The 70292-nt window shown below is 47.7% G+C and overlaps 3 protein-coding genes across 9 annotated transcripts in view; 1 reads left to right on the forward strand and 2 right to left on the reverse strand.

The window, feature by feature from the left end:
* Positions 1-6300, reverse strand: part of UBA1 (ubiquitin like modifier activating enzyme 1) — a 22489-nt gene extending 16189 nt beyond the window's left edge. The window contains exon 1 of one of the 3 annotated variants that reach the window (XM_030849860.3): positions 6154-6300. The gene's annotated coding sequence lies outside the window, so the exon portion shown is untranslated. Of the gene's footprint in view, positions 1-2713; positions 2924-5126; positions 5280-6153 lie in introns of those variants that run through there. The other 2 variants (XM_060292647.2, XM_030849859.2) reach the window with 2 other exon arrangements.
* A 5350-nt stretch (positions 6301-11650) lies between these two features.
* RBM10 (RNA binding motif protein 10) lies at positions 11651-41402 on the reverse strand. Of its 5 annotated transcripts, none has more exons than XM_030849833.3 (24): positions 40771-41402; positions 38779-38920; positions 26629-26854; positions 24922-25152; positions 22999-23068; positions 21034-21107; positions 19521-19607; positions 17390-17450; positions 17070-17246; positions 16527-16687; positions 16254-16351; positions 16080-16167; positions 15288-15402; positions 15042-15184; positions 14838-14955; positions 14662-14753; positions 14410-14574; positions 13270-13419; positions 13108-13173; positions 12844-13032; positions 12690-12764; positions 12293-12399; positions 12088-12217; positions 11651-11993 (listed from the first exon to the last, which is right to left on the reverse strand). In XM_030849833.3, exons 1-24 carry the CDS (start codon positions 41084-41086, stop codon positions 11868-11870), a joined length of 3207 nt encoding a protein of 1068 aa, XP_030705693.1. In that variant the 5' UTR covers positions 41087-41402; the 3' UTR covers positions 11651-11867. The 5 variants fall into 5 exon arrangements, with proteins under 5 accessions (XP_030705693.1, XP_030705688.1, XP_030705689.1 ...); XM_030849828.3 differs by having other exon boundaries at positions 15288-15474; positions 40771-41401; XM_030849829.3 differs by having other exon boundaries at positions 15288-15474; positions 16530-16687; positions 40771-41400.
* A 73-nt stretch (positions 41403-41475) lies between these two features.
* On the forward strand, positions 41476-44066 carry NDUFB11 (NADH:ubiquinone oxidoreductase subunit B11). The gene is made up of 3 exons (XM_030849853.3): positions 41476-42061; positions 43560-43690; positions 43845-44066. Exons 1-3 carry the CDS (start codon positions 41855-41857, stop codon positions 43969-43971), a joined length of 465 nt encoding a protein of 154 aa, XP_030705713.2. The 5' UTR covers positions 41476-41854; the 3' UTR covers positions 43972-44066.
* Positions 44067-70292: the final 26226 nt, after the last annotated feature.

Consider the following 70292-nt stretch of genomic DNA (forward strand, 5'->3'; position numbering starts at 1 on the left):
TTTACTGACTTCCTGACGCGTGATAGGTATCTCATTTCCTCTGAGCCCCCCTTTTTTTCCCCCAAAGCAGGGGCAAACAGAAATATCCTCAAAGGGCTGCTAGGGAGGTTAAAAGAGTCAAGGTCTGTGGTCAGAACTCAGAGGCTTAAGGACATAAGCTCCTCCCTGGGCACCTGCAGAGGCCTCCACTACTTAGTTATCGCCTTGCCTTGTCACTGATTTGGTTGTTTGGGACACACCATCTTCCCACTTCCGAAATCAGAGATGATCCAGGGCCAGAGAGATCTCTGCTATCTGGACCTTTGACATCTGGACCCCTAATGCTGGCAACAAGGGTCTAAGCAGGTTTTGGTTGATGGTCTGAGAGTGGATTTCAATCTCAGAGATTTGGAACAGGCCAGTCTCAAGGCAAGCAGAAGGGGTCTGGGGCAGAAACCCCAGAGAGGAGCTAAGATCCTCCACCTCCAGCATAAATTCGAAACCTTTCTCTCTCAACACATGCTCAGGCCCCAATTAGAACACACACACTATCAATTGTTCAGCAAAGCTGAACTGAGGCTTAGAGAGTTTCAGAACCTGCCTGAGGTCTCTAATCTGCTGATTTTGAAGCCTGAGCATTGTCTACCACCCAAACCAGAGAAGGAGGTTTGAGGTAGGAGTCCTGGAGCAGGTCTGAGAGAGGGCAGACACAGGGTCAAGTTATCAGGATAGAGAGAAGCTAGGGCACAGGATGCTGGGGCCTGTCAAGCCTCCTAGGAGGGATTAACTGAGAGGTCCCTGGGAATATAAAAGAGTCAGGAGACGGTTGTCTGAGCCCTTGGAGGCTCAGAGGGAGATGGGAAAGGGGATGTTAGAAGCCCTGGGGGGCAGGAGGGGTGGTGCTGGGCAAGGTTGTTAAGACTCATATCTGGGTCCTTGGAAAAGGAGTTTTTACGAAAGGGCCAGGAAGTTGCACCTGAGGCCCCAGCGGCTGCACAGGGAATGGGTGGGGGACTCTGCAGTCCAAGGAGGCTGTGGGAAGACGCTGGGGTCTGGGGGTGGGGGTGTTCTCCATCAGGGGGATGCTGGGGCCCTGGGGGGTCTTCACTGGTGGCAGAGGGAAATCTTTGACCAAAAATAACTGGGACTTGCAGGGAAAAGGTGTCTCTGACATTGATGTCAGAGTCCCAGGAGGCCATGAGGGTGGATGCTGAGGCCCGGGGTGGGGTCGTGGAGGGATTTCTAATGGAGTACAAAGGTCTTGTGTTGATCTCTGATTGGTACGTGCTAGGTACTGCAGCTGCTCTGAGGAGTGGAAAGGGGAGGCTGAGCCCAGACAGTTCTGGCCCTAAAAACTTCAGTAAGCAGATACTGGCTAGGTCCCCAGGTGGGGTTGGGTTTCTCTGACCAATTATGTGGGACCCCATGGAGGCTCAGAGAGTAGATGCAGAGAAAGGGGTTTCCTACTCTGATGGAGAATTGGACCTGTTGTGGGAAGGGACAACTGACAATGATGTTGGGGTCCTACGAAGCTGAAAGCCTAACTGAGGATGCTGGAATCCTGAAAGGCTCTGAGGGCAGATTCTTAGGCCTGATGTGAGGTTAAGGGGTCTGTGAGAGAAGCTGGAACCCCGGTTGGCTTTTGAAGGCAGAGGCTGAGTGAAGCGTGGGATTTGAGGCAAGACTCTGATGGAAGGGGCTAGGAGCCAACAGGATCTGCAAGGGCAGATGCTGGCAGAGAGATCTCTGATGGAGGATTATATGTCCAAACAGTTCCTCCCTGGTGTCTGGTCCCCTGGGAGGCTCTGAGGGAAGATACTGGGGGTTATGAGTGTCTGATGGGGGAGATGCTGAGGCCTGCAAGAGGTACTCTCTGAAGAGAATACTGGGACCAGAAAAAAGGGTGCATTCTCTTAAACTAAAGGAAGTCTCTAAGGGCAGATTCTAGGAATTAAAGCAGTCTTTAAAGGTGAGTGCTATGTGGAAACCTCTGAATAGAAATGCTGGCCCGGAGAGGTTTTGGAGGGAAGATGCTGGGCCAAGGTGGGTTGGGAGACCTCTGAGATGTGGGGGAGTGTTCTCTGACATGGAGGCCAAGCGCAAATGGCCTTTCACAGGGTCTAGACTCCTTCAAAGCTGAGGGCAGAGGGTGGGGGGGGGAGTGTGTGTGTGTGTGTGTGCGTGTGTGTGTGTGTTGGGGGGGTAGGTTCTGAAGGAAGATGCTAGAAAAGACTCTTTTAGAAATGAAGCCAAATGGACCCTCCCTGAGGTCTGGCCCCTCTTGAAAGCTGCGAGGGCAAATACTGAGGAACTAGGAGTAAATGAAGAGAGATTCTGGGGAAGGTCTTTAATGACATACACTGGTAGGAGGCTTTGACCAGGAATATCGATCCCGTAAGTCTCTACTGCTGATTGGGGGAAGTTCCGGTCTGCGATGCAAGGCTCAGGATGGGGGTCAGGTCACTGACTAGGAATGTTGGCCTGAGTCTCTAAAAGCAGATTCTGGGGGTCTGACTCTAAGGTCAGATTTTGGAGCCCGAGGGACTGGGCTGGTCCCGGATGGGAAATGTCGGCCCCGCCCCAATATCTACCCCCCCCTTCTCTCCAACGATTCCTGCGTCCGAGTCATCACCGCCCGCCCCAACGTCAGCTTAGCCCTGCGCCGACCCAAGACCCTCCAATGCTTCGCGAAGCCCCTGCCCCGGCCAAGGAACTGAGAAAGGCCATTTGTTACCAATGCCGGTTCCCCGGGTCGCGCCGCCGCCAACTCCTCTAGGAGCCGAAGCCAAGCCCGGCCGCCACCCTCCTCCTTCTCCTCCTCCTCCTCCCTGCCGCCTGGGCCGCCTAGAATCGCCGTCGCTGCCTTCTCCTCCTCAGGCCGTAGTGGTTGTGCTCGTCCCTGGGACCTCCTTACCGTCAGCCGCCGCCGACACAAGATGGCGGCCGTTGAGCCCGGGGCCGGAACAAAACCTTGGGCCCCACCCCCAGAAACCCGGATGCAGGCAGGCCGCGCCCGTTTATGAATCATGCATGACGGCCCCTGCCTGTCTGTGACTCCTTCGAAGGCGAATAGCGCCACCTGGTGGTTACTATAGCAGTAACTAGGAAAACAGGTAAAACGACATAGAGGGCACGCCCATGGAAGGTGAATAATGAATACATTGTTACAGCCAGGCTACCATGGAAACCAAGAAAGGACATCAAGTCCACACTTCCTGATCGTGAATTATGCACGAGGCCGGGTGGCTGGTTGACTAACACCCTGCAACCAGAAAGCCAATGTTAAAACATGGAAGTCACACCCCAATGCTCATGAATAATGAATGATCTTGCTGCAGCCTGTAAGCCAAGGAGACCGAGGCCACATCTTATCATGAGTAATGCATGAGGCCCGGTGGGCAAGAACAAAAGAGACAGGTCCGCCCATTACTGCATCTAATACCCAGTAAGCAGGGAAATAGGGCTAACACAGGGAAAACACACTCCCCCAGCTCATGAATAATGAATGGTGATGCTGCAGCAGCCCAACCTGGAAACTCAGAGAGGTCAAGAAAGGTCCCATCCAGTTACTCATGAATTATGCATGAGCCTGAATGGACAGATACACTCAAGACAGCCCTCTCCAGAAAGTAGGGATTATGGTCCTCCAGGCGAGGCAACTTGGTCACCCCTTCCCGTTCATGAATGATGAAAGGTGCTGCAGAACCACAGGGGAAACCCAAGAGAAGTGCAGCTGCCTCCTCCCTTAACTAACTGCACCGGGGCTGCCTTGGTCCAACCAAATCCAGGTTTACCACATACCGCTGGCAGGTGCCTCAGTTTCTACAACTGTAAAATGGGGATAGTAGTAGAACCCATCTACATCGTAAAGGCAAAATGTGTCACTGTGAAAACTAGAGAATATGAACTACGGAATGAGCTCAGAGCAGTGCTGGCACAGGGCAACGCTAAATTTTTTAAGTATTATATATTAATTTAAAGGTGATATGTAAATATATTTTATATTAATATAAAATTACTTATGGGTGAGGGTGTACCCAGCCACTAGAGAAACCCCCAACTTGGGACATTATCTAAAAAATAGTGCCTTGAAACACCCTTCCAGAATTACACTGGAAAACAGAGTGCTAAGGCCACCAATGTCCATTAAATAGGTAGGAGAGACTACCAGGTCACCAGAGATACGACTGTATACCAAAGCCCCAGGCACACGATAAGCATCCAGTACGATTCTGTCAAATAATAATAATAATAGATCACATTAACTGATCGCCCACTATGTGGTGGTTCCTGTTGTGTGTCCTTTCCATGCACTGCACCACTGGTCTCAGGAATGCAGAGCAGGAAATCGGTTCCTTCTTGTCCTTCAGGTCTCAGCTCAAAGGTGACCTCCTTAGAGAGTTCTTAAACCCTCACAAAAATCATTTCCATCCACCGATGACTAGCTGTGTGACTTGGGACCAGGCACTTCACTTCTCTGGGCCACTGTTTCCCCACCCATAAAATGAGAACAATAGTAAACTACCTTGTGATGAAGCTTAAATGAATAAATATGTAGAACGGTCTCAGAACAGTGCCTGGCAGGCAGTGCTACATGACTAACAGTAGTAGTAGTACCATTGAATTGGGTGGATGGGAGAGAGACATTATGACATTTGATTAAGACTACAGACTCAGGACTGTAGACTCAGACTCACTGACTGAGTAACCTTAGGCAAATTACTTAGTTTCCCGGTGTCCCAGTTTCCTCATCTATAAGATGGGACAATAATAACCTACCACCTAGAATTGTTGTGGAGATTAAACAGGCTAATAAAGTGCTAAATGAGTGTAAACTAATCTGATCATCATTATGCTCTTACTCATTTTTTCAGGCTCACAGAAAAATTTGCCAAAGATCACACAGCTGGCAAGGATCGATGGGACTTGAATCTAGAGCCTTTGCTGATAATCTGGGATTACTGGGCCGTAAGGAATGAACAATGAGCGAGGCCTCGTCCCTTCGCTGAGACGCAAAATTTAAATCCTGAAACCTCTAAGGGAAAGCTAACAGCGGATCATGCAGATGAAGCCGTAAAAGCTACGCCCCTCATGAATTATGCACAATGCCCCTAGAAAAGCCACAGAAAACTCGGGGTGCTACTCACCTTTACGCTTAATAAATGAGATCTAATTTGCCCGGCAGACTGCAGAACGCCCCTTTCAGCACACCCCTTCAGCACGCTGATCCACCCCCTCGTGAATAATTCATATGCTGACACTTCCAATGGACCAGGTGCGAAAAAGGCAAAAATGGTCTTCCACAGGGCTTCCCTGGTGGCGCGGTGGTTGGGAGTCCACCTGCCGATGCAGAGGACACGGGTTCGTGCCCCGGTCCTGGAGGATCCCACATGCCGCGGAGCGGCTGGGCCCGTGAGCCATGGCCGCTGAGCCTGCGCGTCCGGAGCCTGTGCTCCGCAACGGGAGAGGCCACAGCGGTGAGAGGCCCGCGTACCGCAAAAAAAAAAAAAAAAGGTCTTCCACAACAGCCCACCTCCTTATGAATGACGAATAAAGCCACGGTCCATGAAGGCCCCGTGGCACACTGTCCCCTCGGGAAGAACCTAGCACACTAGGTTCCGGTGTTACTTCCACAGCCTGGGCTGGGTGTTCCTGTTCCTAAAAAAACTTGTGGGCCCAGATGTGTCTAGTCTCTCCGCGGTGAGACATCATAACTGAACCAGAGGTCAAAAAGGCCATTCGATAGGTCCACATGCCATGTCGGTCCCAAACGTTCCCACCGTCACCAGAACCTTTCCTGAAACAAGCCCCCCAAAATTCCGCCCTGAGTTCAGGAACCTCAAACTTTGCCTCTACCTTGGGGAAGCACACCAAATCCTGCCTCGTGGACAGAGTATTCATACACGAACCCTAAGGGTCTCCCCAAACATCCCCCTAAACCCTGTCTCCAAGGGGTATAAACCCTGCCTCCGAGGGACGCTCCTTAAAACAGACTCCCAAGTCCCACCCCAGAGTCCCTAAACGCCACTTGCTAAAGGTCCCCTCAAAAACAGCCACCTCTAAATGCCACACCGGGCTCAGAGCCTCTAAATATGCCCATTCGGGGATCCCCGAAATTGAGCCCCCTCCCTCAAATGCTGTCCAGGGGGTTGGGGGTACCGTGCTCCAGCTCACCCCCTGCGCCGGGCGGAAGCCTCGCCTTCCTGCTGGAGATGAGCCGAAGCCACGGGGCAACGGAAGAGCGAACCACCTCCGTTGTACAAGAAGAGCCAGAGTTTCCGCGGGGCTCGGAAGCGCGGGGCCTTGGAGGGCCCCCTGTTTGGAACGTACCACAGATGCTTAGCTAGAGGGGCGCGCGCCCTTGCTTCTGCGGCGTCAGGGCCCTTGTCAGACCCAGATACCCCTATGGGTTGTGGTGGTACTTCACGAACGCGCGAGGCATGCTGGGGGTGGTAGTCCGGTCGGGCCGGCGCCTAGTGCACGTGGTGGGCATGAACGCCCAGGGTATGGGAAAATGTAAACCTGGGCTGCGGAGTTCCGGGAGCAGCCCTCTGGAGTGGGGGAGGTGTAGGAAAAGGGATCGGAACATGGGGGTACCTCCAGATGGAAAGGCACACGCATCCTACAGAGGGGAAAGCTGAGGCTCAGGTGGCCAAGGGAGTTCATTCATTTGACATTTTGGAGCTCCAGCTGTGGGCCAGGCGCCAGGGATTCTTCCTTGCCCTCACGGAGCTGACAGACTAGCGAGAGACAAGACCATAAATGTAACAAATAAGTAAAAATTATATTAGATACATGTGAATATAATATAAATTGTGTCTAATAAAATGTACATGTTAATATTACACAGTTTACATAACATGATAGCCAGTGTCAATATGTAAATAATTTACATCTGTAGGGAATTCCCTGGCGGTCCAGTGGTTAGGATTCCACGCTTTCGCTGCCAAGGGCCGGGGTTCAATCCCTGGTCGGGGAACTAAGATCCCACAAGCCATGTGCTGTGGCAAAAAAAAAAAAAAGTTACATCTGTATATAATAAATGTCATATTAAATACATTGTGTATAGCCTATATTCATATGTGAATATACAATTAAATATATATGTAAATATGTCGTATATATGTGATAACTGCTAAATGCTGTGGAGAAAAATAGAACAAGGTAAAGGGAAATCTGTGGGGGACAGGTTGCATTTTTAGATAGTGTGGTCAAGGAAGGCCTCCCTGAGAAGGTGATGTTACAGCAAAGGTATTTAACACAAAATGCCTTTATCACCTTATCCCAAATTCTGTATCACATATCCTGTCCTCAAATCCTCCACATTTGCTCATTTGAAAAAGATTTATTGAATGCTTACTAAGTGCAGGGCACTGGGAACATAGCAAAGAACATAGAAAGGAGACTACTGCCCTTGCAATAGTTAAGAACGCTCTTCCATCAGATCTTTTCCTTCTGATTTATTGTTTGCCTCACCTCAGGGAGACCTCCCCTGATACCCCATGCGAAGTAGTCAGGGAATGACTCTCTGAGGAGGTGGCCTGGCCTGTGAAAAGTGAAGAAGCAAACCATGTGTAACATGGGGGGAAAGCATCAGACAGAGGGAACATCAGGGGCAAAGCCTTGAGGCTGGAAGTTCTTGAAATGTTTGGGAAGAGCACAGATGTCTGCGTAGTTGGAGAGGAGTGAGGAAGGGAGAGCACTGGCAGATGAGATTCGAGGCCATATCAAGCAGGGCATTGTAAGCCAGGCTGAGATGTTTGGTTTTTATTCTAAGATCCATGGGGAGCCATAAAAGGATTTTAAGTAGGGGAGTCACATTATTTAAATTATATTTTAGAATCCGGCTGCTCTCTGTGGAGAGAGAACAAACTGTGTGTGGGGGGGTGGGGTGGGGGAGAGGAAGCAGAAAAGCCAGTGAAAAGGCTACTGCAAGAGTCCAGGTAGTGATGAGAGAGGGTCAGACCAAGGTGGTGAAAGAGGAAGTGTGTGGGGTTCTATTTTGAGTTGATTTTGAAGGTAAAGACACCAGGATTTGCTGAGAAATCGGATACAGCGCATGAAAAATAGAGAGGAGTCCTGGCTGACCCGTGGGTTTCTAGCCTGAGCTGGAAGGATGGAGTTGTCATTGACAGGGGAAATACTCCATTAGGAGCAGGCATGGGGCAAAATCAGGAGTTGGTTTTCAGACGTTACATTATTTATTTATTTATGGCTGTGTTGGGTGTTCGTTGCTGCACGTGGGCTTTCTCTAGTTTGGGGAAGCGGGGGCTACTCTTTGTTGTGGTGCACGGGCTTCTCATTGCAGTGGCTTCTCTTGCTGTGGAGCAGGGGCTCTAGGTGTGCGGGCTCAGTAGTTGTGGCTCGTGGGCCCTAGAGCGCAGGCTCAGTAGTTGTGGCGCACAGACTTAGTTGCTCCGCGGCATGTGGGATCTTCCCGGACCGGGGCACGAACGCGTGTCCCCTGCATTGGCAGGCGGATTCTTGACCACTGCGCCACCACGGAAGTCCCCAGATGTGTTACATTTTTGATGCCTGTTAGATATCCATGGTCTGGTATGTGTTGGTCGAATTAACAGTTTGGGGACTAGATCTGAGTTTCTGTGGATGGATTTAGGGGCCATCAGAGGTGGCAACTGAAGCCGTGGGTGTGGCCGACTTCTCTGAAGAATTGATTGCCTTCAAAAGGATCAGTGGGAGTAATTGAGGCAGGATTTGGACTTTGGACTTTCCCAAGTGAGAGGGAAGGGCATCCCAGCCGGAGGGAACAGCTTGAACAAAAGCCTGTGGAGGTAAGAAAGCAGGGAGAAAGGGGAAGTGGGGGTGAGAGTTGTACAATTCGCATTGCCCCCAGCCACGTATGAGAGTGCAGCTGGTTCACAGCCTCACTGAGCAGATTGTCAAGCCTTTGCATGTTTGCCAATCGGGTGTAATTATAATGTGTATTTCTCTTATTAGGCGTGAACTTGGGCATCTTTTCATAGATTTAGAGGTATTTGCAGTTCTTGTTTTCTGGGAATTTTCTGTTTCCTTTATCCATTTTCTATTGGGTTGTTGTACCTCTTATGGATTTTTAGGGACTCGTTATTTTTATTTGTTTTATAAATTTATTTATTTATTTATTTTTGGCTGCATTGGGTCTTCGTTGCTGTGTGCGGGCTTTCTCTAGGGGCTACTCTTCGTTGCAGTGTGCGGGCTTCTAATTGCAGAGGCTTCTCTTGTTGCAGAGCATGGGCTCTAGGCACCGCGGGCTTCAGTAGTTGTGGCGCATGGGCTTAGTTGCTCTGCTGCATGTGGGATCTTCCCAGACCAGGGCTCGAACCCATGTCCCCTGCATTGGCAGGTGGATTCTTAACCACTATGCCACCAGGGAGGTCCCTAAGGACTCTTTATGTATTAGCCATTTTTTAAAAAAAATGGAGTCTTGAGAATGAGAATGATTTGAACAGTTGTGGTGTGTGTACTTATTCATGCTTCCATGGTCCGGTATGTGCCAAACCCTGTTCAAGGCATCGGGGACACAGTGGTGAGCAAGGCAGACAAAAGTCCCTTCCCTCCTGATGTTTTCATTCTAGTGAAGGAGACTATAGAAAAGTAAGAAAACTTATAGTATGTTAGAAATTGAGAAATGTCATGGAGAAAAAGAATGCAAGGAAAGGGGCATAGGGAGTATGGCAGGGGAGAGTTTGGAACTTTAAATGGGGTAGCCAGGAGGTAACATTTGAACATTCAAATGGGATGTCTCCTTCAATCTGGAACGGTTCTTCAGTGCTCCCTTGACCTTCATGACATTGACACTTTTGAAGATTATAAGACAGGAATTTTGTAGACTGTCCCTCAGTTTGGCTTTGTCTGATGTTTCCTTGTGGTTAGATTCGTGTTCTGCATATTGCCTGGGAATATCACAAAAGTGATGCTGTCTCCTCATTTCATCCTATCAGATGGCTCAGGATTTTAATACTGATAATGTTCACTTTGTTCCCCTCATTAAGATGGTATCTGCCAGGTTTCTCTACTGTAAAGATACTATTTTCCCCCTTTGGAATTAACTAACATATATCTCATGGAGAGATACTTTGAATCTGTGTAAATATTCTGTTTACATCAAAGTGTAACCGCTAGCTTTAGCACCCAGAGATTTCATAACATTAACAGAACATCATCATTGTGCCGTGATTATTAGTTGACATTCTACTGTATAGGAGATATTTCTCTTCTCCTCCATGTATTTATTCTTTTATCCATTAATTTCTGTAAGTATGGATTTATTGATTCTTGAACCTTATCAAATGCTTTCTGTGGTTGAGATTATTACGTTTGTTTACTTTTGGTCTGTTAATGTAGAGCACTACATATATAGTTTCTCTAATGTTGACTCAATTTTGCATTCCTGAGATAAACTATTTGATCCAAACATATTTGCTAAATATAATATTGGATTCATTTAGCTAACATTTTTTAAAAATAAATTTCTTTCTTTCTTTTTGGCCGCGTTGGGTCTTCGTTGCTGTGTGCAGGCTTTCTCTAGCTGCGGCAAGCGGGGGCTACTCTTCCTTGAGCGGGCTTCTCATTGTGGTGGCTTCTCTTGCTGCGGAGCATGGGCTCTAGGCACGTGGGCTTCAGCAGTTGTGGCATATGGGCTCAGCAGTTGTGGCTCACAGGCTCTAGAGCGCAGGCTCAGTAGTTGTAGTGCACGGGCTTACTTGCTCCACGGCATGTGGGATCTTCCCGGATCAGGGCTCGAAACCGTGTCCCCTGCATTGGCAGGCGGATTCTTAACCACTGCGCCACCAGGGAAGCCGTAGCTAAGACTTTATTAAGGATTTTTAATCTACAGGTGTAAGTGGCTTGAAATGTTCTCTTCTTGAATTATCTCATCTGTTTTGGGGATCAAGATTACACCAGCCTCGCTTTTTCATCCCTCTCCTTACAACTTGTGTAGGGTGATGTCATAATGCAGACTACTAAGTGAGGAAGGAGGGGCTTTGAACCACTTGCTCTTCCTACACTACCTCCCTTCCACCTTCTTGTCTTAAAAGCATGTATGTTTTGGGGAGGGGCGGTTCCTGGCCCCGTTTCACAGCCCAGCCCCCCCAAGGCCCGGAGAGGGCAGCCCCAGCTTCGTGTTCCACTGTACTCAGACCTGTGCTGAGAGCACACGCATACTTGTGAATCACAGGGTGGAGACTGGTTAGTGGGACTGGTGCTGTGGTAAAAGCCGTGGAGCTGATGAGAACGAGGGTGGACCCAACTGGTGGGGCATCCCTGGGACTGGCAGGCTGATTCTCTTATCTCCACACCTCTGGGGTCATCAGCCTGTTGAGGGCACAGGGCCCACTGGCGCCAGAGTGCCTATCGTTGTTCACTCAGAGGTGCCCTCAGGCATTGTCCCCAGACCCAAGTACAGTTTAGCCTTGCAGCCATACAGCAAGTGCAGCTGCAGGGTGGCAAGGCCAGGGGATGGGGGGGTTCCTAGTCCTGGCTGTGACCCAGAGGGTCTTCAAGCCTGACGGTGCCCTGGTGGTGCTTGGTTTCCTGGTACAGCATGACCTGCTGGACCCGATAATGGTGAGGGGCTGTGACCAAGATCTTGTCCATCTGTGTTTATGTCCCTGTATCTGTGTGGGCCACAAACCACTCTGGGACATGAGAAAGAGACATGCAAGCTGCGGACTTTTCAGCTTTTATTACAAAAAGAAAGACATGAACCCAGCCCAGTTTTCCAATAAAAGTCACCAACTCAAAAGTCTGACTTGGTCAGGGCCTCTCTGGCTGTGGAGTTAGGCCAGTCAACAGGTGCAGGGCCCCTGTTCTGACCACCCAACATTTCATCCTCCCCTGCTCCAGGCTGGACACCCAACATAAGTATAAGTAGGTCTTGCAGCTGCTCACTGGGCCTCGTTGAAGCGGGTCACCATTGTCTTGTGCAGCGTCTCCTTGTATGACTCGGTTGAGGTGACCCCATAGGAGCTGCCTCGGGCACCCAAGCCGGAGCCCCGCACCCGTGTCTGGGCCTGTGTGAGGGAGGCAGACTCTGTCAGGTTGGGTGGGGGCTAGGGCTACAGCAGAGAGTACTGGAGGATGGGGATGGGATCCCCACAGACTCACCTCAATGGGAGTCACAATGCCCTGTTTCTTGCGGCCCAGGCCACTGCCCTCTTTCCAGCCCATAGCCTGGAGCATGCGACTGCCAATGTTGTCACTGCCCAGCCCATCCCGCGTGGGCTGCTCAAAGTCCCTGCAGGAGACAGTGGCACAGTGTGAGCGACTGGCCTGCCGGCCCCAGGCCCCCGACCTGGCCCCGGGCACTCACACAGAGGCCGCAGACATGCCGCTATATTTCCTCCTCTTGGGCTCCGGCGGCTCAGGGATGCCATACTTCTCTCTGCGTTCAGCTGCACGGTCCCGGTACTTCATTTGCTGAAAGAGTGTGTGTGAGAATGAAGGAGCTGATCGCTATTTGCAGGAAACATGGGCACAGCTGGGGGGCCCCCAAAGGGAGCTAGATCTAGCGAACAGATCTGTGGTCCTGTGAATGCCAGCAGCCAGCATGGGGGGAATCGGGAAGAAGCCTTGCAGGGAAAGGACGTGAAGTGGCTGATGGCAGCCAGGCTGTGTCTAGCTGAGGAACCTGAGCGCCAGCTGCCTACACAGATGGAGTGCTTGGTAAGGGACCGAGGGATGGAGCCCAGGAGTGGGTCACACCTCACCTCCATGTCGTTCTTCTCAAGTGCTTCCAGCTCATTTTCTGACAGGTGGGCTCGCCGGTGAATCTCAAGGTTTTGCTGCAAGGAGGACAGGAGGAGGAGTGAAGCGGCTGGGCCGGGCCAGGACAGGGTTCCCAGCCAAGCCTCCCTCAGTCACCTTGTGGAGCCCGGAGAGCTGCTGGTGGCGGATGAGCGCCTCCTTGCTGGGGAACTGGCGCCGGCAGAGCAGACAGGCCAGCTTCTGCCAGTCAGTGAGCTTCTCCTCCCGCTCCGGCCCCCCGCGCTCTTGCTCCTCCTCACTGTCACTCTCCCCGCTGTAGGCTGCCACCAGCCCCCTCGGTGGGCTCTGAAAAAGGTGAGGGTGAGAGGTCTGGTCTGGCTAGCTCAGAGCCCTGCCCTTCTTTCTGCCCTGGGCACTCACTGGGCGGTCATCACTGGCCAGTTTTGGGAGGTCCATGCTGGTGTGCTGTCTCTCAGCTAGTGCTCCCTGGGGTGGAGGAACACAGAAATTCAGAGATTCCACGGAAGGACCAAAGGGATGACAAGACTGGGGGGCAGGGCGCGGATGGACAGCCACACACACCTTCTTCTCGAGGATGGCGTAGCCAGCATCTGCGGTGGCCGACTCCCGCCTTTCATCGTCTCGTAGGGAACTGATGGGCTGGAAGCTGTTTTTGAAGTTTTCTTTTTGCTTGTTGAGGCTGCGGGCCCAGCGTTCCATGTCCTTGGCAATCTAGGGGTGAGGGTGGGGGTGAGGCTCTTAGGAATCCTCCGACTGCTGGGGTCGCCAACTCCAACCTCTGCCCTTGCAGCAGCCCGCCCCTTCCTGCCCTGCAGCCTCAAGCAGAAGGTGAGAGAGGCGGAAGTGAAAGTCCCCATTTCTCTGTCGTCCTGTCATCAGTGCTCCTCAGCAAGCCCCTCCCCAGCTGTGCCCCCATTCTCCTCATGGGCACCCACGCTATTAGGTTTGCCGTGTGTTTTCATTTTATCGTTCTAAAATGCATAGAATGGCTTGCTCTGTGTATAATTTTAATTTACACGTGTGATACTATGCCACGTTCCATGTCGTTGCCCAACCCCGACCCCCAGGCACAACACCATTTTTAGAATTTACCAGGCTGCCAAAGGAACACGTAGTTCTTGCTTCTAAGTGTTGCACCCAGACTGTCATATTCTTCCTCCACAGACAAGACACTGAGGTTCCCTCCAACTGCCCACCACCACAGAACACTGCGATGGTTGTCTTCCTGCCCACCCCCTGATGGGCCCGCGAGAAGTTCTCTGGGGTATATATACACAGACAGACACGGACACACCCTTAGGTGGGGTTCTGGGCCCAAAGGAGCATGCATGCGCATTTGTTTCCACAGGCAGGGCTAGCCTGGTTTCAGGCGTGCCCACACCAGCCCACATTGCCACCAACAGCACAAAGGTTCCCACCAGGGGATGGGAAAGCAGACGGGTACACTTGGATGGCACTGGCCACCTCAGGGAGGTGGGCAGCCCTACCATGTACCTGGTAGGGAGACGGCCCTGGCTCAAGGTCACGCAGCAAAGAGCAGAGCTGGACCGGGAGCCTGGTCTCTCCTGGGCACAACTACTGCCCACGTGCACATCCACCGCCATCCCCTCCCTTGGCAGCGGAGGATAACAGATGACAGAATGGCATTCATCAGAAGACACCTAACAGCCAGCCAGTGACTGCTGGACTCCCAGTGTTCACCTGTTGGGCCGTCTTGGTCTTGTGCTTTTCCTTCTTCTCTTTGCCCTCCTTCGAGGGCGCTCCCGTTTCCTTATGCCCATCAGCTGACTGCTCCAGGGCAGGAACATAGGTCCGCCTTTCCCCATCCCAGTACAGGTACTGCTGGCTCTGAGCATTGTAGTAGTACTGGGGGAGGTGGGGGAGAAGGGGTGTGAGGGAAGACCTCGAGGAGGGGACTGCAGACCCTGCCCACTCCCCAGACTGCCCTGTCACCTGAGAGTTGGGGTCGTAGTAGAGGCCAGTCTGGGGGTCATAGTAGTAGCCAGATGTCTCGTCGTACTGGTAGGTGGAGACGTCAGGAACAGCTGGAGAGTGAGAAGAGGGGGTCGCACTCCTCTCTGCTTTGTTAAGGAATTCTCCACCCCTCACCGTAGGCCATGGCTACTCACGGTACTGGCTGTAGGACTCCTGGGCAGAGGGACTCGTGGCTGGTGGCAGGGAAGAGCTGGGATGGGTGGGGCTCTGGAGCTCAGATTTGAGCACAGCGGGTGACATGATGGTGTATGACTAGTCATGGGGCAAGACAGGGGAACAGGGCTCAGTGTCTACCAGTGCCCCCATGGCCCCCAGGACCTCCCCTTGATTTTCCTCACCTGGCTGTTGGCAGCAGTGCCCTGGCTGCCGCTTGCTTCAGCTGCTGACTGCTGGTAGACACCAGGGGTGGCACCAGGCTGGGTGCGGGAGAAAGCCTGCAGGGACACAGAGTCTGCCCCAGGCTCCAGGGAGGCCTCGGGACCTGTAAAGGGGGACAGGGAAAAAGGAGAACGTGAACGGCAGGGCCCAGGACCCTATGCTTGCCAGTCCCCACCATGGGCTCAGGGAGAGATGCTGAGGCTAACCTGCTCCGGCTGGGTCCCCTTTGGTTCCAGTGATGCCGGGGCCCTTCGTGCCCTTGAGGTAGCCATGGGCATAGAGAGAGGACTCTGTGCCCTGGCTGCCGCCATAGCCCTCCTCCTGTTGGTAGTAGCTGTAGTCGACCGGTGGCTCCTCGGGGGTGGCCCAGGCACCCTCCCCACCCTGGGAGGCCTGAGGGGCAGGTGGGAGGGCTTCATTAGCAGAGGAGGGGGCACAGAGGGGAGGGGGACCAGCTAAGAGACGTCTGCCCACAAGTGAAGCAAGTGTCTGCTGACAGAAAGCATGCAGCCCTCAAACAAGGGCCACCCGGCCAGAGCAGAGCAGGGTGGTGACAAAAACAAGACTGGAACAAAGACACGCGCCAAAACGCTCCTAGGGCTGACACTGGTACATGTGTTGCGTGATATATGTGTTGGGTGTCAGACCAAGGAAGATACCATCCTCCCCTTCTTTATTGTCATCTGCCAATTTTCTTGCAGCCACTTATAAATTCCCTTTTACCAAGAAAGGTTGTAACAATTCAGGATGATATACAGCTACCAAACAGAACAGAAAAGCAGCCGCGACGGCGCTGAAAAGGAAAGCCTGGGAGGAGGTGCCTGGGAAGGGAGCTGCAGCGCGGACCCCATAGCCCCCACCGGCGACCACTGTGAGAGGTTTTCGGGGCCACAGGAAGCCAAAACAGCAAGCCAGCCCTCCTGTTTGCAGAGAGGGAGCGGGAGGGTGGAGGCGGCCCAGGTACAGGGATGCTGGGGTGGAGGGGAGTCTCTGAGTACCTGCGAGATGGCCCACTGGGCCGCGGCAATGGCAGTGCTGGCCACAGAGGCAGCATTGATGCGACTGCCTTCGTTGGAGGCCATGTCCCTGGGGAGGATGTCAGAGACTGGGAGTGAGACAGGAGGCCCCAAGCTGGGGGGCAAGCTGGGAAAGGACACAGGTGGGGCCCTGACCTCTTAGAACCCTTGGCAAACTCAACGTTGATGGTCTTGCCGTCGATGGTGAGCGGCGGGTGCAGGGCCTGCAGGATCTGCAGCAGCTGGGCTGCCTCCTGGGGGAGGAGGTGGCGGGGGCAGGGGCAGAAGGGTCAGGCCCGGGGAGGTCCCCGGCTCCATTGCCCCATTTCCAGGCTTGGGGCCGCGGTGGGGGGCTAGGGTCAGGGTCCCTCCTCCCTGCCCCGGGGGCCGGGATCCTGGCTGCCCGGCCCCCCCCTGTGCCGCCCTCACCACGATGGTGGAGAGCTGGATGAAGGCAAAGCCACGGTTCAGTTGGGTCTGCTTGTCCTTGATGACGCGTACGTTGGAGGAGGACAGCACTGCGTAGGGTGCCAGGGCCCCCAGGATGGAATCCATGGTGCTGTGTGGGTTCAGGTTGCGCAAAATGATGGCTGCAGGAAGGGGCCCAGCATTAGGAAGCACCACTGATATTCCGCTCCCGTCCTACCCTCTGGTGGCTCCCCTCTGCTCCCTCTCCCCTGGCCTCCGCGTCCTTGCGCCCACTGCTTCCCCTCACCTCTTCCTCTCAGATAAACTCTGCTTGTCAGTCCAAGTCCCAGCTCAGTCACCCACCTGCTGAGAACCTTCTCAACACACCCCCAAAGTCGAGTTTGGCAATGCTCTTCCTCTGCTCTCCCTACATTACATGTGTGTCCCCCCACCAGGCAGAGGCCCCTGGGAGGATGAAGTCCTGGTCACCACCATCTCTCTGGCCTTGGAGAGCCCAGCCTAGACACCCTAGGGCAGGGAGGAAGGAAGGAACAACTGACTCACTGTCGTTGGCGTTCTCTGAGCTCGGCTCCGAGCCCTGTGACAGGGCCTGGGAGGCCAGCACTCCCTGGGCCTGGTAGGGCTGTGGCAGGGGCAGCAGGCCCTGGCTTAGCTCCCGACCACCCAGCGGTAGTGTCTGCTGATCCAACCTTGCGCCCAGGGGCAGCTTCTGCTCTGCCTCTGTCAGGGGCGGCAGAAGACAGGCCAATGACGAAGGGGGAGGGGCTCCCAGGCTGGTCTCCCTCCTCCCAGAGCACTGGCCCCTCACCCTTCTCCCTCTTCCCAGCAACGTCCCGGGAAAGAGGGAGGTAGGAGGGCCATACCTGACTTGGGCACACCACATTTGAAGCACTTCTCACGGCGTTTGAAGTTCTGGACGCCACACTGTGAGGCACAGGCCAGGCTATCAGAGGGGGTGGGGCTTTCCACTGCACCCTCCAAACGTGGATCCAGAGATCCCCCAGGGAACCCGCCATGCCCCGGGAAGGTCCCAGGGTCAGGGGTGGCAGGGGGCTTTGGGGCTCTGGCTGTCCTCCTCGGTCCCGTGAATCTTCCCTTTACATGGTCTCAAATTTGTCCTCAGTGCCAACCCCTCAACTCAGGATCCATAACTCCCCCCCCTCTGTTACCAAGTGCCGCCTGCTCCGAGGTACCAACTCCCAGAAATGCCCCCACCTCCAAAGTCCCTTTGGTAGGTTCCTCTTCCCAAAATGTACTTCCCTATTCAGAAACCCTCGTTATTTCTATCCCTCAAAGCCAGCAGCCCCTCTCTTGCCAGACTCCCACCCCTCCTTCATCTCGAGGACTGGATTGGATCCTGCCGCTCTTGAGAAATAAATCTGCCTGGGATGTTGCAGCCTCTGGAGATGCCCAGCTTTCACCACATTTCTGTCTGTGATCCATGGTCACGTACTAAGCACTGCTCCCGCGCCAGGCTCCGTGCAGGATATGGCCTCTGCCCTCCTGGCCTAACAGTGGGGAGCAGATGTAGCACAGAGGGGCAGCAGGTGAGTCTGTGGAAATGGTCCCCCCCAGGGGCTCTGGGAGGGGAGCGGGCCTAGAGGCCCAGATCACTCAGCTGGGTGTAGTCAGCAGGGCTGTTTGATCTGGGAGGTCCAAGAGTTTGGTTTGGTTTTGCTGGGAAGCGACTGCTGGCGGAGGCAGCAAGAGATTTTGTGTAGGAGGGTGAGGAGAGAGGCAAAAGCAAAGGCTGGACAGGGAAGGTGACACTAGATCACAGAGGGGAGTCACACTCAAGCTCAGAGTTGTGGGGGTTTTCAGCAGAGGAGGAGGGACGTGGTCAGAAGTGGTTTTGAGGAATGTCACCAGTGAGGGAGTGGGAGAAAGAGGCAAGAGGCCAGCACAGCAGAGAGGGGCCTGTGGCGACTGTGTGGGGGAGGAGGTGAGGACTGGCCTGAGCAGTGGGAATGGCATTTCTGTGATGGAAGTGACAAGACTGGAGAGCAACAGCATGTGGTGGATAAAGGAGAGAAAAGAAAGAGAATCCCCTAGTTTCAAGGAGTATCTGAAAATACAGGAGGGATGGAGTCCTCCCGTCACTCTGTCCCTACCTCTCCAGAGAGGTTGGACACCCGCCTTCTGATATTACTTTTTTGGTTTTGAAATAAGCAGGAACCACTCCCCTTACTGGGCAGAGTTCCTCTTGGGGAGAGGGCCTCCGCAAGCTCTCAGGTCTCCCCTTAGGTCTCAGGGCTGCCAGACGGCTGCAGGAGGTGAGGCTATAGAGTCCCAAGGCTGCTTGTGAGGCTGGCCCCAGGGGAGATCTGAACTCACGGTGGCATCCATGGCCCACGATCAGGAGCAAGGCACAACTCAAGGTTCCACCTCTCTGAGCCTCAGCCTCCTCTTAGGGAATATGACTGCAAAGAGCTACAGCTTGTACCCTAAGTCTCAGGCGGACATGGCTTTGTCAGAGGTTGGGTCACCTGACACAGGCTCTCAGAACACCCTACACGTTCCTTCAGGACAAGAGCTGACACTGAACATTGTTAACGGCGGGCCAGGTGTCGTTCCAAGTGTTACCCTCTCATCACCACATTTCAATCCTCCCAACTACCTTTGGGGAGCGGGGTCATTGGTATTTGCATCATAGAGATGGGGAGAGTGAGGCAAAGAGAGGTTAAATACCCTGACGAAAATCAAGGCAGATTTGGGAGAGTCTAACTTCAGCTAGTCTGGTTCTGAAGCCCACATTTTATGGATCACATTATGCCTCCACTGTCACTAGTCACTTACATAAACATCTGTTTCAAGTCTACTGGGGCTTCAGGCAAGATCGTGCCGCATGAGGGCAGAGCCTGGCACCAAGTGAAAGCTCAGTACAAACTGGTGGGTGGGTGGCAAGGAGCAGCGCTGCTTGAGCTGAGCCAGTCCTCCACACCCACACCACTCAGAGGCCCCGGGGAGACAGAGACGTTGCCACCGCCCCTGTACCTTATTACACAGCCAGTCCTCATTGATCTTGGGCTTGGGGTCGCTGTAGTGCATGGACACCTTCTGGCCCAGGATGTTGAGGGAGTGCTGCGGGGAAAAGCAGAGCACAGTGAGGCCTAGGCAGCAGTGCCCCACGCACCGTCTCAGCACAGGAGAAGAGAGTGAGCGAGCCCTTCAGCTGGATGGATGAGGGACAGGGAACGGAGGGAGGTCGGAGAACTGACGAGGGAAGAAGGAAGGGAAGGAGGGAGGGAAAGCGCCACAGCCCTCGGGCGCAGCTGTTTGCTGCCTTTCCGGGCACGCGCACGCACACGTGAACACACGCCACCAGGCACACAGTGCTCGGCTGCCCGAAGCTTGCCGGACAGCGGGGGAAACCCCCACTCGGCCCTGACACTGCCAGGCCACACCCAGGGCCAGCACTACACAGGCTACACTTGGGATGAGGGGGGACGGGGAGGGGAGGGGAGGGAGAGGAGGGGAGAGAAAGAGAGAAAGAGAGAGCGCACGCGCACTAGTGCTGGAGAAGGGGAAAAAGAAAGAGCCATATTTAAAAGATGGACGGTCCTGCTGTGAGGCTGTCTTCCCGTGGCTGGCTGGGTCCTGGGCCCATGGCACTAGCCTGTGGACCGGCAGAGATGGCCCCAGGGCCGCCCCTGCTGAGCCTCCCTTCCACCACATCGCCCCTTCCTCCCCTGAGGCTTTCCTTCAGTGCCCCACACCAGTGAGCTGGGCTCTGGGTGCGCGAGCAGAAGCTTTGGGTCTCTGAAGGTCCCAAAGCTGCTGGGTTGGGAGCCCGTGCCAGGCTGGGGGAGCAGGCTCCCCTCCCTTCTGGACAGCACGGCTCCTCGCTGAGAGGGCAGGCCTGTCCCTAGCGGAGTGGGGCAAGTGGTGACTCCTGTGGGGGCCAGGTGCAGTGGGAGGGGTGGGGTGACCGAAGTGAGTCCTGGTGAATGAAACCATCACTCCTGACTGGTACTTTCGATCAACAGAGCAGTGCTGGCCTGTCCCATGGAAATCAAAGGACCAAACTCACATGCAGGGACAGAGCTGGCAAAACAGGACTTGCTAGTTAGTGTGCCAACAGCTAAGTTCCCCAATGGCTGGACTTCCAGCGGTGCCCAAGAGTGGAACAGAGTCCTGGCTCTGCCTGACCCCAGAGCAGGGCGGTCCCCCGGGGAGTGGGAACTTAGGTGGAAGAACCCCACCCCCACCCCACCCCCAAGGCAGCCCTTTCTCTGAAAGCTCAGCCAGGAGAGGAAGAGAGGCAGAGCTAGTGCCTGGCCAGTGGGAAGGGCCAGTGGTGAGTGTGGGTTCCTGATGGGAAGCCCAGTGGGTAGCGAGAGATGGGAAGAGGAGATAGTGAGGGTCAGGAAGGGGGAGAGAGGGGGTGGGGGGATGGGACACAGGGCCACAGGGCAGGGAACTGTGTCCGTAAGAATCAGGCGATGGGGAGCGCTCGATTACAAAGTAGTATTTGTTTGGGGGGGGGGTTCAAGTGCGGCAAAGCAACCTGATTGGCTTCCATCCATCGTGTAGCGTCCTGCAAGTGACTAAACTCGACGAAGGCGAAGCCCCGGCTCTGACCTGGAGACAGCATTCAGATACAGACGCAGTGGGTTAGTCAACAGCTTTGGACACACGGCGTTCCCGGGGGCGGGACCCGAGGGGAGAGGACTGGGGGGCAGAGAGGGAAGTGGGGAGAGGAAAAAGGAAGAAAGGGAGAGAGAGAAGCAAAGAAAGACCAGGGTGTGGGAGGCAAGGTAGATGGTCGGGAGGGGCAGGAAAGAGGGAAGCGGGAGGGAAGAAAACAGAGCTGGAGAGGGGTTGGGGGCAGGGGATACACACACGCCAGCTGGGAAGAAAGACAGAGAGATGGGGCTCAGGCACACCTGCCCGGACAGCCTGGGGTGATAGAGATGGAGAGAAGGAGCTGGGAGGGAAAGGGTACAAGGAGACGTCTCCAGAGAAGGAAGGAGGACAGATGGGCAGGCAGCTGGCTTTACATGGGCCAGAATAAATAACCAAATGGTGGGGCCCAGCACAAGGCCAGGGCAGCCCAGGAGGGGTCCTGTAACAGGTGTTTAATCAAAGGAGCAAAAGAGAAGCTGGGCCAGGCTGCTCGGGGAGGCTGGGAAGGCTCTAGGCCCAACAGGAACCAGAGGGAGTTAGGGACACAAGGTCACCTCAGCCTCACCACAGTCCAGGGAAGGTTGGCCTCACCAGGGAGCCACCTCAGGGCCAAGCTGGGAAGATTACAGCCACCTACAGTCCAAGTCCTCCAAGACAGCAGGAGAATGGGGGCCAGGATCGTCCAGGTAGATCTTAAAGAATCAGCAGGTGCCTGGGAGAAGCGCCCAGGGCCACAGAGAGGGCTGCACCTGGGACAGCGCCTCAGGGAGACCAGAATCCTGTCAGCTTGGCTGGGGTACAGCAGAGCAAGACCTACATGCTATGAAGAGAGACTCCAGGCCTGGCCAGGGCTGGGAAAAGGATCCAGGGCTTGATACCAGGGGAAAGTAGCTCCTTCTTTGGAGGTGCACACACAGGGAGGGCTTAGACACGGCGGGACTTGAGGGGCATGCTTGATCTCCGAAAGAATAACCATTAGGATGCACAGGAGGATGGAATGGTATAATTAAAGAGAGACAGAGACAGAGACAGAGACAGAGACAGAGAGAGAGAGAGAGACAGAGAGAGAGACAGAGAGACAGAGAGAGAGACAGAGAGACAGAGAGAGAGAGAGAGAGAGAGAGAGAGAGAGATGGAGAGAGAGAGAGATGGAGAGATGGAGGCGTGGGGAGGAGAGAGACTGAGAGATGCAGAGAGAAGCCCAGGCAGAACGAGGCCCCACTGTGCCTGCCCTGGGGAGCCTGGGCCAGAGGTCCTGCAGAGACAACCCCCCACCACCCTACTAACCTCAGGCCAGCTCCAAGCAGCCTGCAAGAGGGAGGGAGGGAACAAGCGAGGCCAGCGATCCTGGCTGCTCCTTGGGATGCACCCTTGGACAAGAGCCATCCCCTGCCTCCCCTCTTGGGACACATGGGTGGGGCCATGTCAGACCTCTTTCTGGTCAGAGGCTGTTACCAGAAAAATGTGGGGGAGAGCAAGGGGCAGGGGAAGGAGAAGAAAGGGGAGGGAAGGGAGGCTACTGGGGGGACGGGGTGACCATCTCAGATACTCAGAGTCCCAAAGAGGAGGTTCCCCGGAGCCTGGCCCTGGCCCTGCCCCCGGGGAGCACTCAGCTCATCTCAGAGCTGCACCCCCTCCCTGACAGCCTCGCACAAGAGGCTACTGGCCGGAGCTGTGAGGAGAGTGGGATGAGGGGGAGAGAAGAAGAGGGTACCCCCAAGCTGCCCATTCCCAGCTGTGGCAGGAAGGCAGGGTAGGGAGGGTGAGGGAAAAGGCAGAGGCAGGAGGGAGACTCGGAGGCTGAGGCTGGCCAGTGGAAGAGGAAGGTACTAGAACAAAAGCTCACCTGAGGATTTGTTCCGCATCAGCCGGACCTCCCGTGCTTGGACGCCGTGGGACTGCAGCTGGCCACGGATCTGTACGGGGCGATACGGATTGGAGCAAGCTCAGCACGAGGGGGCTACTGGGTACCTGAGGCTGGCTGGAGGCCTCCAGGACCCCAGAGGGTCATAGGGGATGTGCACACACTGTCTCCTCTCCCTCTCTCAGGGCTTTCCCCCAAGTGACCACAGCCCCAGCCCCACACCAGTACCCAGTCTCAGCTTTCAGCCCCAGACTTGCAGAGTGAGTCAAATGAAAAAAGGGGCATGGTGCAAGGTGAAGCATGGCAGCATAACGACCCTCAGGGATGGAGAACAGCAAGAGAGCAAGCGAGCCAGCAGCTCAAGAATGGTGGGCAGGGGTGGTCTGACAACAGGCTTGGTGCAGCCACAGAGCAAGGAAAGCTGGCAAGCAATTCTGGCCCTTTGCAAAGGGACTGCCCTCCGGCTTGCATCAAGAGAGACCCATGACAAAAAGTACGAAACTGGGAAGGACTGGGGACTGAGCAAACCCCAAACATGTGTGCTAGACCATAAATGGAGCAGTAACTTGGGGTGGAAACCAAAAGGCATGGCCGTGGGATTTGGAAAGCTTCCTGGATGACCTAAGCCAGAGGGAAGCTGCAGATGCAATTTGGGATTTGGACCAGGCGAGGCAGAGTCTCTAGGCCAGTGGTGCCTCTCGCAAGCGATTGGGAGCCTGTGCTGGGCATTCTTGGGCAGCAGCCTTAATGCCTCTGGGCCTGTTTCCTCATCAGGTTCAACAACAAAAGGGAAATTAAACATACACATACAAGGATGAAAAAGAAAGACACAGAGGAGCAGATCAGAACTGCTAACACTCAGGGAGAGCTCAGGAAACAGCTAGAATGTGGGCTCTGGGGTTCAGCTGTCCAGGTTCAGACCCCAACTCTGCTGTGCCACTCACCGGCTGTGGGACCTGAGGCAAACTGCTTCACTGCTGGGGGCCTGGCTTCCTCATCCGTAGAATGAAAATACAAAGAGTACCTTCCCTACAGGGTGGCTGTGCAGATTAAATCAGACCTGACATGTGGCCCACCCTGTGATAAATCCTCCACAGATGTCAGCACTCAGTTACCGTCTGACCCTGAACAGTGCAGGTGGGCCAGACCTGAAAGCTCTCAAGCACACAGGTGGGGTTTTCTCTGCGACAACATAGGCAGCCAGCAGGTTTCAGAGGAGAGATGAGCAGAGAATTCACGGGCAGTGGGGAGGAGGCGGAGAACTGGGGAGGCTAGTGAGGAGGCTGTTCTAGTGGCCCACTTGGGGTTTTCCTGCTCTCTAGGAGAGGTCTGCACGAGAAGGGAGGAGGATCGGAGGGAACGTCACACAGGAAAACAGGGTGGGAAGGCTGCAGCAGCAATGAAGTCAAAGGAGAACCCAAGGCTCTGTGGTCGTGCCAGTGAGGAGATCTGATGCTGCTGGCAAAAGAGGGTGGAGGGCGGGGAATGAGAATAAAACCTCAGAAAATCCCACGGGGAACCACCCCACCGCCCAGGCTGCAGGGTCTCCACAACATCTCTGTCACCAGAAATATCTGGCACTGGGACTGGTGAGCATCTGGCCTTCGATGGACATTTGCAGAATGGATGGATGGCCAGTGGAATGTGCAGAAGGAATGCTCTGTTCCCTCCCCCACCCACCACCACAGCCCCTGGGCCAAGTCAGCCTATCCAACGCTCCTCCCTTCCAGACTAGGAGACAACAAGGCCTATCGGGGGACGGATCAGTGCTGGCGGACAGAAGCTAGTGGGGATAAGGCATGAAAAGTGCTGAGGTTGGGGGTAAGGGAGAAGCTGAGGGCCCTGGAGGAGACCCAGCCTGGCCTCCTGCTCTGCCACCTGCCCAGGGACACGGGGGGCACGTACGTCATCCTCAGTGGCTGCCTGTGGCAGCATCCTCAGCATGACGATGTTACTGGCCTTCTCCTCCTCCTCCTCCTCCTCCTCCTCCTCCTCCTCCTCCCCTTGCTCGGTCCGATAGTCCTGGTCCCGATAGTCGCCGTCTCGGGGGAAGCCTGGTGGGCCGGTGGGGCTGTGCCTGTGCCGCCGCCGCCGCCTACGCTGAGTCTCGGAGCCCGGGGAGGCCTCGTAGGAATCCTGGCCAACAGAATGAGACGAGAGACACCAGACGGGCAGTCAGTCTGGGGTGGGCCTAGGAGCTGGCCGCTGGCTCTCCAAAGCAGGCAGGCTCTGAAAGCCAGGGGTGGGCGGGCTCCGGCTAAAGGCTTGGGGCAGGCAATGTGGGCAGGCCCTGGACTGCAACCCTTCTGGGGTTGGAGATTCTCCCCAGGATGCTTTTGGGGGCTGCTTTGGTGGGGAGTGGGGAGAGGCCGGTGGCAGTATTGGTGTGGGAGAGGAACTCCCACAGACAGGTGACCAGACACCATTTAAAACCTCCTTGGGAAGAGACCATTTGGGGTTGGCACACTAAACCCTGCTCTGTTTCTCCCCCCTCCTCCCTCGCCAGCTCAGCTAGCATGTGCACAATTTTTCCCTGTGCCATGGAAGGCCACACCTCGCTTAAGATTCCCAGCCTGGGCCCTGCCACCAAGTCGTGGGTTTCGGAATAGCTTAAGACCTCAGCCAGAGCCAGCCAGCAGGGCCTGGCAAAGGTGCGAGGGCTACAGCGCTGCCTTCCGGTCCCTGATCCTCTGCCTGGCCAGTCCTCCATCACCACCAGGCTCTCTCCTAACAGGGTGTGGTCACTGGATTCCTGGGCGTTGCCCAAACCATCCTTTCAGGACTAAGCAAGCCAGGCCTGGGTCCACACCCCTCCTGCCCTCACGGAGGCCAGATAACTCAGCACTCCACTCTTCCTGGTCCACCCAGGGCCCAGCCAGTGCCCTGGAGACATCCAGGCACAGCTCACAGCTGCCATCGAGGAAGCTTGGTTGCCCACCACAGGGGTCTTTCCATTGGACCCCCCAGAGGGTGGCCGGCAGCCCACACTCTGCTTCCCACTGGAAAGGAGAGCTGTCTGCTTGTGTGGACCAGGGCCCTGACGCCCCCTCAACTTGGGGTTCCCGTAAGGCAAGGCTGCTGCTTCCCGTCAGATGGGGGCTCCCTGATGGTGAACATCATGCCTCCCCACTCAGGCCAGGGCTAACTATACAACATGGAAATGGCTAGCTTCTGAGCTCAAAGTAGAGGCCTGAGGGGACTTCCCCTTCTGTCTAGAGGCTCTGCCACCACTGGGAATGCCCACGGTCAGCCCCCCAGAGCTGCTTTGCTTGGTGATATCCAAGTGATATCCAAGTGCCCTCCCAACCCTAGATGCCGGGTCCCCAAATTGGCTGGGAGCAGGCAGTATAGGGCTTGCAGTGAACCCTGAACAACAGGGAAGAAGGGAGACAGGTGGTGGCCAGGGGCCCTCAGAAGTATAGAGCCAAGCACGTGGAAGTTAGGGAGACCCAACTTGGGAGAGGAGCCCTCAGAGAGGGGAGTGGGGACAGACCCTCCAGGTGAGGCAAAGCCACCGAGCACAGTCTGAAGGCATGGGAGCTGAGAGCTACCTGCACACGGTGCTACAGCCAGACAGAGGCCCTGCAGGAGCTGGCCCTCCCCTGCCCTCACCTCTGCACTCTGCTCTTCGGACGAGTCATCATAGTCGTGCTTGCCCTCCTGGCTGCCATACTCGCGGGGATATGAGCGGTAGTCCATGTCCCGGTAGTCGTGATCCCGGCTGCGGTTCTCCCCACCATCATCCTGTGAACGATCGGCGGCTCCGTAACGGCCAGTCCTGTCTCCACGACCCCCTCTGGGGAAAGAAGGATGGGGAGGGAAGAGAGGGCAATCCTTTCTGAAAGGTGCAAGAGGTGAGAGTGACCCCACCCACCCCCCTCCCTAGACCCTCAGCCCCAACCCCTGACAGGGATCCCTACATGCTGACCCCGTGGGGCCAACTGGCTCCCACCTCTCCCTCAAATTCAACCCACTTCTCTCCTTCCCTTCCCCACCTCTCCATTCCCTCACTGGGCCCTTAGATGTGGAACCCCGACTGGTCTCCTCACCTCCACCCAGGCCTCCCCTAGTTTACTCTCTATACCCCAAATGTGAGTGAGGGTTTCACAAGGCAAAGTCAATCAAGCCCAACCATATTGCTCCTTACAAAACACCAAAATGCTCACTAAGGTCCTACAAGGTCTGCAGGGTCCTGCGGGATGAGGTCCCTGCTGACCTCTTTCCTTCCACCTCATCGTGCACTGTGCTACCCTGCCCCCCTGTTCCACGGTCACCTTGCTAGCACTGGCAGCTGTCTGTTTGCACGTATGTATATATGTATGTATTTATTTTGTGCGGGCTTTTCTCTGGCTGCGGCGAGCGGAGGCTACTCTTTGTTGTGGTACGCAGGCTTCTCATTGTATGTATGTATGTATGTATTTATTTCGCGTGGGCTTTTCTCTGGCTGCGGCAAGCGGAGGCTACTCTTCGTTGCGGTACGCGGGCTTCTCATTGTATGTAGTTATGTATTTATTTATTTTGCGTGGGCTTTTCTCTGCTTGCGGCGAGCGGAGGCTACTCTTCGTTGAGGTATGCAGGCTTCTCATTGTGTGTATGTATGTATTTATTTCGCGTGAGCTTTTCTCTGGTTGCGGTGAGAGGAGGCTACTCTTCGTTGCGGTACGTGGGCTTCTCATTGTATGTATGTATGTATGTATTTATTTCGCGTGGGCTTTCCTCTGGTTGCAGCGAGCAGGGGCTACTCTTTGTTGTGGTGCGCGGGCTTCTCATTGTGGTGGCTTCTCTTGTTGCGGAGCACGGGCTCTAGGCATGCGGGCTTCAGCAACATGGGCTCGGTAGTCGTGGCTCGTGGGCTCTAGAGCGCAGGCTCAGTATTTGTGGCACATGGGCTTAGTTGCTCCGCGGCATGTGGGATCTTCCTGGACCAGGGCTCAAACCCGTGTCCCCTGCATTGGCAGGCGGATTCTTAACCACTGCACCACCAGCGAAGCCCCTGGCAGCTGTTTTGTTAAAATTTCTCCTACTGCAATAACTGTAAAATAATTATCTCAACATTGATTTAATGTGCATTTCTTTGATGATTTAAAAAATTACTAGACTGGCTTCCCTGGTGGCACAGTGTTTGAGAGTCCGCCTGCTGATGCAGGGGATGCGAGTTCGTGCCCTGGTCTGGGAAGATCCCGCGTGCCGCGGAGCGGCTGGGCCCATGAGCCATGGCCGCTGAGCCTGCGCGTCCAGAGCCTGTGCTCCGCAACGGGAGAGGCCACAACAGTGATAGGCCCGCGTACCGCAAAAAAAAAAAAAAATTACTAGACTGAGTTTTGGGAGATGAGGGAACCACCTGTTCGGTTCACTGCCCTATTCCCCAAAGCTTAGCTTAGTGCCTAATACTCAGCAGGTGCCCAATAATTATTCTTTGATAAAATAATGACTCTAAAGAGCACTGAGGAACCACTGGACCACCAGGAAACTCCCTCTAAAAGTATTCTAAAAGCAACCAATACATATCTACTTAAAACAAGACAAAAATGGACATCACCATAGACTACTACTAGCAGGATCCCAATCGTGGTCAGAAATGATACTAGAATATCCATTATCCACACCATTATTAACATTATTCTAAGATACTCGCTATTAAACAATTAAACAAAGGAAAAAAAAGATTAAGAGCTGGAAAGGAAAAGGTAAAATTACCATTACTTGTAGATGATATGAGGATGTATCTGCCTAAGCCTAAGAGAATCAACTGAGAACTGATTATAAATAATAAGATAAATCAGTAAAGATGCTGGGTTCAAAATTAATACACAGAAATAAATATTGTGCTTGTATTCAGAGAGCCACTGTTCAGAAATAGGAAGATCCCAAGGATCACTGCATCAAAAAGGTTAAATACCTAGACATGTGCAAGATCTTATGACTATACTTCACACATATAAGCCAGGATACATTTGAAATGGGTCAAAGATTTAAATGGAAGAAATGAAACCATAGAGGAAAAGAAGAATAAAACACGAGATAGTTTTTTGATAATCTTGAAATGGGGTAAACTATGACCCAAATCCAGGAGCCACAGAAGAAAAGACTATTAAATCTGACTACATAAAAATAAAACATTTCTGCTTGGAAAAAACAAAAACCGTCAAAAGCCAAGTCAAGACAAACAATAAACAGGGAAAAGATAAGGGATAAAGAAAAAGGGAACTGAATTCACAGAAAATAATACAGTTGACCTTTGAACAATGCAGGGGTTATGGGCACCGACCCTCTGCTCAGTTGAAAATCCGAGTATAACTTATAGTCAGGCCTCTGTATCTGTGGTTCCTCCACATGCTCAGATTCAACCAACCATGGATCCTGTAGCATTGTAGTATTTACTATTGAAAAGAATCTGTGTATCAGTGGACCTATGCAGTTCAAACCTGTGTTTTTCAAGGGTCAACTGTACAGATGGTTTATATTTGAAAAGATGCTCTATCTCACTCATAATGAAAGATGAAAATTAAAACTATACTGGATAGGTCATTTTTATAACACTTAAAATTTATTTTTGTATATTTTTCCTAAATCATTTTTACTGTGATAAAATATATATAACAAGAACTTTACCATTTTTTTAAATAAATTTTTTTATTTTTATTTATTTACTATTTTTGGCTGTGTTGGGTCTTCGTTGCTGCACGCGGGCTTTCTCTAGTTGTGGTGAGTGGGAGCTACTCTTCATTGCGGTGCACGGGCTTCTCTTGTAGCGGAGCGCAGGCTCTAGAGTGCGTGGGCTTCAGTAGATGTGGCATGTGGGCTCTAGAGCGCAGGCTCAGTAGTTGTGGTGCACAGGCTTAGTTGCTCCGCGGCATGTGGGATCTTCCCAGACCAGAGCTCGAACCCGTGTCCCCTGCATTGGCAGGCGGATTCTTAACCACTGCACCACCAGGGAGGCCCAAGGACTTTACCATTTTAAAGTGTACAACTCAGTGGCACAAAGTACACTCAAAATGTTCTACAGTCATCACCACTATCTATTTCTAGAACCTTTTCATCACCCCAAACAGAAACTCTGTACTCTAATTAAACAATAATTCCCCACACCACCTGGCACTCTCTACTCTAGTTTCTGTCTCTATGAGTTTGCCTATTCTAGGTACCTCATAAAAGTGGACTCATATAACATTTGTCCCTTTGTGTCTGGCTTATCTCACTTAGCAGAATGTTTTCAAGGTTCAGGTTGTAGAATGCATCAGAATTTCATTTCTTTTTATGGCCATATATGTATGTATGGTATATGCTACATCTCTTGATGGACACCTGGGTTGTTTCCACCTACTGGTTGTTTTGGATATTGTGAATAATGCTGCTATGAACACTGGTGTACAAGTATCTGTTTGAGTCCCTGCTTTCAGTTCTTTTGGGTACACACCCAGGAGTGGAATTGCTGAATCCTATGGTAGCTGATTTTTTGAGGAACTGCCAAACAGTGTTCCATAGCAGCTGTACCATTATACATTCCTACCAGCAATGCACAAAGCTTCCAATTTCTCCACATCCTCATTAACACTTGTTATTTTGCATTTTTCATGTGCTTATTGGCCAATTATACATCTTCTTTGGAGAAATGTCTATTCAAGTCTTTTGCCCATTTTTGAATTAGGTTTTTCTGTTGCTTTTGTAGGAGTTCTTTATATATCCTGGGTGTTAATCCCTTATCAGATATATGATTTGCAAACACATTCTCCCATTCTGTGGGATGTCTTTTCATTCTTTTGAATAGCATTCTTTGATGTATAAAAGTTTCTAATTTGATAAAGTCAAACTTATTTTTAAGAAATGATAATTTTGGGCTTCCCTGGTGGCACAGTGGTTGAGAGTCCGCCTGCCGATGCAGGGGACACGGGTTCGTGCCCCAGTCCGGGAAGATCCCACATGCCGCGGAGCGGCTGGGCCCGTGAGCCACGGCCGCTGAGCCTGCGCATCCGGAGCCTGTGCTCCGCAATGGGAGAGGCCACAACAGTGAGAGGCCCGCGTACCACAAAAAAAAAAAAAAAAAAAAGAAATGATAATTTTAGATTTACAGAAAAGTTCAAAGATAATACAATTCTCATATACTTTTCACCCAGTTTCTTCTAATGTGAAGAGAACCATGGTACATTTGCCAGAACTAAAAAGTTAACTAAACTGTAGACTTCATTAGCATTTCACCAGTTTTTCCACTACTATCCCCTTTCTGTTCCAGGATCTAATCCAAGATACCACATTGCATTTAGTCATCATGCCCCCTTAGTCTCCTCTGGCCTGTGAAAGTTTCCCAGTCTTGCCTTGTTTTTTTATGACCTTGACACAATTTTGAAGCATACTGGTCAGTTATGGTTTTTTGAAGAATACAATAGAGGTGCCCTTCTGATCACATCAGATCTCAGGGGCATGCTATCAATGTGACTTACCACTGGTGACACTGAACTTGATCATCTGGTTATGGTGGGGTCTGCCCGGTTTCTCCGCTGTAAAGTTTCTTTTTCTCTTACACTCTATTCTTTAGAAGCGAGTCACTAAGATCAACCCACACTCAAGAGGAGGAAAATTAAGCTCTACTTCTTAGAGTGGGGAGTATCTACATATATTATTTGGAATTCTTCTGTAAGGAAGATCTGTGATCGAATGTTTTTAACTCAACAAATCTGCAGAAGTCCAAATGTTTGACAACAAACTGTTGGCAAGGCTGTATGGGAAATAGGCACTCTCATATTGGTAGTAGGAGTGAAAATGGAACGATCCTCATGGAGGAGAATTTGTCAATAGCTGGCAAAACTAAAAATCTATATACTCTCTGACCCCCAATTCTCCTTCTGGGAATTTAATGTACTGATACACTTGCACATATACAGAAACAGTACTCTCAATGCAACACTGTTTATAACAGCAAAGGACAAGAAACAACTTAGAGAAGAGTCAGGAAAATTCTGTTTAAAAAAAGACTAAGGATGGAGAGAGGAACCCCACCAAATATTAAAACATATTATAAAGGTGGAGCAATTGAAACACAAATGGACAGATCCGGTAAAATCAGAGTTCATAGTACACAAACACACATATGGAAATTTAGAATCAGGCAAAGGTTGCAATTCAAATGAACAAGGAGAAAATGGATTAGTCAATAAATACTAGTTGTGATAACTGTCTAGCTCAGGAATTGGTAAACCACAGCCAGGGGGCCAAATTCAGTCACCTAAATAAAGTTTTCTTGAACACAGCTATACCTGTTCATTTACATATTGTCTGTGGTTGCTTTCTGCAGACTGGTTGTGACAGACTGTATGGTCTTCGATGCCAAAAAATATTTACTATCAGATCCTTTACAGAAAAAGTTTGTTGACCTTTAAGAAAATAAAGTTGTTTATCTACCTCATTTCTTACACCAAGTAAATTCTAGATGGATCAAAAATTTAAGTCCCTGAATAGACACCTTAAAAATATTAGAAAGAAAATGTAAGAAAAAACTGATTACCTCAAGAATGGGGAAGACCTTTATAAGTAAGGCAAAACCCAGAAGTCATAAAATTTAAAAAAAAGATAAATCTGGCTTCATAGAAAATTTTAAATATCTAGAGTATAAAAAATACCATAAACAAATAAACATGTGATAAAACAAATATGATAAAATGTTAATGGTAGAATCCAGTGGATGGATATAGAGGTGTTCACTGTAAAATTCTTTCAACTTTGCTGTATGCTTGAAATTTCATAATAAAATACTGGAAAACCCCCAAAAAGCTAAAAGGTAATTAACAAATGGGAAAAATAAAATGTTTCCAGACATTTCAGTTGGTTTGCAATTTTTCAAAGTTGTTCATTCATTTATTCATTCAACAAATAGTAATGTAACATTTGCTATGTGTCAGGTGCTATTCTAGGTGCTGAGGATACTGCTGTGAACAAAATGAAGTCTCTGTCCTTGTGAGCTTGGCTTAGAACCCAAATTGTTTCCTTAATGATAAATGCCTAGACAAGAAGCAGCTGGTGTGAGAGATATGAGTATTTTTAAGGTTTTTGATATGAACAATGCTTTTCATTGTTGCTTAATGTAGGTATTCCTCGATATTTGGACTCTAGTTATCAGAATCTAAGAACTGAACAGATTTGGGGACTTCCCTGGTGGTGCAGTGGTTAAGAATCCGCCTGTCAATGCAGGGGACACGGGTTCGAGCCCTGGTCCAGGAAGATCCCACATGCCGCAGAGCAACTAAGCCTATGCGCCACAACTACTAAGCCCGTGTGCCACAACTACTGAAGCCCGCGCACCTAGAGCCGGTGCTCCTCAACAAGAGAAGCCACTGCAATGAGAATCCCGCACACCGCAATGAAGAGTAGCCCCCGCTCGCCACAACTAGAGAAAGCCCCCGCACAGCAACAAAGACCCAACACAGCCCAAAAAACAAAAAACAAAAAACAAAAAACAAAATAAAAACCAAAACAACCGAATAGAGTTGAATAAATATTCAGATGAAATCCTTAACTGACACCCAGCATCTAAACCAAATAAATTTGGATACTGAACTCTTGCTATCTAAACTCAGGAAGGGAAAAGATTTAGATAGTAAGGGATACTTTTCATTGGCCACAGAGCACTTTGACTAAATACCTTCCAAAGGTAGTCCCCATTCATAATACATTTCTAGGAAGCTGGACTGAATCACAATATAAGAGGATCTCCACAAAATGAGTATATTTCTGGAAAACATAAAATGCCGTAATTGGCAGAAGTATACAAAATGATAATCAAAAACCCAGGCCCCTTTAAAGGTGAGTTTTACCAAATTTTCAAGGGACAGATAAGTCTTTTATGAGTTCTTCCAATAAACAGAGAAATAGCAAAAGATGCCCAATTCATGTCATGAGGCCACCTTGATTCAATGCCAGATAAATACCAGAAAAGGAAATTATAGGACCCCATCACTGATGGACACAGATGCAAATATCCTAAATAAAACAATTATCTAATTAAATGTAACAGTGTTTTAAAAGTATACACATTATTTAAATAATTTTTCTTCCAAAAATTCATGAGTAAACATTAGAAAAACACAAATTGAGAAACATCTACAAAACAACCGACATGTACTCTTTAAACATCAAGTTCATAAAAGACAAAGATTGAATAACTATTCCAGATTAAACGAGACTAAAAAACAAAGTAGCTCAATGTGATGTGTGATCTTGGATTGGATACTGGATTAGGGAAAAACAGCTATAAAAGACATTTTTGGAAGAACTGATGACATCTGAATATAGACTTTAAGACAAAAGTATTGTATCAATGTTAAATTTCTTGATATTGATAAGCATCCTGTGATTATGAAAGAGAAAGCGGGACGAACATGCTGTAGTACTTACCGGTCATGTCTGCCACTAACTCAAATGAGTCAGAAAAAAATGTTATGTATAGAAAGTGGAGGAGGGGTAGAGGGAAGGAGAAGGAAGAGGGGAAGGGAGAGGGGAGGAGAAAAGGGAGAGGGGAGAAAAAAGAGGGGGAAGGAGGAAGGAGTAGGCTTGTAGGTAGGTAAAGCGAATGTGGCAAAATGTTTACAATTAGTGGTTCTGGGTAGAGGATTAAGGGAGTTTGTTGTACTTGCAATTTTTTTTTGGTAAATCTGAGGTTTTTTCAAAATGAGAAGTTATAAACATACACATACATACCATGATCAAGGAGGGTATATCTCAATAATATCAAGGATGCAATTGAATGCAATTTATGAAGTTGATGGACAAAAGGAGGGAAAAAAGCATGTAATTATGAAGTTCAATACTCATTTCTGTTCAGTCTTAGCAAACTAAAACTAGAGAATTTTCTTGATTTATTGAAGACTATATTCTAAAAGCCTACAGTACACATCACACTTGATGGCTAAACAAAAGGGGCTGCCTATCAGGCCTGGACTGACTGTCTGTCTGCAGATGTCCTTTATGGGAAAGAAAATAAACTATATTGTTTAAGCCATTATTCTTTGGATTTTCAGTTACAACCTACCAAAATGAATCTATACTTGTGACTCTTAACTAAAATGAATCTTAATCAGCATCACAGATACTATTTAACATGGTATCAAAAGTCCTGGTCAGTGCTATAAGTGAGGAAAAAGAAATAAGAAAAGCCAGGATTGGTTTGTATACAACATGGCTAACTACTTAGAAAGACCATCAAAGTCAACAATGAATGAGTAGAAATAACAATGGAACACAGCAGAGATAAGATAACTTAAAAAAACCAACAGCTTTCTTCTACCCCAGTAAATACCAGCTTGGAAAATAAAAAGACAAGATGCGAATAAAAACTACTGAAGCATCTAGGAATTACTTTAACAAACAATACACGACCAGATTAAACTTAAAAGCTTTTACACAGCAAAGAAAACTATCAACAAAACAAAACAACCGACTGAATGGAAGAAAATATTTGCAAATGATATGACCAATAAGGGGTTAATATCCAAAATATATAAACAGCTCATACAACTCAATATCAAACAAACAAACAGAAACAAACAAACCCAACTTAAAAATGGACAGAAGGGGCTTCCCTGGTGGCGCAGTGGTTGAGAGTCCACCTGCCGATGCAGGGGACATGGGTTCGTGCCCCACAACGGGAGAGGCCCCAACAGTGAGAGGCCCACGTACCGCAAAAAAAAAAAGAAAAAAAGAAGACAGAATTGAATTATTGCAACAATGTTTCTTTCTCCAGCATAAGATTCCCTCTTGAATTCCCTCTTGAATCTTGAATTCAAGATTCCCTCTTGAATTTTGCCTGTTGTCAGCAACATTCCGTTCAAAAGATATCAAGAGAGCTACTGCTTTTTGCAATTCAGACATAGCCTGTGCTCCGCAATGTGAGAGGCCACAACAGTGAGAGGCCTGCGTACCGCAAAAAAAAAAAAAAAAAGGGACAGAAGACCTGATAGACATTTTTCCAAAGAAGACATACAGATGGCCAAGAGGCACATGAAAAGATGTTCAACATCGTTAATCATCAGAGAAATGCAAATTAAAACCACAATGAGGTATCACCTCACACCTGTCAGAATGGCTATCATCAAAAAGAACACTGACAACAAACGTTGGTGAGGATGTGGAGAAAAGGGGACCCTCGTACACTGTTGGTAGGAATGTAAACTGGTGCAGCGACTGTGGAAAACAGTATGAAGGCATCTCAAAAAACTAAAAACAGTCCACTCCTGGGTCTATATCTGAAAAAAATGCAAACACTAATTCAAAAAGATACATGTACCCCAATGTTCACAGCAGCATTATTTACAACTGCCAAGATATGGAAGCAACTTAAGTGTGCATCAACAGATAAATGGCTAAAGAACATGTGGTACATATATACAATGGAATACTACTCAGCCATAAAGAAGAATGAAATTTTGCCATTTGCAACATGGATGGACTTGGAGGGTATTAATGCTAAATGAAGTAAGTCAGAGAAAGATAAAATTCTGTATATCACTTATATGTGGAATCTAAAACTTAAAACAAAGTAATGACTATAACAAAACAGAAACAAATTCACAGATTAGAGAACTAGTGGTTACCAGTGGGGAAAAGGAAGAGGGGAGGGACAAGATAGGGGTAGGGCATTAAGAGGTACAAACCACTATGTATAAAATAAATAAGCTATAAGGATATATTGTACAACGTAGGGAATATAGCCAGTATTTTATAATAACTATTAATGGAATATATAATCTTTAAAAACTGTATCACTATGCTGCACACCTGAAACTTACATAATATTATACATCTACTATATATCAATTTTAAAAAAAGGAATACCAAAGACCTGTATTTTGGTTTATTCAGATTTTTATGTCCTTTAAACGAATTTTATAGATCTTTGTGACCTGTTTCAGAGAATGAGATGACTACTTACAAAGTAAGTATCTGGGGGGCTGTACTGGGAAAACTGCCCACTATATGGAGGAAAATAAAACCAGAACCTACATTATAACATATTCAAAAGTGGCCTCTAGATGGATTTAAAGATGTGAAAGCAAAAGGTAAAACTATAGAGTGAGAACAATCTTTGTGATCCAGAGATAGGAATAGAGAAGATTCTGAAAGGAAAGGTTATAGGACAAAAAGTGATGAATTTCAGCACACCAAAATTAAAAACAGGTATCCATCCTTGAGGGAATCATTAAGTAAAAGGCAGTAGGCACACCCCATGGTGTCTTTGGGACCAACTAGAAGCAAAGCACTAACATACACATGGCAATACAGACAGATCTTAAGAATGCAGGGCTGAGTAATACAAAGTCCAGGAAACAGAATGAAGACTGTAATACTCTGCCATTTGTGTAAATTGAAAACACACACACTCGAAACAACACTACATATTTTAGAAGGATACGTTTCAAACACAACAGAGCAGCTGCCTACAGCTATGGGTATTGGAAATAAAAAAGGAAAAAATAAATATGGCAAGAGAAGGTCTTGTACCAACCTATGATAGAAATGTACCTTGAACTGGAAAAGTATGATTAACTCAAACCTCTGCACTTGAGGTCCTTTAAAAGCCAAAAGAAAGCCAGTGGCTTTATTTGGTAATAAAGTCTGAGGCAAGTATCTTACCTACTCAAACTCAGAAACTGCCACAGAGCTCTTCCAGTGAATACCATCCAAAATCGAATGCCTTTCAAAAGACATTCTGAAATAAAGTCAAGGCTGAATAACACTAGAGGATGACCACACCTCAAGTTTGGGCTCATCACTTTTCAGAAACAAAATATTATAATTCTATATTTTTGAAAAGGTGGTGGTAGCAGAAACCCTTTGTAAGACATTAAAAAAATTATTTCCTCCCTGACTTTTCATAAATCTACTGACTCTTAATAGAGGCTCTCTGGGACAATTAGGTCTACTTTCCTATACAATCTTTAAAAGTCAGGAATAAATCATCTTCGTTAGAATCAAGCGAGGTGATCCACCCGTATGGTAAGGGTATGGCCCAGGATCTCTGTATTTCACCAAGTGTCCCAACTGTTTCTTGTTCGTACCAGAGTTTAAAAATAACTGTATAAGAGTGTCCCATTCCAAGACAAGTATCACAGCAACTTCAGCCCACCCTGTCTCTGAATCCTAAATCTTAAAAATGCAGTGCTGAGTAATACTATCTGACCTGGCTTGCCCCATACATTTTCTGGGCAAATTCCTGACTCTGAAGGCACCACTCCTCTTCATCCCTCAAACCCAAAGCTACAGCCCACACCTCTCTCCTGAGAATCCACAGCACTTACAACCCACCCACTGCCCATCTGTCATGCACCTCTGCCTCTCCTCCTGCAGTGGCTGTCCACACCTTGGTGAATGGCACCATATACCTATCTGGCTCATCCAAACTGGAAACCTAGGCATCAGTCTCCATTCCTCCCTTTCTCTGGATCCCTTCCCACTCTACAACCAAACATGGCACCTATCAAGCTGTTTTGTAATGATCTGTAAACTGTGTGGTCTCCCTTGTGAGACCCTAAGTAAGGAGAAGGCTACAATCTTATTTGTCTCAATTCACCAATGCACTCCCAGAGCCTAGCACAGGTCCTGGCTCACAAGTGCCAAGGTAAATGTCTGCTGAAAAGAAACCAATTATCTGCTGTGCTGTTTTTTGTTGTTGTTGTTTTTTTCTGCACAAAAGCCCCCTCCTAGCACTTTCCTGGATCAACTCTCACACAGGGACAAGCCTAGATTTCTTGGCAAAGGTGGGAGCAGGTAACTCACCGTCTTTCATACTCCATGTCCTGATAGGGCCTGCGGGGGCTGCTGGGGCCCCTCCTCAGCCGCTGGCTCCGTTTCACTTCCCAGCCACCCCCACTGCTGCCACCATGATCTGCCAGCCTGGGTGATGCCTCCTGCAGGGACTCTGGAGAGAGCAGAAGGAAGAAAGGGGTCAAGGCAGTTGGGGCAGAGAGGGCCTCCTTGAGAAACGCTTATTGCGAAGGCTTTCTGCTGTCCCTGAGCCCAGCGACGCTGTTTCCCAACTCCTAGCGCTCCTGTGGACCAGAGCAGGAAGGCAGTCCCTATTTGGCCTGCTGCTTCGTTTCCCTACAAACGTGAGGCTAGAGCCGGCCGCCCTAGAAACAGCATGGCCTTCAGCAGACAGCATCTTGCAGAGACCCGGTGGTGCCACCAATTCTGTGATCAGGGCTTTGCCACCTGAGACTGGTAGACAAGTCAAGCCCGGAGCTACCTGCCCAGGGGGCTCTAAGTGCTGGATGACTTGTCTGAGATCAGGCACATTAGGCATGGAGGCGAGACTTCACAGCGGGAGTCCCAGGCACCCACCAGGCTTCTTCCATGAGCCCTCAGGTGCCATTTCATCCTCCCAAGAAGATGCTGGCTGCCCACTATGAGACAGCAGGAGACCACAAAAGGCTCAGGGGGTGAAGGGTAACTTGGCAATGAGACAGCTGCCGCCTCCCTAGGCTCCCGGCTAACACAGTTTTGGCCCTCACAGGGCAACTGGCTCAGCCCTGAGCCCTGTCTCTTATGCACAGCCAGGTCCCCCAAGGCGGCTCCCTCTCCAGGGCTCTGGGCCCAAGTTATTCAGAGGTAATAAGGAGCCCTTTCGGAGCCTGTTTTGAACCACTGTTACTCTGCTGGGACGGAAGGGCAGTCCCTTCCCGCAACCCTCAGGGCTGCGGTGAGAACGAAGGAAGGCCTGAAAGCCATGTGACCGGGCCAGGGGTCACCACGAAGTATCCCAGAATCTTCAGGCCCCACCCTCTAAACAAAAATCAGGCAAAGTCAGGCGTTAACAGCACCTGCCCAACACTAGGTTGCCACCACACCTTTCCTCCTTGTATACACTCACACCAATTTTCTCTTCCTCTTCAAGCCACAGGGAACCAGAGTTACCTGCTCCCAAATGGGTAAGAGAATCACAACCAGGGGCCCCAGTGGATGAGAGCCAGAGACAAAACCCTCAGTAGATCTGGCAAAGGGGCCAGAGTCATACACTGGTATCCAAAACAGATAGGGACCAAAGTCACAGACTCGAGCCCCAAATAACTACGGGCCAAAATCACAGACAGGAACTCACAATCAACACGGGCCATAATCACACACTGAGGCCCCCTTTCACAGGATGAGCGTCAGAGTAACAGATACGAAGCCCCCCCCAAAAAAAAAAGACGGGGAAATAAGTCTTACACACGTTCCTTGCACTCCCCGCCCCCACCCAGTAAGTGGATTAGGGCCAATCGTAAGAAGACTTTCTATGGATAAGGACCCCTCCCCATGGATAAGGACCAGGGTTACAGACACACACTCCGAGGATAGAGACCCGAGTCATACCGACGTTCTCCCTCCTCCCCCACCCAAGAATAAGGACCAGAGCCACAAAACACTTCCCCATGGGTAGGTAAGTACCAAAGTCACACACGATTGCAGAGAGCACACTTCTATGAATAAAAAGCAAAGTCGCAGACACCCGCCTCCCACGGATAAAGTTCGGCGTCGCAGACACAGTGAGCCACAGTAGCCCACTCCCATTCGTCCCTCCCTTCCCCCAACCCGCGTGCACCCATCCAGTGTCCCAATCGCGCACGCGCCTCTGCTCTCTAAAGGAGAAAAACAAAAAACAAAAAGACACCCCCTCCCCGGCTCAGACCGTGCAAGCATCGATCGGTTCTTTGCGAAGCCCAGATCCGCCACCCGCAGTCCGCCCTCCCGCCTCCTCTACGCACCCCCTCCCCCACCCCGGCCCCTTACCTCCGCCCCCACGACCAGCGTCGACGCTCACCTTCTCGGCCCGGGCTGTCAAGGGAGGGCTCTCGGACATCACCTCGGCCCGCCGCCACCTCCTCCAACTCTCGCAGCTCAGCCGGAGCCGGTCCGCGCAGCTACCAAGTCCGAGGCTAGGGGCGGAAGGGCGGAGGAGGGGGGGAAGGGCGGAGATGGGAGGGAGGGGAGAAGCGCGAGGCGCGCTACCCTCTCCTGGAAACCCACTGCCGCCTACTCCCAGCCGGCCGCGATCACCAGCACAAAATGGCGACGACAAGACGGGAGCCGGCGCTTCAACCACCATCCACCTACTAAGGGAGCGCGCTCTGGCCTGCCCAGTCTATTGGTCGCCGTCCGCCGTCGGCCAGCCCCGGCTTGCTCTGATTGGCAAGTGTACGCCATTTCCCCGCTCCCCATGCAAACTCCCACAAGTCGAGAAAAGGAGCAGCAATTGGCCAATCCGGCGAGGCGCTTTTAAGAAAGGTTGGCTTCCGGGCTTCCCTGGTGGTGCAGTGGTTGGGAGTCCGCCTGCCGATGCAGGGGACGGGGGTTCGTGCCCCAGTCCGGGAAGATGCCACATGCTGCAGAGCGGCTGGGCCCGTGAGCCATGGCCGCTGAGCCTGCGCGTCCCGAGCCTGTGCTCCGCAACGGGAGAGGCCACAACAGTGAGAGGCCCGCGTACCGCAAAAAAAAAAAAAAAAAAAAAAAGTTGGCTTCCTTCTAAGATGAAAGAGCAACGGAAGCTCCGCCCTTCTCGCCAGAGGGCAAGGGAGCTCTCCGTGCGATTGGTTGGGAACGGAATTCACACGCGTGCTACCGCTTTATTTTCAAGGAAATTCCACAGCCTTTCGGTCAGAAATTCCATAGCCTGATCGAGAGGATAAGAAGATGATTGCTTCCGTGAGGCCGTGACAGAGGGAGGGAAAGAGGACGCCTCGCCCTTTTGAAAACAAAATCTCGACTCGGGACCTATTGCGGTAGGGGCGGAGCGACAATTCTCGCGCTCGGACCAGCTGCAGCTGCGCAGTCACATTTCCGTCCCCGCCCCCGATAAACTGCAGAACGATCTGTCATGGTGGCCGGGATGTTAGGTTTGTGCGGCCGCCGCCTTTTGGCGGTGGCGGCGAGGCGAGGGCTCCCGGCTGCCCGTGTTCGCTGGGAATCCAGCTCCTCCAGGGCTGTGATCGCCCCGTCCGCTGTGGCGGGAAAGCGGCCGCCGGAACCGACTTTACGCTGGCAGGAGGACCCAGATCCCGAGGACGAAAACCTCTACGAGAAGGTGAGAGGGAGGGGATACAGGACGCCGGAAGGGTCAATCGGAGACCGGCGGATGGGCGCCATAGAGGACGTTCTTAGTCGGCTGAAGATTGCGCAGCCGGCGAAATCCTCGAAGATTTGGGAATTTTGCCTAGCTTGTTTTCCTCCTTTGTCCCCTGATCACCTTCGGGTTCAGGGCCAGAGGCGAGATTGGCCTTATTTTGCAGACAGATATCAACCCTGAAGTGGACAGTGCTCAAAACACGTTTGAAGCAATATAACAACAGTAATACTAAACACTGATATAGTGCTTGCTCAGGTGTTTGAAACACTTTACATGTATTAACTCATTTAATCCTCATAACAACCTTATTTCGAGGTAGGTAGTATTAGTGTACCCATTCTACAGATGAGGAAGCTGAAGCATAAAGATGTTAAGTGACTTGTCTAAGCTCACATAACTGAATGTGTGGTGGAGCCAGGTCTGCTGTGCTATACCGATATCAGAGACTGAAATCAGAACGCCTGAGTTGGAATACAGGCAGTGACCTTGGGCAAGTAGCTAAACCCCTTGGTGCCTCAATTTCTATGTAAGATGGGGAAAGTGTTAGGACACCTTCTAAAAAAATAAAATACTACAGTACACCTGCCTCGTGTAATTAAATGAATCAAAATGCTCAAAACAGCAGGTGGCACTTAGTAAGTACTCACCATTAGAAGGTGTTAATTATTCTTGCCACTTTCCACTTCACTGGGATATTGTGCAGTTTGTGCTTGTGAAAAGGCCTGGCATATAATAGGTACTTCATTAATACTAATCTCTGGTTGAGGGGCTGTGATATATAGGATGCTTATTCATTTATTCATTCATTCTGTAACTATGTATTGAGGGCCTGCTGTAATGCCAGGTTAAGTTCAGGGTGCTAGGGATTCAGCAGTATGGAAATCAGATAAAGCCCCTGCTTTCACAGAGCTTACGTGGTAGTGGAGAATACTGAAAATAAACATGTAAAATGTTAGAAAACAGTAATATAGAGTATGTAATCAATAATATAAGATGATGTGATCAGAGGATTTGGAGGATATGCTACTTTGGTAAACTAGTAAATGCTAGAAAGTTAAGCAAGGTAAGAGGATGGAGAGTGACTTGGGGGTAGGGAGTTAATAGGTTGAGCCATTTTTGACCTGTAAAAATGGCAATTTTCTGTAGTTCAACTTAATAGATAAGGTGACTAGGGAGTGCCTCCTAAGGGGAGTGATGATGAAGCCAAAACCTTGAATGAGGAGACAGATCCAGCCATGACTAGATCTGGGGGAAAGGCTTTCCAGGCGGAGGGAACAGCAGGTGCAAAGGCCCTGTGGTGGGAAGGAGCTTGACAAGTCCTAAGAATAGAGAGGAATTTAGGGAGGGAGGGGAGATTGGTCCAAGGTGAAATTGGAGACCAGGTTATGCAGCGCCAGCATAAGGCTTTGTGGAGCAGCAGGAAGCCCTCATTGACCTCTTCTTCTCTTTGCCATAGAACCCAGACTCCCACGGTTATGACAGGGACCCTGCTGTGGACCTCTGGAACATGCGGGTCGTCTTCTTCTTTGGCTTCTCCATCATCTTGGTCCTTGGCAGCACCTTTGTGGCTTATCTGCCTGACTACAGGTGCATGGGGTGTCAAAGAGAGTGGGACGGGTCGGGGCAGAAGCAGGGGTGGAGATTGAAGGAGACTGCCAGAAATCCTGTCCTTGGGGAGCTAAGATGGGGATTGGTGTCCATTGAAGCTCCCTCACGTCTACCCTCACGCTGCTGCCTCCAGGATGCAGGAGTGGGCCCGCCGGGAAGCTGAGAGGCTTGTAAAATACCGAGAGGCCAATGGCCTCCCCATCATGGACTCCAACTGCTTCGACCCCAGCAAGATCCAGCTGCCAGAGGATGAGGACTGACCGGTTACTGAAAGGGGCTTAAGAAGCACCACCTTCTCCACCCCTTGTCTGCTATTCTGCCCTCTCTTCAGAGCACCTAATTAAAGGGACTGAAACTGTGACTGGCTGGTGTTGCTTTTGTTGTAAGGGGGATGTGGGAGTGGGATGTCAGGCTTTAAAAGCCTTTTCTGGGTATTCTGGTTATCTGTTGCCATGTGACAAACACCCTAAAACTCAGTGGCTTAAAACGACAATTTACTATTACCTTTCATGGTCCTGTGGTTGACCAGGCTCAACTAGATGGTCCTTCTTGGGGTGTTGGGTGGCTTGGGCTGGAATCATCTGGAGGCTCAACTGGGCTGGACATCCAAGATGACTTCTGTATTCCCATGTTTGGTACTTGAGTCTTCTATGTGGCCTCTCTCTCCAGCAGAGTAGCCTGGGCTTTTTATGTGGTGGCTCAGGCCTTCTCTGGATCAAGGTGTAGCATATGAGAAGAAATTGACGGCAGCCGTATTTAGAAAAAAGCTACCACACTGGGACCGCCTATGTTGGAAGAAGGGCCAGGGTGACCAGGGATTGAGGGTGGTGGGTCAGAGCAGGGCTTTTCTATTGCTGAGCATGAGTGTTTGTCTCGCTCCCTGCCTTCTTCTCTGTTTCTCTCATCTCTGGGGTTTCTGCCTCCATCTTGTGTCTTGGTGAGTGTGGATGCCTCTCTCTTCCCCTCTGCCCCAATCTGGATGGTCTCTAACTCAAGATGCACATCTCTGTGTGTGTGCATGTGTGTCTGTTTCTCTCCCTGCCCCCTTATCTCTCTCTGTGTCTTTCTGTGTCTCTCTTTCGAGCAGGAAGTCTCTCTCCACTGCCCACCCCATCCCCCATTCTTTTTCTCTGGGAATAGGCCATGTCCTTGCGTCAGGGGCTCATTCTCAGGCTCTCTCTGTCTCCGTCTCTCTGGATCTGGCAGATGGAGTTGGACACTTGCTCTGGCTCTTTGTTTCTTTCCAGGGAGTCTCTCCTAGATCCCCGTTAAGTCTGGGCATCTGGCTCCCCTTCGTGCCCCTGGCATCTCTGCCCTCTCCCCTGTGGCGCCCTTCCACAGCTCACACTATGAGATTCCCATATCACATGCTCATTGCTGCCATCTCTGTGCATGTCCCTGCCTGGGGTGTCGGAGAGGGCAGGAGCCCCCAGTCACTGGCTACCGGAAGAACATCTGGCCTGATGGACCCACCACTACAGGTGATGCCCCTAACCCTAGCTTCTGAGTCAGGAGGAGTCCTAGTTCACTTGTATGAGGCTAAGGTGGGAGTGATATCCAGGTGAACCTTCCTGGAAGTGAGCAGTGTCACTCCCTGAATGCTCCTTGTGGAGCCAGTCTCCCAACTCGAGGGCAGCTCCAAAGCAGAGAGTACTAACGTGTAAAGCGAGCACTCTCCACTCTCCAGCCGACAGTTACGGGGACTGTGGAAGTGAAAGGGGCGTGTTATCCCAGCCACCAAGTACCTGAGTATATGGGGGGAATACCCCCATAATAAACCTCAGCCTGTTGCAGCCATAGCTACCCTTGGCCCAGAGAATATGTCCCCCCACTAACCCCCACCAGGATGTAAGCTCCACGAGGGCAGGTATATCTGTTCACTTAGAGCAGGGATTGGCACAGTATGTGCTGCAACACACTGGTATTGTTACCTCTGGTATAGGTGCCATTCCCTACCATCAATGCCCTTCAGGCTTACAGCCCCTGAGGAAGAGCATTTCTGATCGCCCCCTCTGCCCCCCCACCCCACCCCGCCTCCTCATCAAGCTCTCAAGCTCTCAAGAAACCTCCATTCTGGTCAAACAAGAAGCTGCACTTAGACCAAATCCTAAAATTCATGTCCTTGCCCCCTTTCTGACAGCAACCTTTCCTCTCCTTCATGGGCCCCAGCCACACTGGCCACCTCTTAAATCATTAAATTAAAATGTACATACAGAAAAGTGTACACACCGTAAGTTTACAGAGCTCATTTACTTTTTACAAACTAGACACACCCATATGACCAGCACCCAGGTCAAGAAAGAGAATGTGAAACAAACGCCAGAAGCTCCCTTCAAGTCCACCCCCCTCCCCCAAGGGTAATCACTCTCTGGACTTCTAACAACGTTCAATCTCATGATGTTTGCAAGATGGATCCACGTTGTTATGTAACTAGTCGTTTGCCCATCCTCACTGCTGTATTCTCTTGCACTGCCATGAATAGACCACACTTCATCTATTCCACTGTTGATGGGCATTTGGGTAGTTTTCTATTTGGGGCTATTAAGAATAATTCTTCTGTGAACATTCTTGTATATATCTTTTGATGGATATATGCACTCATTTCTCTTGGGCATATACCTAAGAATGAAATTAATAAATCATGGGAGTAGACATACGATCAGCTTTGTAAATCATGCCAATTCTCCAATCTACACTTCCCCAGTGGTGAATCCTCAGCATCACTCAGCACTCCCCATCTTTTTCATTGTAGCCATTCTGGTGACTGACTGACATTCTAAGGACCACATTGGGATGAAGGGGTGGAAGTTGAGTGCCTACTATGTGTCAAACCCTGACAGTGCCAGGCATGACAGATACCAGGATCCCTGTCCTCAGGAATTTCCCAGGGTAGGAGTGGAGGCCAGTGTGAGTGGTCAGAGACCTTACACTCAACGTTTTCACCATACTGTTTGGCCCCAAGGATATTTGAACCTTGATGTATGGGGCCCAGCTTTGCTCTGGCAAAATAACAGGTACGAACCAGCTTCACCTTTCAGTCTAATAGAGCACGTACCATGTGCAAGGCCCAGTGAACAAGACAGTCACAGTCCCTGTGGCAGACACTGTCAGTTCCCTAACCATAGTCGCTGTGGCAGACACTGTCAGCTCCCTCACTGCTCCGGTGTGCACTGGCCAACTGCCAACTGCCAGGGTCTGCATCTCTTGGCTGGAGGGCTTCTCTCAAGCTGCATAAGGCCATTCTGCCTCTGGGCCTGACAGGCTGTAGGGGCCAGGAAATGAACACCTCCTGGCAGCAGCCCTCAGCCAATGACCGACGAGAGCTGGTAGATAAGTACCCCTGCCCCCTTGCCCCTCAGATGGGACATCCCCGAGCTGTGTGTTCTCCACTGGCCTCCAGAACTCCACAGTGGGAACAAGTCCCAGTTGCCCACAGCACTAAGTCGTTTAATAACACTCTTCATCGGCTGCCCTCCCTTCTTTGTCTCACTTCCTCACTTCCCCACTGCCTGACAGGTGCTTCCTGGAATCACATCCTAGATAAACTACTTAACTTCAATCTTTGTCTCAGGGTCAGCTTCTGGAAGGACCCAAACTAAGACAGTCTCTGTCCTCATGGACTTTACCTCAAGGCTGTGGGTGAGACAGAGGATAAACAAGCATGGAAACCAACAGATGAGATAAATTCTGCCAGAAAGCGAGTGTGGCTGGAATACTGTGCTTACTAGAATCACTGGAATCATCCAGCAAAAGAGTGGTTAGAAACGAGGTTATAGAGATGGTCATGGGCCAGATCTGTAGGGCCCCATGGGCCATGGTTAGAAGGAGTTTAGATTTTTTTTAAAAATTGAAGTATAGTTGATTTACAATGTTGTGTTAGTTTCAGGTGTACAGCAAAGTGATTCAATTATATATATTTTCAGATTCTTTTCCATCATACGTTACGACAAGATACTGAATACAGTTTCCTGTGCTAGACAGCAGGTCCTTGTTGGAAGGAGTTTAGATTTTACACACTACACAAAGTTGACCAGAAGCTGACTGAAAACCCAGCTTAGCAAAGCCCATCCCAGACAATTCTGGACTGTCTAAGGGGATTGCGTACAGTTTTTCTCCTGGATTACCCAGGAAATAAAAACAAAATATCTTACCGGATTCACAATGACTATTACTGATAGACATAATCACTGCAGAACAAACTGACAACAGCTAAAACCGTGAACTTTAAAATGTGTTAAGGGAAAACAGAACCAATGCTCTCAACCAAACATGAACCTGCAAACTGCAATCTTGAAATATTAGACTTGGTGAAAACTTGCCACAAATAAAGCTCAGAAGAACAGGAGCTATTCATTCAACAAATATTTATTGAGTGCCTACTGGGTGCCAGGCACTATTATAGGTAGTGGGGATACAGCCGGGAACAAAAGGTTCAAAACTTCCTGCCCTTGTGGAGTTTTGTTCTAGCAGAGGGAGACAGACGATAAACAAGACAATAAATTACATTATATTTGTGTATTGGGAGGTGATAAGTATGCATTAAATTAAAAATAAAGGCGGGGGGCTTCCCTGGTGGCGCAGTGGTTGAGAGTCCGCCTGCCGATGCAGGGGACATGGGTTTGTGCCCCGGTCCAGGAAGATCCCACATGCCGCGGAGCGGCTGGGCCCGTGAGCCATGGCCGCTGGGCCTGCGCGTCCGGAGCCTGTGCTCCGCTACGGGAGAGGCCACAACAGTGAGAGGCCCACATACCGCAAAAAAAAAAAAAGAAAAAAAGAAGACAGAATTGAATTATTGCAATAATGTTTCTTTCTCTAGCATAAGATTCCCTCTTGAATTCCACTTTTGCCTGTTGTCAGCAACATTCCGTTCAAAAGATATCAAGGGAGCTACCGCTTTTTGCAATTCAGACATAGCCTGTGCTCCGCAACGGGAGAGGCCACAACAGTGAGAGGCCCGCGTACTGCAAAAAAGAAAAAATAATAAAGGCGGGGGAGGGATAAATTAGGAGTTTGGGATTAGATATGCACTACAATATATAAAATAGATAAACAACAAGGACCTACTGTATAGCACAGGGAACTATATTCAATATCTTGTAATAACCTATAATGGAAAAGAATCTGAAATATATACGTACATATATATGTATACATATGTATATATATATAACTGAATCACTTTGCTGTATACCTGAAACACTGTAAATCAATTATATCTCAATAAAAAAATAAATAACAGCAGTAAGGGGGATCAGGAGTGCAGGATGGGAGAAGATTGTATTTGAATAGGGTAGTCTGCTTAGGACTTGTTGAAAGGCGATTTTTTTTTTGAGGAAAAACATGTGAAGAAAGAAAGAGATGAACTACAGATGCAAGAGCATTTCTGGCAGAGGGAACAACCAGTGCAGTCCTCAAAGCAAGAATGTGCCTGAGCTGTTCAAAGAGCAGCCTGAGGGCAAGGAGATATCAGGGGCAAAGCTATTATTGCTGAAATATGACACAGATAAGAATATTGATGTGTTGATCTAATAATCACTGTAAATATTAACCCGAAAATGATTCATCCCACTGAAAACAATTTCAGAAAAGTGAAAATGGACAAAATTGGCTTTGGGTTAACTTCGCCACTGTACGGCATTGAACAAGAATTTATATTGACTCAGAATTAACTCCAGGGCAAACTTCCTCAATAGAAATTAATCTGAATTGGTATAATTCTGATTTTAAACGTTAACATTTGTAAACAGAGCCAATACACTTGCGGTCGAAAGCATGGGAGTCAGAGGGGTGAATCCAGAGCCAACCAGGATCCAAGCAAGGCAGCCTGGAATCAGCCATCATTGGAAGGGTTCATTCACTCACTTATTCATTCTTTCATCCCACAAGGGAAGGGTTCATTCATTCATTCCACAAATATTTACCAAGTGCCTACTGTGTGACAAGGGATACAGCAGCAAATAAAACAGGCGAAAATCCTTGCCCTTTTGCAGCTGACTTCTAGTGCAGGACACAGATATTAAATGTAAAGAACGAATAACAATTTGCGGTAATAATTGCTAGATAAATAAAATGTATAATATAATGATAAATGTTAAGGAGAAAAATGACGCAGGAAAGGGTATAGTGAGTGTGTGTGTGTGTGTGTGTAAATTTTAGCTAGAATGGCCATGAAAAAGGCCTCACTGAGCTGACATTTAAGAAAGACATAAGGGAAGTGCCTAACTGAAGAGAGAACTTTGAAACAAGACCCATGATTGCAAGACAGTCACAGGGGTTAAGGGCATGGATTCTAGAGCCAGACTGGGTTCAAATCACAGCCCTCTCCACATCCAATGTGTGACCTTATATTCCCATTTTCCTCCTCTATCAACTCGGGCTAATGACATTAACTACCTCCTAAGGATCTTGAGAGGATTAATCTGAGAGTACTTATAACACTGCCTGCCACAGATTAGGTGTTTGTAAATATTGGTTGAATGAATGAATCCTCATTAATATTAATGTAGTGGCCATGGAAGTGCCCTATAAAATGAACTTGTGGTAACTATGGTTTTGGGGATGTTCAGATTGTGGACTCGGTATGGAAGGTGGTTCTGGAAACCTGGCAGTCACTACTGAGAGGTTTAGGGTATGGTATTGAAAGTTGTGGTTCCAGTAGGCAAGGTCTGAAAAATTACTTAGGCCAGTCAGGTACTTTAGGTAGCAGTTGTCAGAAAAGCTGCAGGATTCTTGGAGTCAATTGCTTCAAAGGTAGAGAGAGTTTGGGGAACTCTGACAGGGTCAGAATGAGGATCCAGGGTTTCAGCTGAACTCTAGGAAAAGAGCAGAGCAGCCATCAACAAATGCCACGAGGTGTCAATTAGAGGCCCTGAACTGGGGCCCTGAAATGCTGTAGCATTGTCTTTTTATCCTCTTTCCAACTCCCTCACCTCCTTCAAGTGTTTTGCTAAACATCAGCTTCTCAAAGAGGACTCCCCTCGTTTAAAGGTACAATCCCCCTTACTATTCATTCTCTAGGTTTTTTTTTTCTTTTGGAGTTTTTTTCCCCCCACAGCACACACAAACTGCATTAGTTGTGTTGTCCTTGTAATTGAGGTCATGCTACCAGCAATTAAACAAAAATAAACTAGGTTGTTATTTTAATGAGGGGGAGAGAGAAAGGAAGAGGAGAAAGAGGAGAGAGGAAGGGGAGATGGAGGAAATCTTCAAAAACCCTAAACCCATCAAGACGTGGCAGGAATGGTGGTTTGGGGCCAGGTGTCACACCGAGGTTTGGTGTGTGTGTGTGTGTGTATTTGAACAAATTCCATCTAAATGAAAAACATTATTTGCACAGTTTCCAGCCTCTGTTTCTGCCAAGATTCTAAGTCATAACAACCTCTGGGCCGCTATTTTTCTAACCTAGAATCCACTTTCTCCCTTTTTCAGAAAATTCCACTTGCCCTACAAACGTGGCCTCTTTGGGGGGAGATTCATTTTGAAAAAACAAGCTCAGAGGGGCCATTTGGGATCTGACCCTGAAAAAGGCTTTTGATTAATAAAATTTACCATTTTTAATTTAAAGTCTATTTTGTCTGATATATAGCTACACTTGCCTTTTTGTGTGTGTGTGACCATTTGCTTGAATTACCTTTTTCCATCCCTTCACTCTTAGTCTATATGTGTCTTTAAGACCAAAGTGAGTCTCTTGCAGGCAGCATATGGTTGGGTCTTGTATTTTTTAATCTATTTTATCTATGTCTTTTGATTAGAGTATTTAATCTATTTACATTTAAGGTAATTATTGGTAGGTAAGGATTTACTATTGCCATTTTCATTATTCTCTGGCTGTTTTGTAGATCCATTGTTCCTTATTTCTTATCCTGCTGTCTTTTTTGTGTGTTTTGATTTCTTTCAGTATCAGTATGTTTTGACTTCTTTATCATGTTCTTTTGTGTAGTTACTGCAGGTTTTTCCCTTATGGTTACCACGAGGCTCGTAAATTATCTTGAAATTATAACATCCTATTTTTAGCTGATAACTTCAATAGCACTCCTAAACTTTACACTTTTCCTCACAATTTAGGTTTTTGATGTTACAGTCTATATATTTTTTACATTGTGTAACCAATAAGAGTATTGTAGTTATGGTTATTTTTACTACTTTTGTTTTTCAACTCAAACTAGAGTTGTAAGTGAATTACTCACTACCATTACCATATTACAGAATCTTACAGAAAACACAATTACAGAAAGTTCAAATATATTTTGAAAAAATCAGACATGCACACATGCAGGTAAAATTTCCCATGCAGTCTGAAGGAAAGCCAATACCTAAGCGCTAGGTGAGAACTCCAAAGAAGCAGCTCGCTGAGTTAATCTTTAAAAGTGTTTTGGACCCACCCCCAGGTTTTTGTTTTTCCAGAATGTGGCTGCGTAGGGACTCTTTCCCTCTGCGCTCTTACAGTCTGGGAAACCTACACTGCGCCACGGTCTCTCTTCCCTGGTGGAGACTGGGCTCCAAACCGGACACCTTAAAAGGACCAGCAGAGGGAAGCTGGGATGCGCGCAGAGCCTGTCTGCAGGCACGCCCGTCTTCGTGTCAACAGATGTCTGGGAAGAGGTGGAGCCAGTCGTGACAGATCTGTGGGCCAGTGACAGCCCTTGGGTTAATCAGCTGTTCATCACAGCAGCTTTGCCACCTTTAGAGGGTGGATTCTCCATCTGAAAGGGCAGCAGATGGCCAATCAAGAGCTCTTGCTCCTGGGGCACTGGGTGTGCTGAGCGAGAGGGTGGAGGACTGATTGACCAGCCAGCCTGTTTGTGAGTGCAGGCTCTGGACCCGCCGCTCATCTGCGAGCAGGGGGCGGGAGTGGGGACTTGATTGATAGCCTTTCCAACGAGTCAGAATGTCTGAGCCACGGGGCCCTGCGTAGCACGGGTCTATTGGCAGTTGAGGGGAGGGTCTTGTTTTGACTGACACGTTTGTCATCCAGTAAGCAGGTCTACTTGAGCTGGGGGCGGGGCGGCTAGTGGCAGAAAAGGCAGGGTCTTGTCCTTGACTGACCCTTGTTTTGCTCAACGAGGAAAACCAAATTCCACAAGTAGCACTCCCCCTTTTCTGTTTTTATTTTTTTATTTTAATTTTTTCCCCTTTTCTGTTTTTGAAAAGGCTATGATACTTTAAAAAGTTGGAAAATCACAGCTTTAGAGCAATTTAGCTTTCTCATGCTGGACAGAAATGGTGGCCTCACTGTGCCTGTGAAAAAAAGAGCAGCCCTTAGAAAAGGTGATCTTAGTGGTGGGGACTGGAAATGGAAGTGGTTCTCAGAAGCAGCTGAACAGCAGTTGGCATACAATTGGAACTTGATTTGAGATGGCGATGGAGGAGGTTGTCTGATAGAGGGTCTCTGGTGAGAGTGAATGGATGTTTCTGAGGACAGTGATGGTGGCCTGTGGGAATCTGTAATGGATGGTGAGTGGTTGAGGTCAGTCTGGGTGACTGATGTATACGCCCATAGTATGGGCCTGTTCTCTGATGAGACCAACTAGAATCAAGCAGCGGATGGAGTCTGTGCTGCTCAGATCACTGCCGTTGTCCCTTGGACATGGTAACACATCCACCATCAGAGACTGGGTACAAAGTAAAAATCTCTATGTTTCTGATGCAGACTGTTTGCAGTCTGACAGTGGTGCACCCAACAGTGCTCCCTACCATCAGCAGGTATCTTATATTGTTGAACATTGAACAGCCTCCTCAAAAATGGACTCAAAAGGATTTCAGACTCTACCTCTCTCTACCTCTTTCTGGTCCACACACTTAAGTAAGTCAGTTTGGTCACTGGATGTGGCTGCCACCGGAAAGGGATCGCCTATTGGATACCTTCTGGGTAATGGTCAGGACAAAAGGGGTGGCAACTCAGCCCAAAAGGGACCTAGGGGATTTGAACTTCATTCTGCTTCAGTCACCTGGATTCTTTTGTTGGATGGATGTGGTCGTAGATCATAACAACACTGACCACTTGACTGAAGACACTGCTTACCGAATTCCCCTCCAGTGGCCCACAGGGGCCAAGATAGACGACATTAAAAAAAAATCTCTGTAAATTTTATAAAAATGCCTTTTGTCCTCTTGCACCTGACCCTGCATCTGGATGGAAGGTCTGTGTGCAAACAGGAAATGATTGAATAAAAGTGAAGTTATAGGCACTGGGATGGGACACAGCGATTTCATGGCTATGGAAGGAGTGTACTTGGGGAAGGAACATCTTAGACCCTGAGAGGTGCGAGATGGGGAGCCAATAAATGTTCTTTGTCCCCTAGATTGAGCACTACAGCCTGGCAAAACAATCGTGTGGTTTCCCCGAGTCAAGCAAACAGCTGGCAATCTGACCTGCTACTAGGTGTGTCATCACTTCCTTGGGATGACAAAAACAGAAAAACTCATGAGAACATGGCTGGTCTTAAACTAGTCTACTGTGCCCGAGGCCATCAATGTCAACTCCTGAAGACAGACCTCCCTCATAACTGTACAAACACATGGGCCAGCATGACCTTGTTTAGATCTGACCGATACAAATTCATCTGCTTCCCCCAACACCTGAATGGTCTCAGATTATGCTGTGTTTAGCGATTGATGTTACCACCTATTGGACTTCACCAAACCAATGTCATGGTGTTCCCAGTCAAGTCTAACAACAAATTCTGAACTGAAATGAACTGTGTTCCTTTGGGTTATGTGTTTGTATATGGAGGAAAGACTGGGGCATAGAACGTCTCTCCACTGGGGATGGGGTTTGCTTTTGGGTGCTGTCATTATTGATGCTGACACCAAACATCCGAAAGTCAGTCTAAGCTCCTTTGTGTTGGGTGCAGTATCATAGCCTGACCATAGACTACTTCCTGGTTGTCTAAGATGGACTCTGACCACTTAATACCTTGGCCATTTCTCAGGGCTGTGTTGACAGTGAGGAACCTTGAGGGATGAGGTAATATCTCCCTCTGGGACAAAGAGCAGGCTGGATTCCCCAAATTCAGCTTTTCATGGCTGTGATGTAAACCCACTGTGTGTGCAGCATCCACCAGGGTCCCTCTATGTCACCCCTGTGGGACTTCGAGGACATGGGGTGCCGATATGATGTACGTGCTGCTTGCTGCTCCATGAATAGCAAACTCCTTTGTCTCTGCCCCAGGAATCTCATGTCTTCTGTCAGCATCTCTAAAACTTGCTGTCTTCTAAGAGGGTAAAATCTCAGACCCTTTACAAAAATATCTTGACCCTGACAGTCAAGGACTGAGGGATGGTTCTGTATACTCTGATAGTCCCTATGATTTGGCCATTGGCAGTTTTGGAAGGTCAGTGATCAGCTGCCAGTGATGTTGGGAATGTGGCTCCATTAGTGAGTCCTGAGGGAAATAGTGATTGAGGCCTGCGAGGCTGCTGATTGAGGATACGTGACTGTCGATCACTGGGAGAGGGGCTGTGCTGCTCGTGTTTATGTGGGCCAGTGACGAGCGACACTCTGATGGGGGTTTCTTTGGCTCCTTAATTGGATTCTTTAAGGGTCAGTGTTTGGGGCTGTGTGTCATTGGTGTTTGGAGATTTTGGAGGACCCTGTGAGAAATACAGCTGCCCTTCAGGAAGATATGCAATCTTCAGGAAGATATGGGATAGGATTTTTCTTATATAATAGTCATCCTTTAGATTCAGACTTACCTGCATTTGGTACTTAGCTCTACCACTTACCAACTATGTTAGAAAAAATCACCCAGTTCTCCCTCTTGCGTATAGGAAAAAATATCCCACCCGCGCCCTTCCCTGTGTCTCCCTTACTTCAGGGAGACACAGGGAAGGGAGAGGATGGGATTTCTGACACTCTGGTCACCAAACATGTGGAGGTTTTTTCCACAGCAAGCAATTCTCTGTGACATCAGCTGGGTATCCTACAACTGAACTCAATTCTAACACTGTCTACCTGGAGAGCACATCAGATCCCACAGGTTAAGGGCTCAGCCCCACAAGACTGCCCCCCACCCCACTTCAGATGCCATTTGCAAGTAGTAGGTCCCCAGGTTACCCACAAATTCTGTCTGATTTGGTTGCAACTTGGAGGTTCCCACGACCTCCTCTTCAGGTTGGATTAATTTGGTAGAGCAACTCACAGAACTCAAGGAAATACTTACTTACATTTACTAGTTTATTAAAGGACATGATAAAGGATGCCGATGAACAGCCAGAGGAAGAGATACCTAGGGTGAGGTCTGGGAGGGTCCCAAGTGCAGGAGCTTCTGTCCCTGTGGAGTTGGGGTGCATCACCCTCCTGGTATGTGGATGTGTTCACCCACCCGGAAGCTCCTGGAACTCCATGCTATTGGGATTTTATGGAGGCTTCCCCACGTAGGCATGACTGATCATTAACTCCATTTCCAGCCCTCTCCCCTCTCTGGAGGATGGAGGTTGGGGCTGAAAATGCCAAGCTCCTAATCATGGTTTGGTCTTTCTGGTGACCATCCAGGAGCCCACCCAGAGTCGCCTCAGTAAAATAAAGGTGCTGCTAATGCTCTTATCACGTAGGAATTTACAAGGGTTTCAGGAGCTCTGTGTCAGGAACTGGGGGCAGAGACCAATATATTTATTTTCCTTTATTTCACACCAACATAGTTTGACTTTTGTTAAATTCCTTATTCCTTCTGAGCCTCAGTTTCCTGATCTGTAAGATGGAGATAATATATAATACATATAGTATATAAAATGTATAATATCTTAGTATTATTGTGGAAAATGCTCAGCATGTCTGTAGTGTAAGACCATACACAATTTGGGGGAATAGGGACAGTAATACACTGGGGTAACCCCTATGGATTCAGGACTTGGAGGATGGGGTAACAGTGTGGATAGGGAGTGGCTTTTTTATATTGTAAAATGCATTTATTAGGATTTGGTTTTAAATGTTAGCAATTACTTTTTAGACATCTATTATATTATTACATGATGTTATTTTCTTATTTAACTTGAAATGGTATTATGTTAAAATTTGTCTGATACTGATCCTTGGACTTCTTTTTCTTTTAAAATTTATTTTATTGAAGTATAGTTGATTTACAATGTTGTGGGGGTTTTTTTGTTTTGTTTTTCTTTTTTTGGCTGCGTTGGGTCTTCATTGCTGTGCGTGGGCTTTCTCTAGTTGTGGCGAGCAGGGGCTACTCTTCGTTGCGTTGAGCGGGCTTCTCATTGTGGTGGCTTCTCTTGTTGCGGAGCACAAGCTCTAGGCATGCGGGCGTCAGTAGTTGCAGCGTGCGACCTCGGTAGTTGCGGCACGCAGGCCCTAGAGTGCAGGCTCAGTAGTTGTGGCGCACGGGCTTAGTTGTTCCACGGCACGTGGGGTCTTCCCGAACCAGGGATCGAACCTGTGTCCCCTGCATTAGTAGGCGGATTCTTAACCACTGTGCCACCAGGGAAGTCCCTACAATGTTGTGTTAATTTCTGCTGTACATCAAAATGATTCAGTTATACATATATATACATTCTTTCTCATATTCTTTTCCATTATGGTTTATCACAGGATATTGTATATAGTTCCCTGTGCTCTACAGTAGGACCTTGTTGTTTATCTATCCTATATATAATAGTTTCCATCTACTAATCCCAAACTCCCAATCCTTCCCTCCCCTCCCCCTTGGCAATCACAAGTCTGTTCCCTATGTCTCTGAATCTGTTTCTGTTTTGTAGATAAGTTCATTTGTGTCATATTTTAGATTCCACATACAAGTGGTATCATATGGTATTTGTCTTTCTCTTTCTGACTTACTTCACTTAGTATGATGATCTCTAGTTGCATCCATGTTTCTGCAAGTGGCATCATTTCATTCTTTCTTATGGCTGAGTAGTATGCCATTGTGTGTGTGTGTGTGTGTGTGTGTGTGTGTATGTATGTATATATATCATATCTTCTTTATCCATTCATCTGTCAATGAACATTTAGCTTGTTTCCATGTCTTGGCTATTGTGAATACTGCTGCTATGAACATAGGGGTGCATGTATCTTTCTGAATTATAGTTTTGTCCAGATATATGCCCAGGAGTGGGATTGCTGGATAATATGACAACTCTATTTTAGTTTCTTGAGGAACCTCCATACTATTTTTCATAGTGGTTGTACCAATTTACACTCCTACCAACAGTGTAGGAGGGTTCCCTTTTTGGAGATATATATTTTTTCATGTGCCATTGTTAATGTCCACTAGGCAATTAGATATACATAGTGAAATGATTACTACAGTCAAGCTAATTTACATATCTGTCTTCTCACATAGTTACCTTTTTGTGTATGTGTGCTACGAGCCCCTGAAATCTACTCTTACAGAGCATTTAAAAAAAATTTATTTATTTTTGGCTGCGTTGGGTCTTCGTTGCTGTGTGCAGGCTTTCTCTAGTTCCTGTAAGCGGGGACTACTCTTCATTGCAGTGTGCAGGCTTCTCATTGCGGTGGCTTCTCTTGTTGCGGAGCACGGGCTCTACGGTGTGTGGACTTCAGTAGTTGTGGTGCATGGGCTCAGCAGTTGTGGCTCGCAGGCTCTAGAGCGCAGGTTCAGTAGTTGTGGCACACTGGATTAGTTGCTCCACAGCATGTGGGATCTTCCTGGACCAGGGATTGAACCCATATCCACTGCCCTGCATTGGAAGGTGGATTCTTTTTTTTTTTTTACATCTTTATTGAGGTATAATTGCTTTACAATGGTGTGTTAGTTTCTGCTTTATAACAAAGTGAATCCATTATACATATACATATGTTCCCATATCTCTTCCCTCTTGCATCTCCCTCCCTCCCACCCTCCCTATCCCACCCCTCCAGGTGGTCAAAAAGCACCGAGCTGATATACCTGTGCTATGTGGCTGCTTCCCACTAGCTATCTACCTTACGTTTGGAAGTATATATATGTCCATGCCTCTCTCTCACTTTGTCACAGCTTCCCCTTCCCCTTCCCCATATCGTCAAATCTGTTCTCTAGTAGGTCTGTGTCTTTATTCCTGTCTTACCCCTAGGTTTTTCATGACATTTTTTTTTCTTAAATTCCATAGATATGTGTTAGCATACTGTTCTCCATAGTGGCTGAACCAATTCACATTCCCACCAGCAGGGCAAGAGTGTTCCCTTTTCTCCACACCCTCTCCAGCATTTATTGTTTCTAGATTTTTTGATGATGGCCATTCTGACTGGTGTGAGATGATATCTCATTGTAGTTTTGATTTGCATTTCTCTAATGATAATGATGTTGAGCATTCTTTCATGTGTTTGTTGGCAGTCTGTATGTCTTCTTTGGAGAAATGTCTATTTAGGTCTTCTGCCCATTTTTGGATTGGGTTTTTTTTGTTGTTGTTATTGAGCTGTATGAGCTGCTTGTAAATTTTGGAGATTAATCCTTTGTCGGTTGCTTCATTTGCAATTATTTTCTCCCATTCTGAGGGTTGTCTTTTGTTCTTGTTTATGGTTTCCTTTGCTGTGCAAAAGCTTTGAAGTTTCATTAGGTCCCATTTGTTTATTTTTGTTTTTATTTCCATTTCTCTAGGAGGTGGATCAAAAAGGATCTTGCTGTGATTTATGTCATAGAGTGTTCTGCCTATGTTTTCCTCTAAGAGTTTGATGGTTTCTGGCCTTACATTTAGGTCTTTAATCCATTTTGACCTTATTTTTGTGTATGGTGTTAGGGAGTGATCTAATCTCATACTTTTACATGTACCTGTCCAGTTTTCCCAACAACATTTATTGAAGAGGCTGTCCTTTCTCCACTGTACATTCCTGCATCCTTTATCAAAGATAAGTTGTCCATATGTGCATGGGTTTATCTCTGGGCTTTCTATCCTGTTCCATTGATCTATCTTTCTGTTTTTGTGCCAGTACCATACTGTCTTGATTACTGTACCTTTGTAGTATAATCTGAAGTCAGGGAGCCTGATTCCTCCAACTCCGTTTTTCGCTCTCAAGATTGCTTAGGCTATTCGGGGTCTTTTGTGTTACCATACAAATTGTGAAATTTTTTGTTCTAGTTCTGTGAAAAATGCCAGTGGTAGTTTGATAGGGATTGCATTGAACCTGTAGATTGCTTTGGGTAGTAGAGTCATTTTCACAATGTTGACTCTTCCAATCCAAGAACATGGTATATCTCTCCATCTATTTGTATCATCTTTAATTTCTTTAATCAGTGTCTTATAGTTTTCTGCATACGGGTCTTTTGTCTCCTTAGGTAGGTTTATTCCTAGATATTTTATTCTTTTTGTTGCAATGGTAAATGGGAGTGTTTTCTTGATTTCACTTTCAGATTTTTCAACATTAGTGTATAGGAATGCCAGAGATTTCCATGCATTAATTTTGTACCCTGCAACTTTACCAGATTCATTGATTAGCTCTAGTAGTTTTCTGGTAGCATCTTTAGGATTCTCTATGTATAGTATCATGTCATCTGCAAACAGTGACAGCTTTACTTCTTCTTTTCCAATTTGGATTCCTTTTATTTCCTTTTCTTCTCTGATTGCTGTGGCTAAAACTTCCAAAACTATGTTGAATAAGAGTGGTGAGAGTGGGCAACCTTGTCTTTTTCCTGATCTTAGTGGAAATGCTTTCAGTTTTTCACCATTGAGGATGATGTTGGCTGTGGGCTTGTCATATACAGCCATTATTATGTTGAGGAAAGTTCCCTCTATGCCTACTTTCTGCAGGGTTTTTATCATAAATGGGTGTTGAATTTTGTCAAAAGTTTTCTCTGCATCTATTGAGATGATCATATGGTTTTCTCCTTCAATTTGTTAATATGGTTTATCACATTGATTGATTTGCATATATTGAAGAATCCTTGCATTCCTGGAATAAACCCCACTTGATCATGGTGTATGATCATCTTAATGTGCTGTTGGATTTTGTTTGCTAGTATTTTGTTGAGGATTTTTGCATCTATGTTCATCAGTGATATTGGCCTGTAGTTTTCTTTCTTTGTGACATCTTTGTCTGGTTTTGGTATCAAGGTGATGGTGGCCTTGTAGAATGAATTTGGGAGTGTTCCTCCCTCTGCTATTTTTTGGAAGAGTTTGAGAAAGATAGGTGTTAGCTCTTCTCTAAATGTTTGATAGAATTCTCCTGTGAAGCCATCTGGTCCTGGGCTTTTGTTTGTTGGAAGATTTTTTTTTTTTTTAAATCTTTATTATTTATTTATTTATTTATTTTTCCGGTACGCGGGCCTCTCACTGTTGTGGCCTCTCCCGTTGCGGAGCACAGGCTCCAGACGCGCAGGCTCAGCGGCCATGGCTTACGGGCCCAGCCGCTCCACAGCATGTGGTATCTTCCCGGACCGGGGCACGAACCCGCGTCCCCTGCATCGGCAGGCGGACCCTCAACCACTGCGCCACCAGGGAAGCCCTGTTGGAAGATTTTTAATTACAGTTTCAATTTCAGTGCTTGTGATTGGTCTGTTCATATTTTCTGTTTCTTCCTGATTCAGTCTTGGCAGGTTGTGCATTTCTACGAATTTGTCCATTTCTTCCAGGTTGTCCATTTTATTGGCATAGAGTTGCTTGTAGTAATCTCTCATGATATTTTCTATTTCTGCAGTGTCAGTTGTTACTTCTCCTTTTTCATTTCTAATTCTATTGATTTGAGTCTTCTCCCTTTTTTTTCTTGATGAGTCTGGCTAATGGTTTATCTATTTTGTTTATCTTCTCAAAGAACCAGCTTTTAGTTTTATTGATCTTTGCTATCGTTTCCTTCATTTCTTTTTCATTTATTTCTGATCTGATCTTTATGATTTCTTGCCTTCTGCTAAGTTTGGGGGTTTTTTGTTCTTCTTTCTCTAATTGCGCTAGGTGCAAGGTTAGGTTGTTTGTTCGAGATGTTTCCTGTTTCTTAAGGTGGGCTTGTATTGCTGTAAACTTCCCTCTTAGAACTGCTTTTGCTGCATCCCATAGGTTTTGGGTCATCGTGTCTCCATTGTCATTTGTTTCTAGGTATTTTTTTTATTTCCTCTTTGATTTCTTCAGTGATCACTTCGTTATTAAGTAGTGTATTGTTTAGCCTCCATGTGTTTGTATTTTTTACAGATCTTTTCCTGTAATTGATATCTAGTCTCATAGCATTGTGGTCGGAAAACATACTTGATACAATTTCAATTTTCTTAAACTTACCAAGGCTTGATTTGTGACCCAAGATATGATCTATCCTGGAGAATCTTCCATGAGCACTTGAGAAAAATGTGTATTCTGTTGTTTTTGGATGGTGTGTACTATAAATATCAATTAAGTCCATCTTGTTTAATGTATCATTTAAAGCTTGTGTTTCCTTATTTATTTTCATTTTGGATGATGTGTCCATTGGTGAAAGTGGGGTGTTAAAGTCCCCTACTATGAATGTGTTACTGTCGATTTCCCCTTTTATGGCTGTTAGTGTTTGCCTTATGTATCGAGGTGCTCCTATGTTGGGTGCATAAATATTTACAATTGTTATATCTTCTTCTTGGATCAATCCCTTGATCATTATGTAGTGTCCTTCTTTGTCTCTTCTAATAGTCTTTATTTTAAAGTATATTTTGTCTGATATGAGAATTGCTACTCCAGCTTTCTTTTGGTTTTCATTTGCATGGAATATCTTTTTCCATCCCCTTACTTTCAGTCTGTATGTGTCTCTAGGTCTGAAGTGGGTCTCTTGCAGACAGCATATATATGGGTCTTGTTTTTGTATCCATTCAGCCAATCTGTGTCTTTTGGTGGGAGCATTTAGTCCATTTACATTTAACGTAATTATCGATATGTATGCTTCTATTCCCATTTTCTAAATTGTTTTGGGTTTGTTATTGTAGGTCTTTTCCTTCTCTTGTGTTTCTTGCCTAGAGAAGTTCCTTTAGCATTTGTTCTAAAGCTGGTTTGGTGGTGCTGAACCCTCTTAGCTTTTGCTTGTCTGTAAAGGTTTTAATTTCTCCATCAAATCTGCATGAGATCCTTGCTGGGTAGAGTAATCTTGGTTGCAGGTTTTTGTCCTTCATCACTTTAAATATGTCCTGCCACTCCCTTCTGGCTTGCAGAGTTTCTGCTGAAAGATCAGCTGTTAACCTTATGGGGATTCCCTTGTGTGTTATGTGTTGTTTTTCCCTTGCTGCTTTTAATATGCTTTCTTTGTATGTAATTTTTGACAGTTTGATTAATATGTGTCTTGGAGTATTTCTCCTTGGATTTATCCTGTATGGGACTCTCTGTGCTTCCTGGACTTGAGTAACTATTTCCTTTCCCATATTAGGGAAATTTTCAACTATAATCTCTTCAAATATTTTCTCAGTCCCTTTCTTTTTCTCTTCTTCTTCTGGAACCCCTATAATTCGAATGTTGGTGCATTTAATGTTGTCCCAGAGGTCTCTGAGACTGTCCTCAGTTCTTTTCATTCTTTTTTCTTTATTTTGCTCTGCAGTAGTTATTTCCACTATTTTATCTTCCAGGTCAATTATCTGTTCTTCTGCCTCAGTTATTCTGCTATTGATCCCTTCTAGAGTATTTTTCATTTCATTTATTGTGTTGTTCATCATTGTTTGTTTCATCTTTAGTTCTTCTAGGTCCTTGTTAAATGTTTCTTGCATTTTGTCTATTCTATTTCCAAGATTTTGGATCATCTTTACTATCATTTTTCTGAATTCTTTTTCAGGTAGACTGCTTACTTCCTCTTCATTTGTTAGGTCTGGTGGGTTTTTATCTTGCTCCTTCATGTGCTGTGTGTTTTTCTGTGTTCTCATTTTGCTTATCTTAGTGTGTTTGGGGTCTCCTTTTTGCAGGCTGCAGGTTCGTAGTTCCCGTTGTTTTTGGTGTCTGTCCCCAGTGACTAAGGTTGGTTTAGTGTGTTGTGTAGGCTTCCTGGTGGAGGGGACCAGTGCCTGTGTTCTGGTGGATGAGGCTGGATCTTGTGTTTCTGGTGGGCAGGTCCACGTCTGGTGGTGTGTTTTAGGGTGTCTCTGGACTTATTATGATTTTAGGCAGCCTCTCTGCTAATGGGTGGGGTTGTGTTCCTGTTCTGCTAGTTGTTTGGCATAGGGTGTCCAGCACTGTAGCTTTCTGCTCGTTGAGTGAAGCTGGGTGCTGGCGTTGAGATGGAGATCTCTGGGAGATTTTCACCATTTGATATTATGTGGAGCTGGGAGGTCTCTTGTGGACCAGTGTCCTGAAGTTGGCTCTCCCACCTCAGAGGCACAGCACTGACTCCTGGCTGGAGCACCAAGAGCCTTTCATCCACCTGGCTCAGTATAAAAGGGAGAAAAAATAGAGAGAAAGAATTAGTCAAAGTAGGAAGAAAGAAAGAAAGAAAGAAAGAAAGAAAGAAAGGAAGGAAGAAAGGAAGGAAGGAAGGAAGGAAGGAAGGAAGGAAGAAGAAAATAAGGAAAGAAGGAAAGAAGGAAAGAAAGAAAGAAAGGAGGGAGGGAGGGAGGGAAGGATGGTGGGAGGAAGGAAGGAGGGAAGGAAGGAAAAAAGAAATAAAGAAAGAAGATGAAATAAAATAAAATAACGTTATTAAATTAAAAATAATTATTAAGAAAATAAATTTAAAAAAAAAACAAAAAACGGACGGATAGAACCTTAGGAGAAATGGTGGAAGCAAAGCTATACAGACAAAATCTCATACAGAAGCACAGACATACACACTCACAAAAAGAGGAAAAGGGGAAAAAATCATAAATCTTGTTCTCAAAGTCCACCTCCTCAATTTGGGATTATTCCTTGTCTAAAGGAAGGAAGGAAGGAAAGGAAGAAAGAAAGAAAGAAGATAAAGTAAAATAAAATAAAGTTATTAAAATTAATTATTAAGAAAAGAAAAAAAAAAACCACGGACGGATAGAACCCTAGGACAAATTGTGGACGCAAAGCTATACGGACAAAATCTCACGCAGAAGCATACACATACACACTCACAAAAAGAGGAAAAGGGGAAAAAATCATAAATCTTGCTCTCAAAGTCCACCTCCTCAATTTGGGATGATTCGTTGTCTATTCATGTATTCCACAGATGCAGGGTACATCAAGTTGATTGTGGAGATTTAATCCGCTGCTTCTGAGGCTGCTGGGAGAGATTTCCCTTTCTCTTCTTTGCTCTCACAGCTCCCAGGGGCTCAGCTTTGGATTTGGCCCTGCCTCTGCGTGTAGGTCGCTGGAGGGCGTCTGTTCTTCGCTCAGACAGGACGGGGTTAAAGGAGCCGCTGATTCAGGGGCTCTGGCTCACTCAGGCTTGGGGGGAGGGAGGGGCATGGAGTGCGGGGCGAGCCTGCAGCGGCAGGGGCCAGCGTGACGTTGCACCCGCCTGAGGCACGCCGTGCATTCTCCCTGGGAAGTTGTCCCTGGATCCCGGGAACCTGGCAGTGACGGGCTGCACAGGCTCCCGGGAGGGGAGGTGTGGATAGTGACCTGTGCTTGCACACAGGCTTCTTGGTGGCTGCAGCAGCAGCCTTAGCGTCCCATGTCCGTCTCTGGGGTCCGCGGTTTTAGCCGCGGCTCGCTCCCGTCTCTGGAGCTCCTTTAAGCAGCGTTCTCAATCCCCTCTCCTCGTGCACCAGGAAACAAAGAGGGAAGAAAAAGTGTCTTGCCTCGTCGGCATCTCCAGACCTTTTCCCGGACTCCCTCCTGGCTAGCCGTGGTGCACTAACCCCTTCAGGCTATGTTCACGCTGCCAACCCCAGTCCTCTCCCTGCGCTCCAACCACAGCCTGAGCCTCAGCTCGCAGCCCCGCACGCCCCGGCGGGTGAGCAGACAAGCCTCTCGGGCTGGTGAGTGCCGGTGGGCACCGATCCTCTGTGCGGGAATCTCCCCGCTTTGCTCTCCGCACCTCGGTTGCTGTGCTGTCCTCCGTGGCCCCGAAGCTCCCTGCTCCGCCACCCGCAGTCTCTGCCCGCGAAGGGGCTTCCTAGTGTGTGGAAACCTTTCCTCCTTCACAGCTCCCTCCCACTGGTGCAGGTCCCGTCCCTATCCTTTTGTCTCTGTTTTTTCTTTTTCCCTACCCAGGTACGTGGGGAGTTTCTTGCCTTTTGGGAGGTCTGAGGTCTTCTGCCAGCGTTCAGTAGGTGTTCTGTAGGAGTTGTTCCACGTGTAGATGTATTTCTGGTGTATCTGAGGGGAGGAAGGTGGTCTCCACGTCTTACTCTTCCGCCATCTTCCCCTCGTCCCCCCTAAACAGCCTCAGAAGGTGGATTCTTAACCACTGAACCACCGGGGAAGTCCTGTGGAATCTACTCTGTGATTTCCTGTGAAATCTAGCAAATTTCCAGTATACAGTACAGTATTATTAACTATAGTCATGTTATACGTTAGATTTCTAGAACTTACTCATCCTACAAAACTGCAACTTTCTACCCTTTGACCAACATCTCCCTATTTCCCCCACCTCTCCACCCCTGTTAACCACCGTTCTACTCTCTGCTTCTATGAGTTTGACTTTTCTACATTTCACACATAAGTAAGATCATGCAATATTTTCACACATAAGATCATGCTTATTTCACTTAGCTTAACGTCCACTATGTTCATCCACATTGTTGCAAATGGCAGAATCTCCTTCTTTTTAAAGGTTGAATAATATTTCATTGTATATATATCCACCACAATTTCTTTATCCATTCATCTGTTAACAGACACTTGTTTCCTTATCTTAGCTATCTTGAATAATGCTGCAGTGAATATGGGAGCACAGATGTCTCTTCAAGGTACTGATTTCATTTCCTTTAGGTATATACCCAGAAGCGGGGTAAATGGATCATATGGTAATTTTATTTTTAATTTTTTTGAGGAATTTCCATACTGTTTTTAATAATGGCTGTACCAATTTATATTCCCACCTACAGTGCACAAGTATTGTCTTTTCTCCACATCTTTGCTAACACTTGTTATCTTTTGCCTTCTTGATAATAGCCATCCTAACAGGTGTGAGATGATATCTCACTGTGGTTTTGATTTGCATTTCCCTGATGATTAGTGATGTAGAGCACCTCTTCATGTACCTGTTGACTATTTGTGTGTCTTCTTTGGAAAAATGTTTATTCAAGTCCTTTGAGGGACTTCCCTGGTGGCACAGTGGTTAAGAATTTGCCTGCCAATGCAGGGGACACGGATTCCATCCCTGGTCCGGGAAGATCCCACATGCTGCAGAGCAACTAAGCCAGTGCGCTGCAACTACTGAGCCTGTGTGCCACAGCCACTGAAGCCTGCGTGCCTAGAGCCCATGCTCCGCAACGAAGACTAGCCCCCACTCACCACAGCTAAAGCCCACGTGCAGCAATGAAGACCCAACACAGCCAAAATATAAGTAAAAATTTTTTAAAGTCCTTTGCCCATTTAAAAACGGGTTATTTGTTTTTTTCTATTGAGTTGTGGGAGTTCCTTATATACATTGTATATAACCCCTTATTAGATATATGATTTGCAAATATTTTCTTTCATTCTGTAGGTTGACTTTTTATTTTGTTGATGGTTTCTTTTGCTGTGCAGATGCTTTTTAGTGCGATGGAGTCCCACTTACTTATTTTTGCTTTTGTTGCTTGTGCTTTTGCTGTCATATCCAGGAAATCACTGCTGAGACCAATGTCAAAGAGCTTTTCCCCTATGTTTTCTTCTAGGAGTTTTATGGTTTGGGGTCTTAAAATTTAAGTCTTTAATCCATTTTGACTTGATTTTTGTGTATGGTGTAAAACAAGGGTCCAATTTCATTCTTTTGCATGGGGATATCCAATTTTCCCAACAAGATTTATTGAAGAGATTATCATTTCCCCATTGTGCATTCTTGGCACCCCTGTTGAAAATTTATTGACTGTATATGCTTGGATTTATTTCTGGGCTCTCTATTCCATTTCATTTCTCTATGTGCCTGTTTTTATGACAGTACCATACTGTTTTGATTACTATAGATTTGTAATATAATTTGAAATCAGGAAGTGTGATGCCTCCAACTTTGTTTTTCTTTTTCAAGATTGCTTTTGGCTGTTCAAATTTGGAATTTTTATAGGGATTGTATTGAATCTGTATATCACAATATTGATTCTTCCAATCCATGAACATAGGATATCCTTCCATTGATTTGTGCCTTAATTTATTTCATCAACATTCTATAGTCTTCAGTGTACAAGTCTTTTACCTCCTTGGTTAAATTTATTTCTGAGTATTTTATTTTTTTTGTTGTTGCTATTGTAGATAGGATTGTTTTCCTGATATCCTTTTCAGATAGATCATTGTTGGTGTAAAGAAACACTACTGGTTTTTGTATGTAGATTTTGTATACTGCAACTTTACTGAATTCTTTTATTAGTTTTAACAGTTTTTTGGGGGAGTCTTTAGGGCTTTCTACAAGTAGGATCATGTCATCTGCAAACAGAGATATAATTTTACTTCTCTTATTTGGATGCTTTTTCTTTTTCTTGTCTGACTGTTCTTGCTAGTACTTCCAGTACTATGTTGAATAGAAGTGGTGAGAGTGGGCATCTTTGCATTGTACTGGATCTTAGAGGAAAAGCTTTCAGATTTCCCCCATTGATTATGATATTAGCTATGAGATTTTTATAAATGGGCTTTATTGTGTTGAGGTAAGTTCCTTCTATACCTATTATGTTGAGAGTTTTTAAAAATTATTATGAATGGATGTTGATCTCTGTCAAATGCTTTTTCTCCTTCTATTGAGATGATCATGTTATTTTTACCTTTCATTTTGTTCATGTGGTATATCACAGTGATTTATTTGCATATATTAAACCAAACTTGCATCCCAGGGATAAATCCCACATGGTCATGTTGTATAATATTCTTGATGTGTTGTTGAATTCAGTTTGATAGTATTTTATATAGGATTATTGCATCTATGTTCATCAGAGATGACCTTTGGGTAGCAGTTGGGAAAGTTGGGACATTAGATAGCAGTCTATCCCCTTTCAGGGAGAAACTAGGGACTGGGTGTTTTTGCCCATTTGCTCTGGGCTGAGCCAGGGGGAGCAGCCATCAGGAGTGCTTGTGCACCCATTTTATTTTATTTTTTTTGATTTTTAGAATTTTATTTTTTTTATACAGAAGTTTCTTGTTAGTTATCCATTTTATACATATTAGTGTATATATGTCAATCCCAATCTCCCAATTAATCACACAACCACACACCCTCCCCCCCAATGACTTTCCCCCCTTGGTGTCCATATGTTTGTTCTCTATATCTGTGTTTCTATTTCTGACCTGCAAACCGGTTCATCTGTACCATTTTTCTAAGTTCCACATACATGCGTTAATATACGATATTTGTTTTTTTCTTCTGACTTACTTCACTCTGTATGACACTCTCTAGATCCATCCACATCTCTAAAAATGACCCAATTTCATTCCTTTTTACGGCTGAGTAATATTCTATTGTATATATGTACCATATCTTCTTTATCCATTCATCTGTCGATGGACACTTAGGTTGCTTCCATGTCCTGGCTATTGTAAATAGTGCTGCAATGAACATTGGGGTGCATGTGTCTTTTTGAATTATGGTTTTCTCTGGGTATATGCCCAGTAGTGGGATTGCAGGATCATATGGTAATTTTATTTTTATTTTTTTATTTTTTTTGTTTTTTGTTTTTGCAATACGCAGGCCTCTCACTGCTGCAGCCTCTCCCGTTGTGGAGCACAGGCTCCAGACACGCAGGCTTAGTGGCCATGGCTCACGGGCCCAGCCGCTCTGCGGCACGTGGGATCCCCCTGGACCGGGGCACGAACCCGCGTCCCCTGCATTGGCAGGCGGACCCTCAACCACTGCGCCACCAGGGAAGCCCTTATTTTTGTTTTTTAAGGAACCTCTATACTGTTCTCCATAGTGGCTGTATCAATTTACATTCCCACCAACAGTGCAAGAGGGTTCCCTTTTCTCTGCACCCTCTCCAGCATTTGTTGTTTGTAGATTTTCTGATGATGCTCATTCTAACTGGTGTGAGGTGATACCTCATTGTAGTTCTGAATTGCATTTCTCTAATAATTAGTGATGTTGAGCAGTTTTTAATGGGCTTCTTGGCCATCTGTAGGTCTTCTTTGGAGAAATGTCTATTTAGGTCTTCTGCCCATTTTTGGATTGGATTGTTTATTTTCTTAATATTGAGCTCCATGGGCTGTTTATATATTTTGGAGATTAATCCTTTGTTGGTTGATTCGTTTGCAAATATTTTCTCCCATTCTGAGGGTTGTCTTTATGTCTTGTTTGTAGTTTCCTTTGCTTTGCAAAAGTTTTAAAGTTTCATTAGGTCCCACATGTTTATTTTTGTTTTTATTTCCATTACACTGAGAGGTGGATCAAAAAAGATCTTGCTGTGATTTATGTCAAAGAGGGTTCTTCCTATGTTTTCCTCTAGGAGTTTTATAGTGTCCGGTCTTACATTTAGGTCTCTAATCCATTTTGAGTTTATTTTTGTGTATGGTGTTAGGGAATGTTCTGATTTCATTCTTTTACAGGTAGCTGTCCAGTTTTCCCAGCACCAGTTATTGAAGAGACTGTCTTTTCTCCATTGTATATCCTTGCCTCCTTTGTCATAGATTAGTTGACCATAGGTGCATGGGTTTATCTCTGGGCTTTCTATCCTCTTCCACGGAT

Source organism: Globicephala melas, chromosome X (assembly GCF_963455315.2).
Source record: "Globicephala melas chromosome X, mGloMel1.2, whole genome shotgun sequence".
In the NCBI taxonomy this organism is placed as follows: Eukaryota; Metazoa; Chordata; class Mammalia; order Artiodactyla; family Delphinidae; genus Globicephala; species Globicephala melas.

Coding starts and splice junctions, on each gene's coding strand:
- RBM10 (XM_030849828.3), bottom strand. CDS start 41,086: ATGGTGGTTGAAGCGCCGGCTCCCGTCTTGTCGTCGCCATTTTGTGCT. Junction 17,247..17,389: donor ATGTGGTGTGCCCAAGTCAG/GTATGGCCCTCC, acceptor CGCCCCTGACAG/AGGCAGAGCAGAAGCTGCCC. Junction 13,033..13,107: donor TGGCCAGTGATGACCGCCCA/GTGAGTGCCCAG, acceptor CACCTTTTTCAG/AGCCCACCGAGGGGGCTGGT.
- NDUFB11 (XM_030849853.3), top strand. CDS start 41,855: ATGGTGGCCGGGATGTTAGGTTTGTGCGGCCGCCGCCTTTTGGCGGTG. Junction 42,062..43,559: donor ACGAAAACCTCTACGAGAAG/GTGAGAGGGAGG, acceptor TCTTTGCCATAG/AACCCAGACTCCCACGGTTA. Junction 43,691..43,844: donor GCTTATCTGCCTGACTACAG/GTGCATGGGGTG, acceptor TGCTGCCTCCAG/GATGCAGGAGTGGGCCCGCC.